The following is a 70,976-nucleotide window of genomic DNA, read 5'->3' as shown; positions in this document are numbered from 1 at the left end:
CGTCCAGACGAAAGGCTGGGAAAGCTTCACCTACAGGCGCATCTGCAATCAGAGAGGAGATTGGTTTTGCTTCTCTGTCATGACAGATGTCTTTTGAGCTACCATCCAGATTACAGCAGGGAAAAAAATGTCTGTTTAAAAAATCTTGTCCCTGGCAGCAGATAAAACCTGACTCCTTACCCCTGGGGCCCTGCAGAGGCTCCCAAACCTCATCCAGCTGAGCAGCCACATGTACAGCATCCACAGGCACATCTGTAAGCCCCAAGACACTGCCAGAGGCTGCTGGAGGGCTGCAGCAGAGCCAGCGACAGCCGTACCTGTCTATGGCACAGCTCGGGGCAGCAGTAGGTTTGCAGGCAAAGCCAGTGCTGGGCTTGGCCATGCTTTCCTCTTCCAGCCTCTTCAGGCTGTCTCCTGCCGCACCAGCTCCCAAAAAGGCCCCGTGGGCCCCATGTCCCCTCCTGCCCTGCACCTCCACACTACTTTCCCACCACCTGCCTGCTGCAGGGGCCTGTATTGGCTCCGGCACCAGCCCCAGCACCAGCACCAGTGGTGCTGCTGGCCAGGCCAGCCGTGTTGCGCTCTCTGTGCTGTCTGTCCACCCTACCTGGGGCCATCGCTCCCTGCAGAGCAGCCTGCGCATCCCATGCACACAGAGACCCTTTCAAAGGTGAGAGAGTGCAGCCTTGCAAGGACATAGGCTAAAACGTTCAGCTCCCACAGATGCAATCTGTGAGGGGCCCACACACTTCTATGGGCAGAGCTCTGGCAAGGAATCCCTCCCTCGAACCTTGCACGCTGCCTGTAGTTCATCTCCCCCACAACCCCAACAGGTAAATCTTCCTTTAAAAAGCAGAATCACCCAGAACTCACTGAGATCAAGGGCAGGTCCTTGCCACCTCCTTCTGCTCTGCAGGAAGCATGTCTGCTTGCCCTTAGATTGCTCTCAGTTGTTCTGCGTATCCCCCCCACTTTCACGCCTCAGCTATACGTTACCTGACACCCCCATCCCCACCCCTGCCCCCTCCACAGGCAGCTCTGTCTGGCGAATGCTTCCCTTCCTCCTTCAGAAATGCTGGGCAATTCCACAGATTCATCCCTTATTTCTGCCCCTCCTCATGTTACCTCTGACGACTTCTCTGAATTCCGGATCGGTTGGGGCCTTATTTACACGGTTTGAGTTACCAAGCCACAGGTCGGATTTTCCCCTAACTGCAGCCTGTTCCCTTCACAGCCACACGCACATACACACAGGACCCTCCAGCCTGACAGCACCGCGCAGAGAGCGCACCTGAACCCTTGGAGGAGCCAGACGCATCTGCGATCCCCACGCGCACTGCCCCCAGCAGAGAAGCCCATGGAGGTGGGTACCATCCGCTCTCACTGAGCAGCCCACAACTGACAGGACACGCAGAGCGACGGGGCTTGCTCTTACCGTGCTGAGAGAGGCCATCACACTGCTGCCTGCCGCCAAAGCCCCCGCCCTGCCCACTGTGAAGACACTGTCAGCTTGGGGAAGCTGCAGGGTCAGGAGAGGCCCCCATCCTCTCCTCCAGCTCATCGCCTCTCCACCCTGCCTTGAAAAGAGCAGGGTCAAGAGCTGCCAGGAACAGGGTGTGTTGCTGAATTCTGCTGCCTTAGGCTGGATGGCAGGGCTGAGGGGCCCTCTCTGTGCCCAAAGAAATTAACATTGCTCCCTGACAGAGAAGTCACGTGTCTGGGCCTGAACCTTCAACCAGACAGCTCAGGAAGCACCCTGAAATCTGTGGAAAAGCGCAAAGATCCAGGAAGGCTTGCCAAAGGTGTCCAAGCCCTGGCACCATGTCCTTTCCCAAAGGAACACTGGTCCTGTGGTCAGGGCGTCCTCTCTGTGCAGCTCAGGGCACCCTTGTGATGGCACCTCTGAGCTTCTGGGGCTGCTCTGCTCTCAGTACAGCTCCCCAGGGGCCAAGTCCTGCCCAGCTTAGCTCACCCCCAGGCTGCTGATGAGCCTGTGTGCAAGACACAGCAGGAGCTCTGCTCACGCATGCCACTCTCATGGGGGCAGGGATGTTTTGGGGCTAGCAGCAGCCCAGGGTGCTCAATTCCAAAGGTGCCTTCTGTCTTCCCCATACTCCCACTGGGCTCATTGAGCTGACAGCGACGCTGTGCATCTATGGTCAGTGCTCTGTGGGCACCAAGAGGCTGCAGGGGTCTCTGGAAACACTCAGGCACCTCGCTGCCTCTTCCTCAGTGCCCACCGGCAGCTCTGAGCTGCACCTGGCAATGTCCCTCAGGCTAGCCTAGGCAAGGAAGGGGTGATGGAGAGTGGGCTTTGGGGAAGTGCGGAGTCCCAAGCAGCACAGGAATGCTTTTGAAGAGGAGAAGCAGAAAGGACTGGGCTGAGGCTGGGTACCCAAGAATGGCAAGTCTGCCCGTCATCCCCAGGCACAGTATATTGGTTCCCCAGGTACCTGGCTGCTCCCAGTTCATCAAGGAAGACTTGCTCTGAGGCATGACTGAATGCACGTGCCCACAGCCTCCCGTGTTCGGCTGACAAAAGTGGTATTGGTGCAAACGGGGCCTCTCCTCTTTCTGCAGAAGGAGGCAGAGAGCTTCTGCACATCCTAGGCAGTTCCTGAGCCTGAACATTTTTCAATGCCTTTCCTTGCTCTCTTCCTTAGTTGGCAGGAGCTTGACCCACAACACCTCCCTTTTTGAGGGCACCCAGGCCTTCCAGGTTATTAGCCCACCAGTGCCCACATTCTTTTGTCTCAGCCCCAAAGGTGCCTCCTCTGGTCTTCGGTGCAAATGGCTCTTCTGCACCCCCGCCTGCACCATAGTCCAGCCCCCACATCACCCTCACAGTCTTCCTGACAAAGGGAATGATCTTGGCCTCTCTTTCTTCAGCAGAGCACAGCGTCAGCAATTGAGGCACCTGCCTATGGATGGCAGTTCCTCATCCTCAGCTCTCCCCAGCCCTCTGCAGCACACCACACCAACACCAGCAGCTCCAGACGCTATGTGTCCCATCTGTCTGGACACCTTAGACAACATTGCCTACATGAAACCCTACTTCCATAAGTGCTGCTTTGGTTGTGTGCTCCACTGGTCAAAAACAAAGGCCGAATGCCACCTCTGCAAGCAGGTTTTCCAGTCTATTCTGCACACTGTGCTGGCAGAAGATGACTACCAGGAGTATGTCGTGAGGCCTCCCAAAGATAGCTTTGGTGCCAGGCGGCCACAACAGAGAGCTCCTCGGCACCCTGCCACCAGGAGGCATCGTCGCCCTGCAGCTCACCTGCAGCAGCGTTCACCTCCTCAGATGCCATCCTCTGCCCAGGACGGCAGCAGCCTGGAGGGGCCTCCAAGCCACAGCAGGCAGAGGCAGAGAGCCAGAGGGCTGCGGGAGCCGAGCCAGGGGCTGTCCTCGCACAGGCAGCCCAGTGCTGAGAGCAGACCTCAGAGACATGTGCCAGCGACAGAGGAGGAGATGCTGAACTTCCGCCGCACTCTGTACCGCACAGGGATGCGCATGCAAAGGGTTCCCCATGGTGGCCACCCCCAAGACATCTCTGCAGAGTTCTTCTCCCGCAATCCGGACAGCATTCAGAGGCTGCTGCCCTGGCTCCAGCGTGAACTGAGAGTCCTCTTTGGAGTCTACCACTCACTGATCACCATCATAGAGCTCATCATCCTGACAAACCTCAGGAGGTATGACCTGGACAGTCAGGCCTTTGCTGAGAACTTAGAGCTGCTGCTGCTGAGTCGCACCAGGTATTTCGTCCATGAGCTCATCAGCTTTGCCCAGTGCTCATGCACCATGGAGACCTACGACCAGCAGGCCATATATGACTGCCACTCTCACAGCCAGCACGAAGGAGGCCCCTCAGCGTCATTAAGCCCGGCAGCTGCTGCGGGTACAGCCACGACTCCAGGGCCAGCCCAGAGTCCATCCCCAGCTGGCAGCCCTGGCTATATGACGCTTCCTGTCACCTCGTATGTCGGCCCCTGTGACATTGCCACAGCCACACAATCTCACCAAGATCTACAGATAAACTCTGACAACAGGGCAGCTCAAGCGGGAGGAGAAGCCCAGAGACAGTTGCCGGCTCCTGCCAACTCCCAGGACAGTGACTCCTCATCAGACAGCTGTGTCCTTGTGGGATATTGGAAGCCCTCGGCAGAGAGAAGCCCTGAATGCATTGTGCTCTCCTCAGACTCGGAGCCCTCAGTCCTAGCAGAGGAAGGTGACGCTGGGCAGAAAGAGCAGCCACTCCACACACCCAGCTGCAGCCACAGCAAAGCCAGGGCAGGCAGCTCATTAGTCTCTGCCATGCCAAACAAAACTAGCTGGAGCCACCCCAGCTGCTGCCCTGCTGCCTCCAGGGAGGAGAGAGAGCTCCAGCAGGAGCAGATGGAGGACACGGCTGCTTGCGCTGTGCAGGGCTGCAGCCACGTCCCCTTTGCTGATGGCAGGGACAGGCAGCACTCACCTAGGAGGCCCCAGTGGCCCACCAAGAGGAAGGCAAGCAGCTCTGAGGCCTGTGCCCAGCACAGCAAGAGGCACGCATGGCCTCAGCAGTAGGAGGGAGAGTGGGACTGCCCAGCAGACGGTCAGCAAGCAGAGATGAGAGCAGCCAGAGAAACCTGGGGAGATGAGGACTACAAAAGAACACCAAAGCAAGTGGAAAAGGGGCTGGTGTGCTGCACTCTGAGGGCTGTCTTCAGCACGACGAGCTCTGAGAGTCAGTTGGTGAGTAGTGTCATCCTTGGTGGAGGGGGGACTGCAATGCTAGGGGCAAAGACTCGTTAAGGTCCTTCTCAATGAGCTGAAGAAGGGCATGAAGGGCTCCTGGGGAAACCTTAGAGCACAAGCTGGGCTAGGCACTGGCAGGTGCAGAGCCCGCACACATGACCAAGGCTGTCTGTCCCCACAGCTGTTAGTCGAGGAGCTGGCTGTCTAAAAGTACCTTTGGCAGGACACTGCAGCACCAGGTTTATAGAAAGACCAGCGCAATGCAGCTGGGTGCCAAAACAAATGCTGAGCAGAGGGAAGGTATCAGAACATCCCCAAGCTGGGGATTCAGAGAGAGCCTGAGGAGGCCCCAGTGAGACAGTTTTCTCGTTGTCTGTGCCCTTTACGCTAGTCTAAGGGATGAACGCCAACACCACTCCACATACAGCATCTGGGCCCTGCAACATGGGCTCTCCTACTGCAGGATTTGTGTTTTCAATAGACACAGACCACTACTGTGCTGGCCAGGAACCCCAGACGGACATGTGAGGATCGATGGCAGAGAGCAGTAAAAGGCTGTGCCAAGAGAGCAGCTGAGCACTGACAGAGCAGGTCCTGTCTGGAAGCAAAGTCCCACAGCTGTGTGATGTGCTCAACACCTCCCTCCTCCACACAGGAGCTGACTTCTAAGAGGATCCTCAGCATGACTCACTTGCCTCCTGTCACCCTCTGCTCTCCCTCAGCAGGTGAAGGAACGACACTCTGACTCCTGTCCTTCCCTGCTTTGTCTGGTGTTCCTGCTGGTGGCTTGTTTGTAGGAGCTCTGCACACCCATTGGAAGCTGGACAGAGGCAGGTAAGTGCGGTGGGAGAATTATGTCCACTGAGCTGCTTCGGGTAGGAATGGTTTGGACTGGGGGTTGGGTTTAGATTGCCTCCACGTTTTGCTCCTTTCACTCTCACCCCACCTGCCCATGGGATTTTATCTCCTTGTGTGTTTTAATTCTTCCCCTTTGTGCTGTTGCTGTGCAGTGCAAGCCACGGTGTTGGAGCAGGAGCTACCTTCCAGGTAAGAAGCTGGCATTGGCTCTCTTCAGCAGTGCTCTTGCTCTTGTTCATTTCAACTCCCTTAAGCCATGTGGCATGGGAGCTGCTGGAGAGCTGCCAGAGCTCAGGACACAAGAAGATTGCCTTCAGTTGCCTCGCTCTCCTCTGCTTGGAGGCAGAGCTAGCAGCACCAGGACATGACAACTTGACAACCCACTTTGAAGCTTCTTTTAAGCAGCAGCAAGATCATCTCTGCGAGGTGCATCACCTCAGCACATCCAACGGCGCCTGCGAACATGGATGCAGCCCTGGTGAGTATGGCTTTGGCTGTGGGAGTTGGCAGGGCTGAGCAATGCAGGCTCTGGCACTCTCTCCCCAGGGCCCCTGCAATGAGGTGAGGAAATGCACGACGTCTCTGATGTCTCCTCCCAGGGCCACCCTGCAGATCTGCAAGAGCAGATCACACTGCCTGTCCCCTGCTCATCTTTCTCACAGGCACTTCCTCACCCCCAGGCTCCCGGTGTCACCTCAGCACAAGGCAGGGGGGCAGCTTCCAGCATGAGCCCTTATGCTGTTATGATGGAGAGCAGGCAGGTTGCTGAGAGCAGTGGGCAGGAGAGAGGCTGGTGCCAGATCAGGTGCAGACAGGCGCGTTGGCAGCTGGGCTGTAGGAGGGGTGGCCTGGGGAAAGCAGAGTGAGCTGCTGGGGGATGAGGGCTTTGTGATGGCGTGCCTGGCTTCAGGTCGCGGGTGGACAATTCCAACTGTTTGCTTTCCTGTCTCCTGCCCAGCACCATCTTTCCATGCCATTTGCGTGGCTCACAAGCCTCAGGGCTTCTGTCTCCCTTCTATGACTCACACGTGCTTTACGCTGGGGGACAATGAAGTGTGTCCCATGTGAGCGAACGCTGACCTGTCCGGTTCTTCTCCCAGCCTGCATTGCATCACCCACCTCGAGCACAGTGAAGTCCGAGGTGCTCTTGAGGTGCGTGAACCAAAGGCCACAGGCTGATAGGATGCGGCTGGAGAGACCCTGCAGAATGAGTCCACATTTCCCACTGCCAGCGACATTCCTGCACATTCCACACCACAAGTTTCATGGGCAGGTACTTTGCAGAGCCCTAACCTTCCCACACAAGGATTTGGGCATGACTACGTTGGGAGGGGGTACACCCATTTGTGATGTTGCACAGCTTTGGGGACCAGGCGCTCTCCCCACATCGTCATGCAGTGCCCCACAGCCTGGCTCAGAGGAGCTCATCTCTTTGCCTTTAGGGTGGTGGAAACAGACGGCACTAGGAGACCTGGCCCAAGACGCTGTGGCTGAACTACTTGCAGGAATATTGTTCCCATTTACCATAGAAGGGAATAGGGGAGTGGCAGTATGTACGTTTAGCGTCCCAGTAGGGTACTGGATTCTTGGTCTTCAGGGCCATCAGAGTTCAAAAGAGTAAGTGGTATGCAGAAAAGAGAGGGGGGCAGAAGACAGCCTCTGTTTCCAGCTTGATGCATGTACCACTGCTGGCTCGACCCAATCCACCTCTGAAAGTGGCCAGCTTACTGGTGGAAGTGCCAGCAGAATCAAACAACTTAGCTCCCTAGCTTTGGTGAATGAATTTAATTGAAGTTCCATTTCCAAAGGGGACCTGAGAAGCATAAAACTCTCAGCTCCTTTGCACACCACTCATGCTTGCAGGATGGGCAGCCTCACCTCAGTCTGACAGGCAGCAGGGTAAACTCTCCAGGGGGTCTGTCTCCCAGCAAGTTTTGGAGCCTCTAGAGAGCCCTGTGGATCTCAAGGCCGTCAAGGCCTAGTGCACCTTGTGTCTTCAGCTGTGGGCTTGTGGAGTAGTGAACAACACTTTGGCAGCTGCTGCTTCTCTCCAGTGATGGTAAATGGAGCGCAAAGAGAGTCATCCACAGGCAGACATCTGCATCACAAGGGTCTAAGGCTGCACAGGATGAATGCAGCACTCGCTGGGGGGTGATGTTAGCTTTCCCAGGGAGATCTGTGCCCTTTTTCTCTTCTGCTCTCCCACCAGGATTGATGCCAAAGAGAAACCTTCAAGTGGCAGCCTCTGAGATTTTTCCTTCCTACAAACTGAGCCCAGCCAAGAGCCTCACTGAGCCCAGCTCCATGTTTGTGCCTCCCTCGGAACTCTTTGCTGCAAGTGGGGAAATGCAATCACCACAAGCATCTACAAAATGACAGCAGGATGCCACTTCCATTTCCAGGGCCTATGTAAAGAGATCAGCCCAGGGAGCAGCTGCACTGGAAAGGATGTCTGACACTGACAGAGCAACTCAGCACTGCAACAGCCATCAACCTCATACCAGACCTCTGCTGTGCCAGCTAGTCTACAAACACACTGTCTCTGCCCCACACAGCTGCCTCGTCTGCTACATGCAACCAAGAGCCAGCAAGAAGATAGGTCTGCAGGACACTGGCCACTCACACTCCCCAGGCACTGCTCTGCTCATTGCCTTCCCGTCCCTCCAAAACACAGGCACACAGGGAAGCTCTTGTGCTAACACCACAAGGTGGCCAAGGCACTCTAGGCTCACAGAGCATGTGCAAATGATCAGCACAAGATCACGCACAGGGAAGGCTCATTGGGCAATGCTGCTGTTTTCAGAGGGGAGGATTCTGCTTTCTTCAGGAAGAGCAGGCTGCTACTTTCCACCCCCACACCCTCAGGAACCTCCACCTACTCAGGGCAGGGATGGGGTTTTTCTTTAATAATACAAAGCTACAGATATAACGTAGAAACATTTGAGAGTCCTTAAGGCCTCCTGAGATTGAGGCCTCCTGAGACCAAAGTAACCTCGCTTCCTTTCCTTTAGTTACTTGGACAAGAAGTCCCTGTGAAGGGAAAAAGCGTGCAGAGGCTTTGAAATGAGGCCCAAGCAAGGAGACAGCCCCAGCCTGGCGGTCTGCTGAAATGCCACCTGTCTGGCTGCACGGGCTTTGCAGCAGCACTCTGAGCTCCACAGCTGCATTCACAACCTGACCCTGGGCACATCTTCACCACTCACAGAGACAGGAACCCAACAACTGTGAGACATCCTCAATTTCAAGCTACAGTGGCTTTAGGACACTCAGACAAATATGTGGCACCACAGCCCTCTTGGAAAAGGAGGGAACACAGTAGCATTTGCAGAGCAAGCTGGCACTAACAGCATTTGTGCGATGCAGAAGTTGGAGCACAGCGTACGTGAACCTACACCCCAAGTCACCCATGGAAGCCAGGCGCACTTACACAAGCCGTCACATCCACTTGTAGTAGCCTCACCTCATTCAGCACCTCACCTCTTGCAGCTGCTTTCACAGACAGATCACAGTGGTGGCAAAGATGTTGACAGGTACAGACACACACCCTGGCATCCTGCCTCCATCCTCAGCAGTTCTAGGACTACACCAGCAATGTACGGGACTGCAGTGACCTAGAAAGAAAGAGAAAATCAGAGTGTTACTGTCAGCTCTGCTGGCCTTTCACAGTCGCAACAGTCGGCGGCAAATGTCTCCCCTCTACGCTGAGCTGTATTTGTAAGAGCACAGCCTCTGGAGCCACTGAGAGCTTCTACTCCTCTTTTTGGCACAGGTGAGACCATGTCTGTGTATCGGGTCCCCTCTGGACACCCCAGTTCTGCAAAGGCACGAACACACAGCAGGGAGTCCAGCACAGGGACACCAAGACAGTCAAGGCCTGGAGCATGGGGCATACAGGTAGAGGCTGAGAGAGCTGGGATTCTTAAGCCTAGACAAGACAAGGCCAAGGGGGACATGCATGCTATGCACAGCTGGGTTATGGAGGGCACAGACAAGACAGAGATGGATTTTTTTGGAGGTGCACACTGAGAGCATGAGAGGCCACAGGGACAAATTGGACAATGGCAAATTCTTCTTAGATATTAAGAACCCTTGTTCTCCAGGAGGGTGGCCAAACTGTGGCACAGGGATCCAGGCACGTTCCCACATCTCCATCCAGGCAGATAATCAAAACTCTACTGAGAAAGGCCCAAATAGACCTCCTCCACTGGGACCTGCCTTCAGCAGGCCGTTAGATCCCTATCTCCAGATGTCTTCCCATTGCAGGCTCAAGGCATCTGCTATTCTGAGACTCCTTCCAAAGGCACCAGTGCCTTTGCAGGTGCTGCCTCCACCACTGACCAAGGACAGAAAGCCTTGAAGGAGTGAGAAGATTGCTTTCTCCAGGGGAAACGGCAAAATCTCAAAGACTCAGGAAAGGACAAGACCTTCAAAAACTGCAAGCCTGAACCTCAGCTGACAGAAATCACCAAACTGGAAGTATCTCTGGCTCACACCAGGATGCTCTAAGGTCAGAGCACGGTCACCAGGAGTCCTCACCCAGGCTTCCCAGAAGGACACAGTGATCGCAGGCTGGGCTCTAGGAGCACAGCACTGCTCTGTCCAGACACCTCCTCCCATGATTGAGCACCAAACCACTGGGGCCACCACACAGCTCCAACACAGCCCCTTGACAGTCAGCTCCCAAGAACATACCTGCCTGCCTCCAACAACCATCTTGCCAGAAGGCCTTCACTCCTTCAAAGAGCTTACAGCACTCCCTTGCCCACTTCCCAACAAGCATCTCCAGCCCGCTCCTCCTCTCTCAGCAAACACTGCTGCAGATAAAAGATTTCATCAGGAAAAGCAAACAAGAGGCAAGGAAGGAAAAAGCAGGCTTGGTTTGCATCTCAGAACAAGGAGAAACACTCCGGGTCCTTTAGGCAGCATCCTACCTGCACATCCTGGCAAGAGCTTAGCAAGCGCAAGGCCTGGACCTCAGCGCACTGAAGGTAGCAGTCTGCCAGCATCTCTGGCCCATGACACCATGGCAGCCTGGGTCCTTTGAGCAAACACCTCCTTACTTCACAGGGCTCCCCAGCTCCCCAACCTGGCAGCACTTCCCCTGCACTGTACTGCTCTCTCCAGCTACCTTCCCCCATGCTGAGCACCAAGACACTGCAGCTACCACCCAGCCCCACCGCAGGGCACGCCTGCACAAGGATGCAAACCGCATCCATCGCCCCTCACCTCTAAAAAGGGTTGTCAGCCAACATCCACAATTGCATCAGCGACACACACAGCACTGCACCACATATGACAGCTGTCAGGGCACCCCTACGTGCCCCACAACACACAAAGCCCAACTCTACATCCTTCAACTCCCTTCTACTCCTCCAAGGCCTTGCAACAGGCACTACCTCTCAGCATCCACTCACAGCCCAGGGCCTGCTCACTTCCCACCTCCAGAAAGCACAGAGCAAGGGGCTCTCACAAGGGATGAGCAGGCCAGCTCTTGCGTCTTGCTTGTGTTTCAGCTTCCATGAAAATGAAATCGCTTTGAAAATGGGGCCCATAACTTTGGGGGGATGACATTCCTTCGTTTTCCTCCAACACCCTTTGCACTCCTTCTCCAGTGACTGCATACTCAGACAGAAACTCAGAGACCTCTAACGTGTTACACTTCCAAATGCGTCATAAAAGAAGGTGGACACCTAAAAGACAGGCACAGCATTCAGACCTTGCAGGAAAATCTCAAAACCTCCCTACTGTTTCCACAGGGGGAATTTCTAAAGCACACACACACCCTGGGAATCAGAGATTACTAATATCATTGTGCACTAGATTCATTTAGCACCCTCAAAACTCTACTTGGACTCCAGCTGACCAGGAGTAGGCTGCAAGACTCTACTCAGCAAGAAGTACAAAGTCAAACTCCATGTCCACGTTCTCCAGAGAACATCATCCGCATTTTAAACGTAGCAGTTCTAATGCAGGATGATGGAGTGGAACAGAATTTGTGACAGATGGTATGGAACATCTACTTCTGCTTGACTGAGTAGCTGCATTTCCATATTGCTGTAGAGCTCTGCAGGGGTCAACTCCTACCCTGGACACAAACCCAGGAGTCACCTCACCACCACCATCCAGGCTGTGTGTCTTCTCCTGACCTGTCAGCTGCTCACAGAGAGGGGACTTTACAAGTGCAAACCCCCAACACATGCCTGCTGCTGCTATGGCCTTCAGGGACAGAAATTTCCTCAAAGTAACTTCCCCTGCCATGAACCACTGCTGCCCTAGCGGGGACTCGGACAAAAGAGACCTCACACTCAACGCCCAGGCCTAACTGCCTGCTGCCGGTCTATCTGGGACTCAGAGAGAGGGGACCTCGCAGTCACCTGTGTAGCCAGGTCTCTGCCTTTGCCCAAGAAGCCTCTTAGGCAGAAATTACCTCACTAGAACTTCCTCAGCCAGGAGACAAATCCTGGCTGATCAGCTGCTCAGGCAGAAATGATCTCAAAAACACACAGCCCCGCCGCAGACCTGCTGATGGCTGTGGTCACAGCCCCAACAGCCTCTTCGGGAGCTCCTGCACAAAAGCAGCCCCCTCGCCAGCACCACTGCACCCACCCCAGCGTGAGGGCACCTGCCAGCATTTGAAAGCACCTGCGGCCCCCACCAGCCCCACCTGCACCGGCTCTCACTCCTGCTCCCTTCTCGCCTGCTTCGCTCCCTCCCCTCTTGCACCTCTCTCTTCCCTTGGCCTTTTCCCACTCTGGACTCCGATTCGCTGAGACAGCCACCATTCAAATCCATCCCCGCCCTCCTCCTCAGGACAGCCAATAGGAGGGCTGCACTCAGGTGATGCCATGGCAACGCTGCGCGCTCCTGCCCTGGCAGCCAGCTCAGCCCCCTCCCCCGCGGGACAGCGCCATCTTGTGGACATCAGCGCAGGGCGCGGCAGGGCCTCGCGGCAGCCTGGTGCTGGGTGCCCGGGCAGTGCGGGGCCCCAGGCCCGGCCGCTCTGCTGCAGGGTCCCCGCAGTGCTCCTCACTGCCCTGCGGCCTGGGGGCCATGCTGGGCTTGGAGGGCAGCCCTGGGGCCTGTGCTGGGGCCAGCCGTGGTGCTGGCACTGTGGCCCTGGGAATGGCCGGGGCACCGGAGCCTGTGGGCGACGTGCTGCTGCCCCCAGGGCAGGGCAGTGTCCTCTCAGCCCTCCTGCCACAGCCCCTTCCCCACGGTAGCCCCAGGGCTTGGCAGCCATCCCGTTGCACCTGGCAGGGCTGGGTGATGTCCAAGCAGGGGCTGCTCTGTATGGGGCCAGGCTGTGCCCAAAGGGGTCACTCCAGAGGGCTGAGGAGCCCCATGGGGGCACAGGGCGCAAGGGGGAGACCAGCTCTGGGCCTGCTGGTGGCTGCTGCTGGCCCCACAGAAGCCTCGGGCCTCAGGGCATCTCCTGCCCCATGACCCAGGAGTCTTGGCTGTCCACTAAGTCAGCTGGGACCCTCAGAGATGACTCTCGTGGCAGCCTCCAGTCCTGTCCAGCCACCCCCACAGCCCTAGATTCACAGCAGTTTTTTGCAGTTACCAATCTTTGTGCAACATCTCAGAAAGAAGTACCCGAAGCCTCTCTCAGTGGAGAGCTGCAGAAGCCTTGGGAACAAGGAGCTGTGGTCTGGGCTGATGGTGTCCATCCAGCAGTCCTCAATCTCGCTTGTCCCTTTGCTCTTGGCTCACCTCTCAAGCCCAGGAGGAGGGATGTGCTTCCCTTCACCCAACACTCCTTTTCATTGTGCTCCTGTTCCTCTGCATGTCAGCGACGGGTCCCAGCACAGCCCCATTAACTCCTGTCTCCAGTCTTGCCATGGAGCCACTACAAGGGCAGCGGCAGGGAGGGTGTGAGCAGTGCCCAGCAGTGCCTAGGTCTCACAGGGAAGTGAGAGCCCCCACCCGGGACACCATGGAGACCTGCCTGTGATGCAGCACATCCTGCTGTGACCTCTGCTTGTGTCATCTGGGGGCACAGCAGGTCAGTGCAATGGAGATGGCACCGCCACGGAGAGAGATCAGAGAGATTTCCTCTCCCCTCCTGGAAAGCAGGCATCTCCCTTCCCCCAGTTATTTTCCCAAACTTTCTGATAAATCCTTCAAGAATGTCTCCAGGTGGTGCCAAAGTCAGGGAAACATCTGAAGAGGGGACCTGGAGAGGTCACTGCTGTGCTCCTGCACTCCTTGGCTGCTGCACTAGGCAACAGGATTCTGTGCAGGAATCTGGGGTTTGGGGGTTGGATTGGGGTTTGGCATTTTTACAGGATCAAAGTCCGGTGGGATGAAAAAGCACAAAGGGTGGCCACAGGCTGAGATGCTTTGGTGAACCTCAAACCTGGTTGCTGCTGTGGAACACTCTTTTATTCGAAGTAGGGTATAGGAGAATAACGGACAGGACGTAACCTTCCTCCTTTAGGCACCAAAGCAGGCTCTTTGATTTGAGAAGTCTTTAGCAAGGTTTCTCAGTCTGTGGTGCTTAAGATAGAGATGATATGCCAGAAAAGAGCAAACATACATCATCCAGAGGGCTTTGCCTAGAAGCCTCATCCCTGCCAGACTCCAAAGCCATGGGCCAGGCCACATAGCCAATCTGGGGAAGTTTTCCCATTTCCCATGAACTTAGTCCACCTTTCCTTCTGTGTGAGCCTGAGGAAAGCCAGGTCTCATCTCTGGGCTTCACATGGTCCTTGGGCTTTTCAGTGTCACCTTGGGGCTCTGCTTCTCCCCTGGGTATGCTCCTCAGCCCCCTGCCCTTCCCCACACCAGCACCCTGGGTCTCCCATGGTCTGTACAGCTCTGGCATCCTGGATCTCCCACATTTGAGGATTCAAGGCTTCTCAGGACATCCCTCATACTGCAGTGCTGCTGTCTGGGCTCTGGTGCAGAGCCTACGAGGCAGTGCAATGCCTCAGGGCCTGCATTCAGAAGTTTGTAAGGGCACCTCCCAGCTCTGCAGCTGCTAAAGCTTGCGAGCATCCCTACAGCCAACCTTCCTGCTCTTCCTAGTCTCTGAAGAGCGCTGGGGCAAGTCTTGAATAAGGGAGACTCCACCCCCTTTAAATACTGTCTGAGATGTGCCTTTCCAAGTCCCTACAGGAGCGAGTTTCCTTAGTCAGCCTCTAGTCATCTGTGACACAGGGAGCCCAACTCTACCTGCTGGCCTCTCTGCCCTTTCTCTCCCTTGTCTCCTGTGTGCCTAGCCAGTCTTCTCCATGCACCAGAGGCATGGGAAGTGTTGCCTGAGAGAACTCACCTGAAGCTATGACACGTTCTGGAGCTGAGGGCCTGATGGAGGCAAGTCTGGGATGTGGCTGTGCCCCCGTCTCCTCTCCTACTCCCAGCCCAAGGGTTAAGAAAGTCCTCTGGAGAGAGTGGTTGGTTTGGTATGGCTGGGATGGGTTTCCCTTGACATCGCGGGGTCCTGCCTGTGTTGCTCTGAGTGCCCAGAAAATTTCTCTTCTCTGGGGGCTTGCATCAATGTTTTCCAGACTTTTGTACAGAAAGATAGCTTGCTCCAAGAGCCCCCAAATCCCTTCCCCCCCCCACACACACACACGCAGGATGGCACAATCTTGTGGAGATTTGTTTTGCTTCTCTGTCATGACAGACATCTTTTGAGCTACCGTCCAGATTACAGCAGGGAAAAAAATGTTTGTTTAAAAAAATCTTGTCCCTGGCAGCAAATACAAACTGACTCTTTACCCCTGCACCTCTGCCATTCAGTAGAGCAGCAGCTCATGCCTCTCTACTTTCCCCACCAGTTTCACCACCCACCCAGAGTGTTTCAGCTTTCCATTAGGAGGGAACATTAAGCAGTAGAAGTGGCAAAGAAAGTGGCTTTTCTCTTCTTTTCACTCTTCACCTGCTGCGTTAGGTTTCACTAGTGATGGAGCTCTAACAGCTCAGGGCTTCTCTGCACCTCTCAGGCTGCCGTGCTGCGACAAGAATTTCTGCTCTAAAGCAGAATTCAGGAAACATGGAGGTTGCTGCGAGTTCTTATGCAGGCACAAAACTGAGTGTATCAGCTAATTACAGATTAATAATCTACAAGTAGAATCATGAAGAAAGGAATAGTTTCCCAGCAGATACAGAAGTATTCCTAATGGCACTTGAGGGATAGGATATGACATACTGTGAGTAATTCTGGTTTCCTTGGAAAAAAAAGGAACTGAGATTGCAGCAAAAAGCAACAAAGGCAGGCTATGAAAATGCTCCAGAAGTGAAGTGCCAATCACACGGAAGTACACTAGGAGAATTCAGTTTGACACAGCCAAACTTAAGACAGAGGAAACAGGATTGTTCCGTACAGGAGAAGTTGCTCTATGGAGAGAGAATCAGTTACCCTCACAAGCAATGCTGCCACAAGGAGCAATACCAATAAAGTTGCCATCAGGAAATGCCACTTGGATTTGAAAAGACTTCAAATTCATGAAAAGGAAATTCTGCATGTGGCTCTCAATCAAGGAAATATCTCACAAGGGAACTTAAGTCTATCTATAAAATTGATTCTGCGATAGATTTGCCTGGAGCAGGTGACTGAATTCCAGGACCTAGGAGCTTCTTTGGGAGGGGATGAGATGTCAAGGAAAAACAGGCAAATAGGGACCCAAACCTGAGTCACAGCGACAGGCACAGGAAGCTAAGCAGTGCCCCTTTAGCCTCTAGGCTAACCCCACTGCCCAAGCACACAGCGTTCTTCCATGCGTGAGGAATAAGACGACTTAGTAACTGAGGAGCAAACCACAACAAACTAAAAGCTGCTTGTGCCTATGCGATGGAAGGCATCAGGCAGTCTTCTTGCCTCTTTCAACCCCAGCCATCGTTTGGATAAGTTTTAGAGTGGAAAAAAAAAAGGAGCATGAAGTGTATATGCCAACTTCTCACTGTTCCTTCAGTTTTTCTGAGGAAGAAGGTAGGTCCTCCCTGATTAGAGGGTACCTCTAGTATGGCCATACTTATCAATTTGTAAGTTATAATGAGACAGGGATAATAAAAGTTCTCTCAGACTGTGACACTCTGAGAGAGTGTGAGAGACTGTGTCACTCTGAGAAATTGAGACATGTACATAAAACCATAAAAATGAGGGAAAAAAAGAAGGAAATGGTCCCTTTGGAGAGATCATTAAGAACAAGCATTTGAGAACTTGCAATTACATGCTGCACTTAGATTCCATTTTCCCTCCTGCTGAGTGCAGTGAAAGAAAAGCAAAGGATTTGAAAAGAAAATTCACATACACAGTCAAGAGGTATGAGAACATGACTACACGGCAGCAGACATTACCTCATCCTTGAACTAGCAAAGGTTCCTTAGTCTATGGATATCGTCAGGGCTGGCAGTGAGGTCGAAAGCACTACTCCTGATCTCGTCTGACTTGCCTTCCTCCGATGCAGCAGTGAGCTCTCTCGCAGTGGCCTGAAAAAACACAGTGAAAGCGCAAAGGGCTCACTGAGCGCACAAACCTGGATGGAGCAGTCGCCTGAAAAAAGGCCCATCAAAAAGCCGGTCAAGTTAGACCTTGGAAACTGTCACAGTGTTTCAGAGCAGAGGATCACGGGCTTCCTCGGCTTGCTGCTCAGGTAGCAACAGCAGCTGGCTTCTTTGTTTCACACTCCTCGCTTGGAAGGGCACAGTTGTTTCAGGCTGTTCTCACTTCAGCAGTAACAGGGGAAAGAGAGGAAGCTGACAGAAAACAGGAGGACTAGCGCAGGAGGACTAGCACTAGCACTGAAAACAGGAGGGCTGCACAAGAAAGCAGCTCAGGAATGAACACAAGAACAGCAAACGCCTCTTGTGCCACATGACGCTGCAGCCCTCCCAACACTGAGGTTTCAGACAACCACAGCAGGCATTCCCCACACCAAGGCACCAAAGACAGGAGCCTGGAAGAACTGGAGGCGGGTGAGCTTCAAAGGGAGCTGAGCTGACAACCAAAGGGGAACAGACAACAACACTGGAGTCAGGCAATAAGAACACCACGGTGTGCATTAGACTGGCTGCAACATGGCTGTTGGCATCCAAGTGTGCTTAAGGAAGGCAAACAACCCCTGGGCCTGTTAGGATAAAATACTTGGATCTGCAATAGGGCTGGGTTCACAGAAAACAACAACAACAACAACAAAAAAGAATAAGGAAAGAAAAAATATCCCCTTTTCCTCAGGCTGTAGTATGACTCTGCAGGCCCTTGTTTTGCTAGCCCTCCGAAAGCCAAGTGCTAGCAAGCAAGGACAGACCGTCTGACTAGCAGACAGTGCAGAGTTTTCCTCATGCATAAAACAGCAAGAAGGATACTTTTGCACACAAAAGCAACCAACCAGCACATTCCTCCCTTTCCAAACTCCCAAGGTCCTTCTTTGGGATGCCTGCTTTCAAACTACCCCACTGTGTACTACTGTTTCTGTGCTCAGAATGGCACAGAAACAAAATAAGTGACAGCAGGCAACCTCTGGGAAAGTGTCATTTGCAGAAGAACGCTCTCCTCTCCCCTGGGGAAAAAATAAGGCAGCAGAGCATTCTTTACAACATACAAAGAATGTAATGGCTGAATATACTCAGTCATCATTCCCTAAAAATTAAATGATAAGGAACACTAGCTTACCTCTGCACTGGCTTGCTTCACTGGTTTGCCCTGGTCACAAGCATTTTCTGCTGGTCTGTAATGCCTGAGAGAAGCAGAGAAAGACAGAAACTAGTTGTTTCAATGCCATCACATTCAGTGCTGATGAATCCACCTCAGGGTTAGGAGGTGCCCTTTTTGCAGTGCTCAGTCTGGCTACAAGCTAGCTCCATTGCACACATGGACAAGGGAAAACATCACATCACCTTCCAGCACTATTCTTTCTGACTGGCAAGAGAAGAAAAGAGAAAAGAGAAAGAAGAGCTCACATGCTTTCCCACTTTCTTCCCTCAACGCATGGCAGGAGCCTTTCTCTATTGCTGTGTCACTTTCACTCATTGGAAAAGGGGGAAGCCACCAGCACCTTCTCTGTAAAGCCCTTGGTGATCTACTGGGGAGGAAGACTGCAAGATGCATGTTATCCTGCCAGGGAAAACAGGAACATTTCCAAGCATACTTGCCTCCAAGCACAGTTAGCTCACTCCAAGTAAAGACCAGCACACCGAGTTACAACTGGACGTCTCCAAAATGCTCACTTGCAGTTTAGAGGCCAGTCAGCAGAGTGACTATCTCCACCTGGAAAGGAGTACCATTAAAACCACACAGATGCTGAACACCAAGCACATACACAGACATTCCCTGTATACACCCCCCCCTGCCCCCCAAAGGAGTACTTTCACTGTCACCAGAGATGGCACTGTTCACTCTGGCTCAGCCTTTGCGCCTAACACCTGGCTCCTGCTGAGGCCTGAGGTAGGCTGCGGGCAGCACCATTAGGCTACAGCGAGAGCAAACACATACACCACACCCTCACGGACAAAAAGAATGAGGTCTGCTATCCTTGCAGGCTTTTCAGGAACTCTTTGTTTATACCTGCCAAGTCTGGAACTCGTTGGAATTAAGTCAACCCTTCCCCACTAACCAAAAGGACCAATAGGGATGGTACGGACCAAACTTCCCAGCTGGAAGGTACTGGAAGGAAAATGCTCTCCACGCAAGGGTGTGTTCAAGTCCTTCTCTTTGGTCTAGCAAGGACAGTGCCCGTTTGTGGCCATCCTGTTGCTTTCTTCCTTAGCAACTGCAGGAAGAGAGGAAGCTTTCAACAAAGCTCCAGAGTGCTACATATAGTTACCTCAGGGCTCAGACCCTGCTCTTTTCACAGCCCTCTTTTCTCCCCACTCCTGGACATGACAGCTTGCAACTGTTCCTAATTGAAAGCTAAAGAAAGAAGTCACATTTTCACAGGTTGATTGAGAAAACTGAATACTGCACTGCCCCCACACACTACAACAGCAGCTCCTGCCTGTCCACTATCCCCAACAGTTTCCCCACACACATCCAGGGTGCTTCAGCTTTCCAGAAGGGGGAGAACATCCCAGGGCAGAAGCAGCACAGGCAATGGCAGCAGCTGCTCTGTTCCTCTCCCTGCTACCCTGCTGCCTGCGGGGTCACTAGTGCTGCAGCTCTCACAGCTCAAGGCTTTTCGGCACCTGCCAGGCCGCAGCGCAGGCTGGAAACCCTCGCTGTGTCCCCGGGGTGCTCACGAGCAGCAGCTGCCCCCAGCGCAGCGCAGAGGTTTCTCTCCCGTCCCTCCCCTCTCCTCCCCTCCCGCAGACTCGCCCAGGCCCCGGGGCAGAGCAGGGCCCTGCGGCAGCAGCACCCATCAGCAGTGTTTCCCCACGCACCAGCACCAGCAGCCAGGGAAACACAGGCCCCGCCCCCACAGCCAGAAGTGACGCCTCTCACAACATGGACCCTCCCACCCCGTTTTTCCCCAATGGCTCCTGTGGGGCGTGGCCTCGTGGGGCGGGACCCCAGGGAGGGGTCGGAGGGAGGCAGCAGTGTGCGTGCGCTGTGCAGATGCCAGGAGGGGAGGGGCCCTGAGGGGAGCTGAGGGGAGGGGCCCTGAGGGGAGAAGAGGGGCATGGCAAAGAGGGGAGGGGCGTGGCCAGTAGGGCGGAGCATGTGCAGTGGCTCAGAGGAGGGCAGTGAGGTGCAGGGTGGGGGCGGGGCTGCCCAGGCCCTGCAGTCGGGGAGGGGGTGAGAGGCAACTGCTGCCACTGTGCAGTGTCTCCCGGCCCGGGGCCGCCCGGAGCCTTTAGCTGCAGCGCCGGGAGCTGCTGCACCAGGGCCGAGGGCTGCGGGCTGTGCAGAGCGAGAAGCCGTGCAGGGGCAGCCGGAGCCACCACGGCCTGGCTGTGTGGCAGCAGCGGCTGGGGAAGGCCCGGCCCGGCCTGGGCCACCTCCGGCCCCCGGCAGCCCCTAGCTCTTGCACCCTTTCTCCTAACAGCCCCGCGGCTCGGTGCAGGCTGTGGTGGCCATTTCTCAGCTCCATCCCAGCTGTGAGGAGAGGCCGTGGCTGCAGCTGTGCTTGTGGGGGCTCTGGGCAGGAGGCTGGAGGAACCAGCACCCCGGTGCCTCTGCTGACAGCCCCGCTTTCCCAGGGGCAGGTCCCCAGCTCCTCTCTGAGCCCAGCCTGGCTGTGGGCACCAGCTGGTAAGGGTGAATCAGCTGGGCAAGCTGGTGAGGAGAGCCTTCTAGCACCAGCAGCTTGGAGGAGAGGGTAACTGTAAGACGAGTGAATAAGGAAGAGATGGCCTCGGACAGCAAGGAAAAGTGCTGGGTAGTACTGAGAGGATTAGCAGGCAGAGTGAGGGGTGGCCTTGGAGTGGCTGTGTGCTCTGGAGTGCCTGAAGAAGGGCAGCCTGTGCAAAGGGGCATGGGGTGCAGGGCTGGAGAGAGGAACCTTGGTGGTGCTGCCCAGCTGTGAGCTGCCAGCCTGGCACCAAAGCTGAAAGCAGAGTCTTAGAGGCAAGGCCATGGGGATGGGTGTGCCCATGGGGACTGCCAATGCGTTGTGCTGGGGGTGCCCCCAGCGATCCCAGGGGCTTGGTGAGGGGTGTAGCCACAGTGAGCAGCAGGGCTTTGTGATGGTGGTGGCATGGTGCCTCCAAGGCCCTGGTGATGGGGCGGTGTGCATGGGGACTGTGTTCCTGCTGGGAGCAGAGCCCCTGGGGTCCTCCCTCTGAGGAGAGCTGCTCCATGAGGAGGCAGCAGCTGCCCTTGGGGCCAGAGCAGCAGGTCCCCAGCTAGAGGATCCTGCAGAGGGACGAGGAGCGGCAGCAAACGTCTGCTGCCAGGCTGCACATGCACTGCCAGGCACGCCAGAGCGCAAGGGCAAGGTGAGCCATGGGGCTGTAGGCAGGGGCAGGCAGCAAGCATGGGAGCTGCCCGGAGAGCAGGCGGCTGGTTTGGCAAAGGAGCTGGGGTAAAAGAGGCAGGCAGGAGCTGCTGTGACCAGGTGGGAATTTCTTGCCGGTCCTCGGGATTTTCCCTGGGACAAAGCACAGCGACCTGCATGCTCCAAGGCCCCCACCAGAGCCTGTGAGCTCTGTGCTGAGGGGCAGAGAGCAACTCTGGGCCCAGATCAGCCAGGCCGCGTGCAGCCAGAGCTTCCCTTGCCCACGGGCCTCAGGTTTCCTGCTCTTCACCAGCCACTCGGACCAAGGCAACCGCCTCCACCCTGTGAGACCTTCTGCCCACAGGTGCACCAAGAGCAGCTGCACACAGCAGTGCAGTGCAGCTGGAGCCCGGTTTGGTCCCATCAAAGGCACAGGCTGCCTTGGGTGCCCAGCGCACAGGGCTCACGGGCTTCCGCACATGTCCTCGCAAAGGTGCAGAGATGAGCATGATAGTGGCTTTGAAAGCCTCTGCCTGACTCCCTGGAGCAAGTGGGAAGTGCTGGCAAGGAGCCTGCAAGGACATGCCAGGGGGTGCCCAAGGCAGCTGCCTTTGCCCGTCTCTTGCCCCACACTGACAAAGCCTCTGCCCAGCAAGCTTGGCTAGCAGAAGCAGAGCACCCTCAAGACACCTGCCTTGCTCTCTCCTGCTCCTGCTAGGGCTCAGCTCCAGCCGAGGCTGCCTCTTGCAAGGCTTGGCCCTCTCCCAAGTGCTTCTTACAGCCCTGTGTCCCTAGCATCATGCACAACCAGAGGCACCAAATTCCACAAGCCTTCAGAATTGTTTAGCTTTGTAGGTCATTTCCACTTGGCAGATTTTGGAAGGACATGACTTCTTTGGGGTGTCTGACATGGCTTGACAGCATTTTCATACACCACCTGCTTTGCCATCCCACTGCTGTTTGTGCTGGCATCTCGTTCTTTATTTTATTTCCCTCACATACACACCCCACTTAGGCTTTCTCAGTCTTAGCATGCTGCTGGAGCAAAGGAAAGGAACTGTGGTGTGTGGTGGCGGTAGGCGGAGAAGGCAGAGGGTGTTGAAAAAGTACAGAAAGCAGGTGTGTAAAAGTAGGGGACTCTGCTGAGAGGGTGAGATTTTCTGCTGTCTTGCTATGGGCAAAAGCAGGGAATGGAGAGCAAGAAGAGAAAAGAGACTTTTGTCTTCCATAGCAGCTCTATGGAAAGAAGTGTGGACAGGATGCAATGGGGCCACATTGGGGCCCCCTGCCAGCAGGCAGTGGGGCAGGGGCTCATTGTAAAGGAGTTTTGGGTGACAAAACAGGAAGAGCATCCCTCCTCCTCAACTACAGAGGCGAGCCAAGGACAAGCAGCAAGTGAGAGGGAGGACTGCTGGACCAATACCATCAGCCCAGACAACAGTTCCTTGTTCCCAATGCTCCTGCAGCTCCCTGGGAGCCTTCTGGGGCTCCTGTTTGAGGAGGCACACAGGAACTCTGAACTGAAAAAAACTGCTGTGGATCCCAGGCAAAATCCTGCCTGGGAAGGTTGTGTGGCTCGGGAGACCATGTGGCAGCCAGGACTCCTGGGTCTCTGGGTTGGGGCTGCCCTGATGCCCAAGGCCCCTCTGGAGACGAAGGAATTTGTCAGAAATGTTTGGGAAATAACTGGAGGAAGGGAGGGGATTGCTTTCCAGGATGTGAGAGGAAATCTCTCTGCTCCCTGGCTGGGCTATCTCCATGGCAATGGCATAGTGAGCCCCCACATGACACGAGCTGAGGTCACAACGGGATGTACTGCATCACAGGGAGGTCTCTGTGGTGCCATGGGTGGGGGCCCTCACTGCCCTGCGAGGCCCAGGCGCTGCTGGGCACTGCTCACATTGTCCACACCACTGTCCTTCATAGTGTCTCCGTGGCAATGATGGGGGACAGGAGGAAATGGGGCTGCACTAGGAGCCCTTGTCGACATGGAGAGGAGCAGCAGCATGTTGGAAAGGAGTATTGGGTGATGAGATGGGAAGAGCGTCCCTTGTCCTGCGCTTGAGAGGTGAGCTGAGGGAAAGGGGCAAGCGAGATGGAGGACTGCTGCAGGGACACCATCAGCCAGGAATGCACTTCCTTGTTTCCAGTGCTTCTGTAGCTCTCCAGTGAGGATTGACACCATTTGTATCCTTTTATGATTCTAACTTGGCAGAGCATATTTTGGGCTCAGAGATGCCATCTTGAGATGGCCACAGCCTCTGTCCTCCTGCAAAACGTGCTCCAACCTCTGGACCAAAAAGACAGCCTGTTTGGGAGAGCACTTTGTGCACAGGTGGAGGCACCACTGTCACCCTGTAAGACCTGGCTACCCCAAGGACTTTTCTCTGGGGTGTGCACCGCTGGGGTGAGGCCAACATGGCCATCTCCCCCAGCCCCATCCTGACCCCACACCTCCACTCCCTGGCATCAGCAGGCTCAGAGCTGGTCTCCCCCTTGCTGCCCTGTGCCCCCTTTGGGCTCCTCAGCCCTCTGGAGTGACCCCTCAGGACACAGCCCAGCCCCACACAGAGCAGCCCCTGCTGGACTGCGGCCCAGCCCTGCCAGGGACAGCGGGAGGGCTGCCAAGCCCTGGGGCTAACCTGGGGAAGGGGCCGGGGCAGGAGGACTGAGAGGACACTGCCCTGCCCTGGGGGCAGCAGCATGTCACCCGCAGCCTCCAGTGTGCCGGCCATTCCCAGGGCTCCATCACCGGCCCCAGGGCTGGCCCCAGCACAGGCCCCAGGGCTGCCCTCCAAGCCCAGCACGGCCCCCAGGCCGCACGGCAGCGAGGAGCCCCGCGGGGACACTGCAGCAGAGCAGCCGCACCCGGGGCCCCGCACTGCCCAGGCACCCGGCGCTGGGATGCCCCGAGGCCCCACCATGCCCCGCGCTGCTGCCCACAAGATGCCGCCATCACACGGGGGAGGGGTCAGAGCTGGCTGCCAGGGCAGGAGGGCGCAGCGTTGCCATGGCATCACCTGAGTGCGGCCCTCCTATTGGCTGTCTTGAGGAGGAGGGCAGGGGTGGATTTGAATGATGACTGTCTCAGCCAATCGGAGTCCAGTGTTGGAAAAGGCCAAGAGAAGAGAGACATTCGAGAAGGGAGGGAGCGAAGCAGGCGAGAAGGGTGCGGGAGTGAGAGCGGGTGAGAGTGGGGCTGGTGGGGGCTGCGAGTGCGTTCAAATGCCGGCGGCTGCATCAGGGTAGTGGTGCTGGTAAGGAAGCTGCTTTCCTGCAGGGGCTCCCGAAGGGGCTGTTGGGGCTGTGACCAGGGGATCCTGCGCCCTGTCACCGAGGGGAACTGACCTGCAAGCCAGGTGTGCCGGCCTGTGCCGAGCAGCTGGGCCTGGGCGGCTTGGTGGGGTTTGGGTGCAGGAAGCTTTGAACCTTTTGTGGCTCTGAGATGCATTTTGAAGGGTTTCCCTGAGCTGCTGCTGCCCCTGCAGCCCCCAGGTGCTGCTCAGAGCTGTGTTTGGGATCTGCTGGGCAAAGTGTGAGCAGGTTGCTGCTATCCTTGCGAGGTGTCGTGCCCAAGTCGTTGTGCTTGCTCCATAGTTTTTGGTTTGCTCCAGGACCTGTGACCCTGGGAGCAGCCTGAAGGGTGTTTGCAGAAGAACTCTGTTAAGTGTGAGGTGTTTTGCTTTTCGGGGGCCTTGGAAGTTGACGAAAGGCCATTTTCACACTCGCTGTTGTTATTCGCATAATCCTAGATGAGGAGGAAGAGTTGCTGAATTCTGGCTCTGCTGCTTTCAGCAATTGAAATGTCCTGGACGGAGTCCGTTGCCATGTCTCAAATTGTCAGTGCGTAAAATAGGAGAATGCTTGTCGTGCTCAATGTGTAGAGGATTTGCTGTGCTTGTTCAGCACTGGGGAAGGAAGTAGACTTGTGAGCTGTGGGAAGGCTTCTCCGGCTTCTCCCTCTGACTGGGACATGAGGCCCTGCTCTCTTGCTACATATAGAGACTGCCTAGGCTAAAGCTAATGTATTTTTTGGGGGTTGCAACTGCTATGTAATGTGTGCTTTGCTGCACTGTGAGCATTGCGAAGCCAGGAAGTTAATCAGGGAGGCCATTCAGGAGGTGGCTGAGCCATGGGAAAGGGCAGGGGGAGCTGCAGGCAGCAGCAGGGTGGGCAGTGAGGTCCCTAGTGTTTGAAAAGGCTGTATCAGAAAATGCCCTGTGTCCCATCAAGTGTTTGTAGGTAGCTGGTGGGGCTGGAGGAGGCCCATGGCTCAGCTGTTGATGGTGAGGTCAGTTCTGCATGAGTCCCTGATAGGCCGGCTGGAGGGAGAAGGCATGGCTGTTGCTTGTGATGTCACTTCCAGCGGAGCAGTGGATAGGGCAGCAGCAGGTCCGCACTAGGATGTGTTTTTGAGATGGTTTCTGCCTGAGCCGCAGATCAGCCAGGATTTGTCTGCTGGCTGGGGAAGTTCTAGTGAGGTAATTCCTGCCTTAGGGGCTTCCTGGCCAGTGACAGAGACGTCGTTGTGTGGGTGACTGTGAGGTACCGTCTTTCTGAGTCCCTGATAGACCGGCAGCAGGCAGTTAGGCCTGGGCGTTGAGTGTGAGGTCTCTTTTGTCCGAGTCCCTGCTCGGGCAGCAGTGACTTATGGCTGGGGAAGTTATTTTGAGACAACTGGTGTCTCTGAAGCCCATAGGCCATCAGCAGGCATGTGTTGGGGGTTTGCAGTTGTGAGCAGCTGACAGGTCAGGAGAAGCCTCATGGCCTGGATGATGGTGGTGAGGTGACTCCTGGGTTTGTTGCATGTGCCCAGAGGAGGGATTGACCCCTGCAGAGCTCTACAGCAGTAGAGAAAGTCAACTAATTAGTCAAGCAGATGTTCCCCATCGTCTGACACCAATTCTATTCCACTCCATGATCCTGAGTTAGTACTACTATATTTAAAATGCGGGTGATGTTGTCTAGTGAATATGGACATGGAGTTTTTTTTTTCTCCCTTGTTGCTAAGTAGAAGCTTGCAGCGTGCTGCCAGACAGCTAGGGAGTCCAGCTGGGCTTTTTAAACTGCTAAATCAATCTAATGCTGGTGTAAGCAGCATTAGTTAGCTCTGATTTCCAGCATGTGTGTGTGCTTTGGAAATTCCCCCTGTGGAAACAGGAGGGAGCTTGTGAGATGTTCCTGCAAGGTCTAAATGCTGTGCCTGTCTTTCAGGTATCCACCTGCTTTTATGACACATTTGGATCTGTAATACGTTAGAAGTTGATGATTTTTGTCCGAGTATGCAGCCAGTGGAGAATGGGTGCAAAGTCTGTTGGAGGAGACAGAAGGAAAGTCACCCCCAAACAGGTACTGGCCACATTTTGAAAGAGATTTCTTGTTCAGGGAAGTTGAGGCACAAACGAGTGGCAAGAGGTGGCCTGATCAGGGCTTGTGAGAGCACTCGTCTGCTTCCTGGAGAAGGGAACTAACCATGTGTAGGACTGTGAGTGGATGCTGAGATGCAGTGCGTGTTGCAAAGCCTTGGAGGACTAGAAGGGAACTGCAGAGTTGGAGAGCTGGGCTTTCTGTGTTGTGGGGCACTTGGGGTGCCCTGTGTGTTGCTGATGCAGAGGTGCGTGTTTGCTGCAACCCTCTGTGAGGCGAGCAGTGGTGTGCACAGGATATTGCACTGCAGGGGTTCCCTGTTGGGGAGCCAGATGGTGGTCCCAGTATTTTGGTGCTCATCATGGGAGGAGATAGCTGGAGAGGGTGTTGCTGTGTGTGGGCAGTGGTGCCAGAGTGGGGAGCTGGGGAGTGCTGCAAGGTGAGGGTGTGACTATGCTGGGTGGGCCTAGGCTGGCCTGGTGTCATGGGCCAGAGTTGCTGGCAGCCTGCTGCCTTTGAAGCACTGAGGTTCAGGCCTTGGGGATGCTAAGTGATTTCCAGGATCTGCAGCATGGATTTTTCCTGAAGGCCAGGGAGTGTTTCTCCTTGCTCCGGGATGCGAACCAATCCTGCGTTTTCCCTCCTTTCCTCTCATTTCCTCTTGCTCATAAGAGCTTTGGTCTGCAGCAGTGTTTGCTGAGAGGAGCGGACGTTGTGGGAGATGCGCTTTTCTGGCTGGGCCTTAGCCTGCTGGAATCCCTTTGAAGGAGTGAAGGCCTTGTGGTGTGGTGGTCTTTGGAGAAAGGCAGGTGAGTTCTTGGGAGCTGACTGTCAAGGGGCTGAGTCCTTCCTGTAGGAGACCTGTTTGGAGGAGTGCCTTTGAATGGGAGCAGCAAGGCCAAAGTGCCCTGCAAGGGATGTGCAGCCCAGGTCTCTCTTCCTTCCAGGTGCAGTCTCTGCAAGTTACCCCACCATCCTGCTGTAGTGTGACCTTTCTGTGCTGCAGCGGGGAAATAAGGAAGCAGCCACGTGTAGACATCGGTGTGCTAAAAGTGTGGTGTGGTTAGGTGCTGACCCTGGCAAGGGACTGGATTTTGCCTGCACTTTGGGTGGTGGTGAGGAGCCCCATGATGCTCTCCCTGCCTTTTGCCATTTCAGAAGAAAGTGTTTGTCCTGCTGTTGTCCAAAATCTGGGTTCTGTTACCCAGTGTGCAAGCGCCCAATAGACACACAGGGTCGAGATATTTGTTTATTTCCTTTCTGCACAGAGCTGGGTGCGAGGTGGTAAATCCACAAAGCTAGCACACCTTGTCCCCCTCGCATTCTTGATTTATACACCCTTTTCAGGAAGTATTTTATACAAATCTTTCTATTGGTTACAGTTTCAGTACCTCAGGTAATTCCTCTCCGATTGCGCTTAATCACTCTTGTTAATTAGCATAGGAAGTGAAGAAAAGGCGGAAACATCATTATCATGTCATTTCTATCTCATTATTCATTTAGGGATGTGAAGTTTAATATGTTAATAAGCCTTAAAGAACCTAAGGTCACTTCTGGGTTATAATGCTGTTTTTGTCTTAGCTACCCCTCGAAGTCTTTGAAGCACTGTAGTTTTATCAAGGTTATTTAACCGAAGCTGGTTATACTTTTCAGTACTGTTTTTCTCTCTACCTTGTCCTAGGGTCTTGTTACCTATTTACAAGGTTTTTCTCACAGTATTTCTCTAACTGTATTTCCCTGTGCACCCCAATGACCGAGTCCAAACAATGCAGGTGGTGCAGCCTCAGTGCAGCTGTGCACTCCACTCACCAAGTCCCACCAATGAAGGTAGTGCGGCCTCAGTGCAGCTGTGCACCGCACCGACCAATTCCAACCAATGCAGGTGACGCTGCCTAAGTACAGCTGTTAACTCCACTGACCTAGTCCATCCAATGCAGGTGACTCAGGCTCAGTACAGCTGTGCAACCCACTGACCGAGTCCAACCAATGCAGGTGGTGCAGCCTCCACACAGCTGTGCACTCCACTGACAGAGTCCCACCAATGCAGGTGGCGAAGCCTGAGTACAGCTGTGCACCCCACTGGCCGAGTCCCACCAATGCAGGTGGCGAGGCCTCGGTGCAGCTGTGCACCCCACTGACCCAGTCCCACCAATGCAGATGGCTCAGACTCGGTACAGCTGTGAACCTCATTGACCAAGTCTCACCAATGACGGTGGCGAGGCCTGGGTACAGCTGTCACCCCTCTGACCGAGTCCCACCAATGCAGGTGGCGCAGCATCTGTACAGCATGCACCCCACTGACCGAGTCCTACCAATGCAGGTGGCGCAGCCTCGGTACAGCTGTGTGCTTCTCCAGTCTCACTGTGCTGCAAACCCCGGGAATCCCATTCTCGTCACCAATTTATGTTCTAGTTAGATTCCCAGGGACAAACATCTGGTTTGGCAAGCTAGCACAAACACACACACACACACACACACACACACACACACAAACACTCTTCAGTAGCAAGCACTTTATCAGGAGATACTTACAAAGAGACCGACCCGACAGGAATCTTGAGAAGGACCACCTCAATGCTTGTCACGATCGTCTGCATGTCGAGAGAGAGAGTAAGCAGGCACAATATTTGCGGGCGTCCCCAAGGAGGCAAAGTGGTCCTCTGTTGTGCAGCAGCCTCTCTCTCCTTCGGAAAAAATAAGGTATTTATGATTATTTGCGGTAGGCAGGACTCCTGGCACATGGGGCCATCAAATGCAGGGAGTCTAGCCCAACTCCGCCCCAGTCGCATAACCGGGCTATTATACTGCATGCGTGTGCAGACTTATTTTGGGGGCCACATTTGACTTTGGGGGTCGCTACTTCATTACTCTTCAACTTCTGACCTTCATGTTGACTGCTTCTCATGGTTATTCTGTGGCTGGAAGGCACAGAATCCATACGTAACCAACTGCTGTTCTTTCTCGCAGATTTCCAAGACCTTGTTAGTTACGTATTTGTATGCCGCTTAACACAGCGGTATTGTTCCAGGCACTAAAAAGTTACAACACAGACCATTCCCATCTAGTATCACGTAGTACGGATACAAGCACCTACAAATTGACAGCAGGATGTCACTTCCATTTCTAGGGCCAACGTTGAGAGATCAGCCCAGGCAGCAGCTGCACTGGAAAGGCTGTCTGACACTGACAGAGCAACTCAGCACTGCAACAGCCCTCCACAGAACGCCAGACCTCTGCTGTGCCAGCTGTGCCACCGTCTCTGCCCCACACAGCTGCCCCGTCTACTACATGCAACCAAGTGCCAGCAAGAAGACAGGCATGCAGGGCACTCCCCACTTTCACGCGCCCCAGGCACTGCTCTCCTCACTGCCTTCCCTTGACTCCAAAACCCAGGCACACAGGGAAGCTCTTGCACTAACACCAAAGGTGGCCAAGGCACTCCAGGCTCACAAGGCATGTGCAGATGATTAGCACAAGATCAGGCACAGAGCTGGCTCTATGCATGATGCGGTTCTTTACACTGGGCAGGATCCTCCTGTCTTTGGGCAGAGTAGGCTGCTGCTTCCCACCTCCATGCCCTCAGGAACCTCCAGTTAGGAAGGTGGTGAGGGGAGGGCATGTGGATTTTCTTTAGGAATACAGAAGCTGCAGATACAACGTAGAGTCCTGAAGGCCCCCTGAGCCCAAAGTAGCTTCGGTTCCTTTCCTTTCCTTTCCTTACTTGGACATGGAGCCCTTGTGAAGGGAAAAAGGATGCAGAGGCTTTGAAATGAGGCCGAAACAAAGAGACAGCCCCAGGCTGAAGGGCTGCTGTAATGCCAGCTCTCCTGGCTGCACAGCCTCTGCAGCAGGAGTATGGGCTCCACAGCTGGCTTCACACAGCACTGAGGGCTGGTGCCATGGACAACGGGACCTTGGGCACATCTTCAGCCCTCACAGAGCCAGGAGCCTAAGAACTGTGACAGTCCCCAGGTCACCCATGGAAGCCAAGTGCATTTATCGAACCCCTCCCATCCATACGTAGCCTCATCTCGTTCACTTGCAGGTACTTTCACAGAGGCTCATGATGGTGGCAAAGATGCTGACAGGTACAGGGACACACCCTGGCATCCTGCCTCCATCCTCAGTGGCTCGAGGACTGCATTGGGAGCCTCGACTATTGGAGCAACCTAGAAAGAGAGAAAGAATCAGCGTGTTACTGTCAGTCCTGCTATCCTTCCATAGTCGCAACAGCCAGGGGCAAAAGTCTCTCTGTGCTGAGCTGCCTCTGTGAGAGCACAGCCAGCAGGGCCACCGACATGTTCTATCCACCTTTTTTGTCACTGGTGAGACTGTGTCTGTATACTGGGTCCTGTTTGGGCTCTCCAATTCTGCAAAGGCATAAGCACACAGCAGGCAGTCCAGCACAGGCATACCAAGACGGTCAGGCGTTGGAGCGTGGGGTATATAAGGACAGTCGCCCATCACCCTGAGAGCCCTGACTTCTTGTGAGGTGGCATCTTCCCCATCTGCAGGTGTCTGGGTAGGCACAAAGGGGAGAAATGGCTCTGACTGCTTTCCTTAACTACCCATCTCTCGGATGGATCAAAATGGATTAGGGTCTGAGATGGGGAGATGCAATCAGGGTCCAGATTCCAAAGAAAGCCTTGAAGGAGTGAGCAGACCACTTTCTCCAGCAGAGTCCGTAAAACCCCCAAGAATCAGGAAGCATCAAGACCTTCAGAAACTGCAAGCCTGAACCTCAGCTGACAGAAAACCACTAACTGCAAGTATCCCTGGCTCACACCAGGGTGCTCCAAGGAGGGAGCACAGTCAGCACCAGTGCTCACCCAGGCCTCCCACAAGGACGCTGTGATGGCAGGCTGGCCTCTGGGAGCAGAGCACTGCTCTCTCCACACACCTCCTCCCATGCTGAGCAGCACAACACTGAGCCAACATGTGCCTGTGCATCAGTGGTGCACAGCGCACAGCACCACACATGGCAGCACACAGGACACCCCCAAGGGCCCCACAACACAGAAAGCCCAACTCTCCAGCCCTTCCAGTCCCTTCTAGGCCTCCAACGCCTTGGAAACAGTGCTTCCTCGGAACATCCACTCACAGCCCTGACATGGTCACTTCCCATCTCCAGGAAGCAGAGAGCAAGCGCTCTCACAGCTGCTGATCAGGCCAGCTCTTGCCGCTCACTTTTGCCTCACATGCCCTCAAGGCACTCACCCAAAGGGGCCTCCCTACTGACAGGCCCCTAGAGCCTTCAAAGGGAGGCCCATCCTCACGCCTTCTCTTCCCTACAGCTCGGAGGCAGGAAAACACTTTCTTCTGAAATGGCAAAAGGCAGCTTCACTTGAACAAAAAGGAGGACAGATCCACAGGCTCACTCTCCACATGCAGATGACAGCTGCCCCTGACAGCACACAACGTACCCAGAGATGACAGGCTGGAGGCAGGCTTCAGCACCACGGGAAATGCAGTGGCCTCAGAGACTGCTGGAGCTCATGGCAGCTTTGTGAATCTCTGAAATAAATGCAAGGCTGCTTGAGTATCGCCTGCTGCCAGAAGGATGATTTTGGCCCCAAAAGGTCAAAGATGGTGCTCCATGTCTTAGGTACACCAGGAAGCATGACCCACCTTGCCTGACAGGAGCAGAAGGACTTGACTGTCCCATTCACAAGCCACTCCACAACACTCGACAGCTGAGCCTGGCACTGAAACTCAGTCAGGGAGCACACAGACTTGGGCCCTGGCCTTGATGACCTGCCATTTGCCATCGTTCATCCTCAGAGAATCCGGGGAGTGATGCCAGAGGACAAAGCGTGGTGCTGAGTCATCTCCAGAGCAGTACCTGACATGACACAGCTCCTGAACTTAGGCCTTCCCACAGTGGAGCCAGCAGTAAAAGGCTTCAAGAACAGAGGGGACATAATGCACGCCAAACAGCTGGGAGGCGAGCAGTGGGATGTGTGTGCTCACCACCACTGCCTTGACTCCAGCTACTCCGAGCAATGCAGCTAGAGCTAAGTGGGGCTCCTCGCCACCACCCAAAGTGCAGGCAAAATCCAGTCCCTTGCCAGGGTCAGCAGGGTCAGCACCTAACCACAACACACTTAGCACACCGATGGCTACATGTGGCTGCTTCCTTATCTCCAAACTGCAGCACAGAAAGGTCACACTACATCAGGATGGTGGGGTAACTTGCAGAGACTGCACCTGGAAGGAAGAGAGACCTGGGCTGCACATCCCTTGCAGGGCACTTTGGCCTTGCTGCTCCCATTCAAAGGCACTCTTCCAAACAGGTCTCCTACAGGAAGGACTCAGCCCCTTGACAGTCAGCTCCCAAGAACTCACCTGCCTTTCTCCAAAGACCACCACACCACAAGGCCTTCACTCCTTCAAAGGGATTCCAGCAGGCTAAGGCCCAGCCAGAAAAGCGCATCTCCCACAACGTCCGCTCCTCTCAGCAAACACTGCTGCAGACCAAAGCTCTTATGAGCAAGAGGAAATGAGAGGAAAGGAGGGAAAACGCAGGATTGGTTCGCATCCCGGAGCAAGAAGAAACACTCCCTGGCCTTCAGGAAAAATCCATGCTGCAGATCCTGGAAATCACTTAGCATCCCCAAGGCCTGAACCTCAGTGCATCAAAGGCAGCAGGCTGCCAGCAACTCTGGCCCATGACACCAGGCCAGCCTAGGCCCAGCCAGCATAGTCACACCCTCACCTTGCAGCACTCCCAGCTCCCCACTCTGGCAGCATTCTTCATGCATAGCACCGCCCTCTCCAGCTATCTCCTCCCATGATGAGCACCAAAATACTGGGACCACCACCTGGACCCACCACAGGGCACCCCTGCACTGTGATACCATGCCCACACCACTGCTCACCTCACAGAGGAATGCAGCAAACACACACCTCTGCATCAGCAACACACAGGGCACCCCAAGTACCCCACAACACAGAAAGCCCAGCTCTCCAACTCTGCAGTTCCCTTCTAGTCCTCCAAGGCTTTGCAACAATCACTGCCTTTCAGCATCCGCTCACAGTCCTATACCTGGTCACTTCCCATCTCCAGGAAGCAGAGGAGTGCTCTCACAAGCCCTGATCAGGCCACCTCTTGCCACTCGTTTGTGCCTCAACTTCCCTGAACAAGAAATCTCTTTCAAAATGTTGCCCTCTTTCAGGGTGACATTCCTTCTGTCTCCTCCAACAGACTTTGCAACTATTCTCCACTGGCTGCATACTCAGACAGAAAAGCACCAACGTCTAATGTATTACAGTTCCAAATGTGTCATAAAAGCAGGTGGACACCTGAAAGACAGACACAGCACTTAGACCTTGCAGGAACATTTCATAAGCTCCTTGCTGTTTCCACAGGGGGAATTTCTAAAGCACACACAGACAATGGGAAGAAGAGATTACTAACACCACTGCTTACACCAGCATCAGAGAGATTTAGCAGCCTCAAAACTCTGTCTGGACTCCCTAGCTGACCGGGAGCAGCCTGCAAGTTTCTACTTAGCAACAAGTGCAAAGTCAAACTCCATGTCCATATTCACCAGAGAACAACACCCACATTTTTTATGTAGTAGTACTGAAACAGGATGACGGAGCGGAACAGAATTTGTGTCAGACGATGTGGAACATCTACTTCTTCTTGACTGAGTAGTTACATTTACATATTGCTGTAGAGCTCTGCAGTAGTCAGTCCCTCCTCTGGGCACACGCAACAAACCCAAAAGTCACCTCACCACCACCATCTAGGCTGCGTGTCTTCTCCTGATCTATCAGCTGCTCAGAGAGGTGACCTCACAAGTGCAAACCCCCAACACACGCCTGCAGCTGCTATGGGCTTCAGAGACACACGTTTCCTCAAAATAACTTCCCCAGCCATGAACCGCTGCTGCCCGAGCAGGTACATGGACAAAAGGGACCTCACAGTCAATGCCCATGCCTAACACGCACTCTGGGAAGAAGAGATTACTAGCACCACTGCGATGACAGAGTAGACTAGAATTTGGTCAGATGATGGGGGACATCTACTTCTGCTTTATTAATTTGTTGCCTTTCTCTGCTGCTATAGAGCTCTGCAGGGGTCAATCCCTCCTCTGGGCACATGCAACAAACCCAGGAGTCACCTCACCACCACCATGTGGCTTCTCCTGACCTGTCAGCTACTCACAACTGCAAACCCCCAACACATGCCTGCTGATGGCCTATGGGCTTCAGAGACACCAGTTGCCTCAACATAACTTCCCCAGCCATGAGCCACTGCTGCCCGAGCAAGGACTCGGACAAAAGAGACCTCACACTCAACGCCCAGGCCTAACTGCCTGCTGCCGGTCTATCAGGGACTCAGAAAGACGGTACCTCACAGTCACCCACACAACGAAGTCTCTGTCACTGGCCAGGAAGCCCCTAAGGCAGGAATTACCTCACTAGAACTTCCCCAGCCAGCAGACAAATCCTGGCTGATCTGCGGCTCAGGCAGAAACCATCTCAAAAACACATCCTAGTGCGGACCTGCTGCTGCCCTATCCACTGCTCCGCTGGAAGTGACATCACAAGCAACAGCCACACCATCTCCCTCCAGCTGGCCTATCAGGGACTCATGCAGAACTGACCTCACCATCAACAGCTGAGCCATGGGCCTCCTCCAGCCCTACCAGCTACCTACAAACACTTGATGGGACACAGGGCATTTTCTGATACAGCCCTTTCAAACACTAGGGACCTCACTGCCCACCCTGCTGCTGCCTGCAGCTCCCCCTGCCCTTTCCCACGGCTCAGCCACCTCCTGAATGGCCTCCCTGATTCACTTCCTGGCTTCGCAATGCTCACAGTGCAGCAAAGCACCCATTACATAGCAGTTGCAATCCCCCTCCCCCCAAAAAAGATTCTCTTCTGCCTAGGTAGTCTCTATATGTAGCAAGAGAGCAGGGCCTCATGTCCCAGTAAGGGAGAAGCCGGAGAAGCCTTCCCACAGCTCACAAGTCTACTTCCTTCCCAAATGCTGAACAAGCACAGCAAATCCTCCACACGTTGAGCACGACAAGCATTCTCCTATTTTATGCACTGACAATTTGAGACATGGCAACGGACTCCGTCCAGGACATTTCAATTGCTGAAAGCAGCAGAGCCAGAATTCAGCAACTCTTCCTCCTCATCTAGGATTACGCGAATAACAACAGCGAGTGTGAAAATGGCCTTTCGTCAACTTCCAAGGCCCCCGAAAAGCAAAACACCTCACACTTAACAGAGCTCTTCTGCAAACACCCTTCAGGCTGCTCCCAGGGTCACAGGTCCTGGAGCAAACCAAAAACTATGGAGCAAGCACAACGACTTGGGCACGACACCTCGCAAGGATAGCAGCAACCTGCTCACACTTTGCCCAGCAGATCCCAAACACAGCTCTGAGCAGCACCTGGGGGCTGCAGGGGCAGCAGCAGCTCAGGGAAACCCTTCAAAATGCATCTCAGAGCCACAAAAGGTTCAAAGCTTCCTGCACCCAAACCCCACCAAGCCGCCCAGGCCCAGCTGCTCGGCGCAGGCCGGCACACCTGGCTTGCAGGTCAGTTCCCCTCGGTGACAGGGCGCAGGATCCCCTGGTCACAGCCCCAACAGCCCCTTCGGGAGCCCCTGGAGAAAAGCAGCCCCCTCGCCAGCACCGCTGTCCCTGCTGCAGTGAGAGGGCACCCGCCAGCATTTGAATGCACCCGCAGCCCCCACCAGCTCCACTCGCACCCGCTCTCACTCCCACTCCCTTCTCGCCTCCTTCGCTCCCTCCCCTCTTGTACTCTTCCGTTTCCTTTTCACATCTTGGACTCTGATTGGCTGGCACAGCTATCAGTCAAGTCCATCCCCGCCCTCCTCCTCAGGACAGCCAATAGGAGGGCTGCATTCAGGTGACGCCATGGCAACGCTGCACCCTCCTGCCTTAGCAGCCAGCTCCACCCCTCCCCCCGTGGGAGGGTGCCATCTTGTTGGCGGCAGCGTGGGGCGCGTCGGGGCCTCGGGGCCACCTGGCACTGGGTGCCCAGGCAGTGTTGCGGTTTCCAACACTGCCCCCGCTGCCCCCTTGTGGCGATGGAGCTGGCCCCACGCAAGCCTTTGGGCTCAGGGCAGCCCTAGCCCAGGACCCAATTCTGGCTGCCACATTGTCCTATGCGCCATGTGGGATCCTCAGGCAGGGCTCTTGCGGCAGCCCCCAGCCACCCCCAGAGCCCAGGATCCGCAGCAGTTTTTGCAGTTAACAGTCTCTGTGTGGCACCTCAGGAGGAAGCCCCCGAAGGCCTTACCCTCCATGGAGGGCCACAGGAACACTGGGAAGAAGGAGCTGTTGTCTGGGCTGGTGCTGTGCATCCAGTAGCCTTCCATCTTGCCTGCCTCCTTGCCATCAGCTCACCTCTCCAGCCGGGGGACGCTTTTCCCATCTTGTCACCCCAAACTCCTTTCCAGCGTTCCCCTGCTCCTCTGCCTGCTCGTGATGTGCCCTAGTGCAGCTCCACTGCCTCCAGTCCCCCATCCTTGCTGTGGAGCCACTATGAAGGGCAGCAGAGGAGAGTGTGTGAGCAGTGCCCAGCAGTGCCTGGGCCTCACGGGACAGTGAGGGCCACCTGCCACAGCACCAGGGAGACCTCCCTGTGATGGGGCACATCCCCCTGTGACCTCAGCTTGTGTCATCTGGAGGCTGACTATGTCATTGCCGTGGAGATGGCACCACCAGAGAGGGGGCAGAGAGATTTCCTCTCGCATCCTGGAAGCAGTCGTCTCCCTTTACCACAATTATTTTCCATAATTTTCTGATGAATCCTTCAGAAACATCTCCAGATAGTACCAAAACCAGTGAAATACCTCAAAGGGGGCACTGGAAAAGTCACCTCTGGGATCATGCACTGACAGCTTGTTGCACTGGGCAGACCTGTGCAAGGATCTAGATGTTGGAGTTGGTTTGGGGTTTGGCATTTTTACAGGATCAAAGTCACGCTGGATCGAAAAACACAAAGTGTGACCACTGGCTGTGCCCCAGGGAGTTGCTCCAGAGGGCTGAGAAGCCCCACGGGGTATGCAGCAGTGACGGGGAGACCCCTCTCAGCCTGCCGGTGTCTGGGGGGAGGTGATGTAGGGTTGTGAGGGGGGCTGGGATAGATGGCTCTGCTGGACTCACCCCAGCACCACCCGCCACAGCTCAGAGAAAAATCCTTGAGGACAGCCAGGACTGGTGCAGTGGGAATGGGACTCTATCTGTTTACAGGCTGCTCTCCCAAACTTGCTGTCTTTTCGGTGTAGATGTTTGAGCCCAATTTCCGGGAGGACAGGGGTGGTGGCCATCTTAAGATGGCACCTCAGGGCCCAAAACATGCTCTGCCAAGCTAGAAGCACAAGAGGATCCAGGGGAAAGGATCAAAGGTTCTCCCAAACAAGCAGATGACTCAAAGTTAATACAAAGTGAAGGATCCATTTCGAGCAAAGGCATTTCCAGCAAGTCTTGAGAAACCCCCAGGAGCTGCAAGACCCCAGCCTCTGGGATACAGGACCCCTCTCCTGCCAGAGCCAGACCCCAAAGCATGTCCCACTCCCAGGGAAACCTGGCCCTGGATTTCCCCCATCCCCTGAGGAGCCTTGGGGCTTCGGGCAGCCCCAGGACCCACCAGTCCTGGTTGCTACATTGTCTCCCAAGCCAGAGAAGGCTCTCAAGCAGGGCTCTTGCAGGAGCCCTCAGCCCTGTCCAGTCACCCCCACAGACTGGGATCCACAACAGGTTTTGCATCTCGATGCAACACTTCTGGAAGGAGCTCCCCAAGGCCTTACCCTTGGTGGAGAGCAGCAGGAGCGCTGCAAACAAGGAACTGCAGTCCAGGCTGATGGTACTGCTCCAGCAGTCCTTGTTCTCACTTGCCCCTTTACTCTTGGCTTGCCTCTCCAGCTGTGGAAAAAGCATGCTCTTCCTGTCTCATCACCCAAAGTTGTTCTCTGACATGCTCCTGCTCCTCTGCATGTTGGCAAGGGGCCCCAGCATGGCCCTGCTGCCTCCTGTCCCCACTGCTTGCTGTGGAGCACCTCCACAGGGCAGCTGTGGGCAGGGAGGGCATCACCACAGCAGCAGGAAGACCTCCCTGTGGGGCAGCACATTCTACTGTGACCTCAGCTCGTGTCATCTCGGAGCTTGTTCTAGTTAGATTCCCGGGGGCCAAACATCCAGTTTGGCAAGCCAGCACAAACACATACACACACACAAATGCTCTTCAGAAGCAAGCAGTTTATTAACAGATACTTACAAACAGACTGACCCGATGGTAATCTCAAGAAGGACCACTCCAATGCTTGTCCCGATCATCTGCATGGTGAGAGAGAGAGTCGGCAGGCACAATCCTTTCAGGCGTCCCCGAGGAGGCAACTTGGTCCTCAGTTGTGTAGCAGCCTCTCTCTTCTTCGGACAAAATCTGGTATTTACTTGCGGTAGGCCGGACTGCTGGCACATGGGGCCATCAAATGCAGGGAGTCTAGCCGAACTCCACCCGGTTGCATAACCAGGCTATGATACCACAGACGTGTGCAGACTTATTTCGGGGGCCAGACTTGACTTTGGGGGTCGCTACTTCATTACTCTTCAACTTCTGACCTTCATGTTGACTGCTTCTCATGGTGATTCTGTGGCTGGAAGAATCTATATGTAACCAAACCACTGCTCTTTCTTGCAGATTTCCAAGACCTTGTTAGTTACTTATTTGTATTCCACTTAACACAGCGGTATTGTTCTAGGCACTAAAAAGTTACAACACTAGACTATTCCCACCAAGTATCAGGTAGTACGGATACAAAAGTTACAACATGGACCATTCCCACCAAGTATCAGGTAGTACAGATACAGGGCTCAGTAGGTCACTGCTGTGGAGATGGCAGAGCCATCTTTCCTTTTAATTTCTTCAAGTCCTGCATGGCTAATTGAAGAGGTCTCTGTCATGTAGCTGAAAGATGGAGATGGCAACAATATACAAGTATTTCTAAAAGGGTTTTTATTCTATGATTATTATTTTTCAGCTGTCAGAAGAAGTGAAGTCAACATTCCCCAACTGAGATCGATCCAGACAGTCTCCTAATGAAGTCTGGACATGCATGAAAAACAGCGTCCTAGATGTCAGGCACTGTATAGACAATCTTCCTCCTCATCTCCCCAACCCTGCCATTTCTCTCATCAGTCACCTGGCACTTACATGACTCCCACAACAAGCTGCCCTTATTCCACTGAAATCAGCAACTGAACGTTGCAACACATATGCCGTGATTCCCACCTTCTTTCCTTAGAGAACTAGCTGAAAATAGACACAGAAGGATTTTTCTTAATTGCAAGGAAAAATAAAATAAAATAAAATAAAGCACATGATACAGACTTCGAGATGCCAAGGGAAATCCATCCCACCCATAGCAAATCCATTGCAGATCTTCCTGGACCCTTGGGCCTGAGACCTTGAGGCTGATGGAGAGACCAGCAGGTCTGTGAGGAAGCTCAGAAAGTGCCCTCCCCCACTCTCTGCCCATGCACAGCACCAGCACCTTTGCTAGCCCCAGCAGCATCTCTCCCCATGGCCCCGAGCACCTGCCAACAGGCAGATGCCCCTCGACACGGCCCCGATGCCAGGAGGCGTCTTGGGGGCACCTAGAGCCACCACCAGCACTGCTGGACCTGCACCCTCTCCTCACAGCTGGGACTGCGCAGAGAAATGGCCTCCGCAGCTGGCACTGAGCTGCAGGGCTACCAGGGGAAGGGGCACAAAAGTGGAGAGCTCCCGTGGGGCCAGAGGCAGCCCAGCCCAGGCTGGGCCTTCCCCACCACTGCTGCCACACAGCCAGGCTGTGGCAGCTCCGGCTGCCCCCACGCACACAGCCACTCGCTCTGCCCAGCCCACGGCCCGCAGCCCCGGCGCAGCAGCTCCCGGCACTGCGGCTAAAGCTGTGATCACCATGCCCTCGGGATGGCCAGCAGCTGGCCGTACCAGTGGTGTTGAACCGTGGCATGGAGGATACGGCCTTGTGGAGCTCTGCTGGGAGGGCTGTCCCAGACACTCTTCCCAGCACAGGCACTGCGCAGAGCCAGGAGCCGGGGGGGCATGCCTGGGGAGAACTGGCGACAGTGCCCAGAGCCCTGGTGAAGCGCACCTGGGGGGCGAAGGGGACAGCATGGCCCCGCGGAGTCTGACTGCTGCAGTGGTGCCAAGAGACGGCCCGAGGTGTCCATGGCGGACAGGAGCCCCTTGGCTTCCCCTCATCCCCACTGGGCTGCTCATGCAGGGGCCAGGCCACTGCCGGTGCTTTCTCCCCACTGCCTCTTCTTAAGTGTCCGGAGGGGCAGAGCAGGCCCTGCACTTGGAGACCCTCCCCACCATGCTGGGCCAGCGGCAGCTCGCCCTTGTGCTGTGCACAGCTCTGCTCGGGTCCCTGCCTCCGGGACCTGTGTCAGGTTGTGGGGGGCAGCTGGCCGCAAGAGCCCACCCGTGTGTCCCAGGAGCGGGACACAGCACTTCCCTGGGGGACACACTTTCCCCCAAAGCAGACTCCGTGAGGTCCGCAGGAGCTCCCGGCAAGCCCCACGTGGCCCGAGGTGGACAGCACAGGGCAAGCGCTGTTCTGAAGGGTCTCCTCTGTCAGCTCATGCAGAGGAATGTGCGGCCAAGGACTCCCGCTCCCAAGGGAAGCACCATCTGCCCCAAATACCCAAGGCCACTGAAAGTAAACCCAGGGAGGAGAGAGTCCAGATCAAAACACCTGCAGCCAAGTGAGACTTGCTGGGGAGGGTGCTGCTGTCGCCAGGGGAGTGAGCTCTTGCCTTGCACACAGTGTCCCTGTGAAGCCTGAAGGGGAATGAGTAGTTTTCTTCCCACCAAGGACAGTGTCATTTCTGTGCTGACTCTGCTCGCAGTAGGCAGAGCATTTGGGGAATGCCCTGGGAATCGGGAAGGGGGAAGTGGTGCCTCGTGGGCTCCTTTGTGTGGGGCTGAGCAGGATGTGTTTGCCTAAGGGACCTATGCCACTGGTATGGCCAGCTGCTGGCCATCCCGAGGGCACGGTGATCACAGCTTTAGCCGCAGCGCCGGGAGATGCCGCGCCGGGGCCGAGGGCCACGGCCTGGGCAGAGCGAGCGGCTGTGTGCGTGGGGGTAGCCAGAGCTGCCACAGAGTAGCTGTGTGGCAGCAGTTGTGGGGAAGGCCCAGCCTGGGCTGGGTGCCTCTGGCCCCACGGGAGCTCTCCACTTTTGCGCCCCTTCCGCTGGTAGTGCAGCAGCTCAGTGCTCAGACTGCAGCAGGGGCAAGGAGGGCAGAGGCCTTTCTCCTGGCTTGCCAAGGGGGCAAGTGTTCCTGTGAGCTGTGCTCACCGCTGGGCTCTTACCAGTGAGGAGTGAGAGAGGACTGAGCCTGTTGGGATTGCCAGTTGCAATGGGAAGGATGTGTGCAAAGGCAGCGCATAGCTTGTGAGCACGGAGTGGAGAGCAAAGTCCTCCTGTGTGCCTACCCACTGCCCATGGTGCTTCTCCATGCACGTGCCCTGTCTGTCTGGCTGCCCCTGGGAGAGGAGGATGGCAAAAGGAGACTCCTTTATCCAGCTGAAGTCCCAAAGATGCTGCAGGAGCGCAGAGCCTGCCGGGAAATAGCAGCAGCAGGTGCTCTGGCTGGATGCATTTCTTATGGCAGCTGTCCCTGGAGAAAAGCCTTGTTGCCTGGTGGTCCCTTTTGGAAAAGTGCTTCCTTTGGGCCTTGCTGCAGGAGAGGGAAGACGCTCAGTAGTTTTGCAGGACACTATTGCCTCCTGCGTTTCTGTGGAGCACTGCAGAGTCCCTTCTGTGGGCACTGTTGATGCCAGCAATGGCAGCGGTGGGCTTTCCTGTGAGGGCCAGCATCCCAGCTCTCCTGAGTGCATTGACTGCTGTGGTCACTGCTCATGGCAGGAAAGACCCTTGTGGCTGGATGGGGTTTGGGAGCCTACCATATGTCCATACCCCTGCAGTGGTGAGCAAAACCCCATGGGCAGAAAGGTTTGTGCCAGAGAGCAGGAGAGCAGGAGAGAGAGCTACCCAACTCATGCTTGATGGTATTGCCATGCTGTGGCTCTGCAGAAAATCCGCAAGCTTCTGAAGAAGTTGGATATGGGATACTTCTGGGACACATATGCCAACCAAACTACATGGCCAGGCTGGAGGAACGAGGTACTGGCAGCCTTTGAAGCCATTCAGCCCTGCACGCCTGCCTCATGTGGCATGAGGTTTCTTCTCGCCGCACCTCCATCTCCACTGCTTTCTCTTTTCCCTCCCTTGCCTGACAGGATCACCACTGGACGGAGGGATCAGTGTGGAAGACACTTCCCTGGATGTGCGCGATCCACTGCTGGCCAAAAGGGAAAGGCTGGAGAGCACAGCCAAGATGCAGGACCGTTACAAAAGGCTTTTCTTGGGGAAAGAGGCTTGGTGCGCTCCACACAACATGGTGCGAGGAGATCTCATGTTGGAGGTGCAGCATGGGTGCCAGAGGGCACCTCTGCCCCAAGGCACCCAGGAAACAGCCGCACTGCTTGCAGTCTTACTTCTCCTGGCCTCACTTCCTCGGCAGCATTTGGGCCCTCTGGTGCAAAGGATTCCTCATCCTCCAGGCGAGCCCAGGAGACAGAGCAAACCCAAAATGCAGGGCAGGAAGCCGTCTGCTCGAGCGAAGAGAGTGACTTCCCAGCTGCCGAAGCCTGGCAAGAGTAAGCGCGCACAGTGGCGGCAAAGGCCCGGCACAACCCCGTGCCATAGCCCTGCGCACATGACGTCCCCTTTCCCTCTCCCTCATCTGCAGGGCTGGGGGTAGCATTCCCCGGCTTCTGGGGGTCCCCAAAGGACCTGGGGGAGACCTTCCCTCCAGGAGCCTCTCTGATGCCCTAACTTCAAGCCCCAAATCCCTCCAGGGCTGAAAGGGGCTCTGGTTACCAAAGCAACAGTGTGTGCTGGGGCTGCGGGCCAGCAGTGGCAGCAGGGCTGCCAGCCAGCAGGTGAGAGAGGATTTGTCACTGCTGTCGCAGGAGCACTTCACCGTGGGGAACGCAGGCTCTGCCCCCGCTCAGCACCCAGGTGTCTCTGCAGAAGAAGTGGCTAGAGGCCCAGTGAAAACTCCCAAAGCAGAACCTACGGCAGCAGCACTTCCCTGCATAAGTACCTGCCAACACGGGGGTGTTCGTTGCTCCCCTGCTTCCCCTTTGGAAAGAGGGTCTGCTCCTTGGGCAGTCCCGGCCTGGGAGCGCAGCAGGCTTGGGAGCCTGGCGCCCGAGTGGGACACCCCGGCCCTCCCCGCTGTTAGGCCCTGAGAAGGAGAGAAGAAGCTGCGAGCTTCTCACCATCAGCAATGGCCCGAGCGTGGCCAGTAGCATTTCTTGGCTTCTCTCCTCACGCTCAGCCCCTTCCTGTTTAACTCCGCAGCCCTCGGCAGATGTCTCGCCTCCTGGAGAAGAGGGAGAGGTATCACTGATCCCCAGCCGGGCTCCTGCACTCTGTATTTTCCTCTGTTGCATTAAACCAAGTGGCCAGGTCATGGGAAACTGTGTTGGAGGGGATGTGAAACGGGCACTTTGCAGCATGGCTGCTTTGGAGGGGAAGTAAAGCACAGCTGAGGGCACAGGGACTGTGCACCCACCTAGTGTGCACAGATGTGCCCGTGTTTGTGTGTCCACACTCGTGTATTGTGGGGCTTCCTGCCTCCATGCAGCTGGAAAATGCCACGTGGCAGCAGGACCTTTGGGGACTTCCCTTGCCCCTGACTTTGATGGCATCTGCCCTGCATGTTTCTCCTGGAGCACAGTTCTGGCCCCATGTGAAAGCTCAGCCCAAGATGTCTCCCGCGAGCAGGATGGGGCAGGCAGAGCTGCACGGGGGGCCACAAGCACCTCTCTCAGAGCCACCTTTCCACTTCTGTTCTCTCTCCTGCTCCTGGAGGGTTCCAGTTCACGGGCTTCCCACCTTCCCTTTCCTCCCTGTGCCTTGGCTCTGGCCATTGTAAGTGTAATCTAGGGGATCGATCATGAGAGACACAAGGCTCATTAATATAAATACAATGATTAACAACTAGGTTAAAAAAAAAAAAGAAAAAGGAGCAATGTTAGCAATGCAGGAGGGTTCCCCATAGTTCCCATGGTGGCCTGTGAGAGAGACAGCAGGGCTGCCCCGAGCGCGGCTCTGATGTGAGGAACTCCCACCATCTCTCACTTTTACGTTTTATAGACAGCTTGTTCGTTTCACACAGATTTATGGGGTACATGTGTATTACATCTTTATCCTAAGGTACAAAACATAAACAGCTTAGCACATCTGTGAGCAGATATTTATAGTTGCTGATTAGTAACATTTGCCCTGACACCGGGTTATTCGTCAGACTTGCATGCCGGGCAAGGCAATTTACATAATGTTGAAAGTAATACACATAGTGTTATGATAGCCAGCAATGCTATGAGACCGCCTGGATACGGTGTCCAAGCCATCCAGGCAAGGAGCCCACCACTCAGCCAGCCATGCGTCACCATCATGCTGGACAAGCTCTTCGATATGAGCAACATCATACTCATAGACAAAGATTCATCAGTTCAATTAAAACTCCATGTTCTTACAAAGCTCTGGAATCTGTGGTTATTGCATGGAAGCAAATAGTCACTTACCAATCTCTTCTGCAGTACTCCTCGACGTAGCTCTTGTGTGAGGCGATAGCCTTGAATGTCCAATTTAGACCCTGTGCCAGTGCACAAGCTACACGTTCCAATTGCCAATAGCTATGGGTCAGCACCCCCGGGATCCCTACTAGGCCTAGCAGCAACCCTAGAGCTTCTCCATGTGAAAAAAGGCTTCCATGGGGGTTACATGTGTTGTCCAGAACATGCTGTGGAGATCTAGTTTTATTTAACATGTAAGGCAAGATCCTTAATGTTACTCTTCCCACAGCACAGGGACCTCCTGCAGAATTAGCAGGTACATATGTATAAGCTGTAGTCCCACATAAAAAGAACCATCCAAAAGGCAAGATTAAGTAACTCCTCCCCTTACTCTTTGTTCATTCCTTTATCGAGCTGCTGGTTTGCACTCCAGGGAGTTTAAAGCTTGTTCTGCTTTTTAGGAGCCTGTCCCTTTAGCCAAAACTTCAGCCTCTTTCTCACAGGCCTCCTAGTAACACCCCCGTCAAGCACCCAAGCCTTCCGTTGTTACTAACGACATCAGACTACCCCTGCCCACACATAAAGCTTGCCTCCTTCCTCAAGGAAAGCAACACACTAAAGATTACTAGGCCAGCTCAGAGCAGAAGGAAACGTGTAAATCACTACCTGCTGTAAGCTCCAGAAAGAGAAAAGCAACTCACAGGCACCCACTGAAGTCATGTCCTACCAAAGGAGGCCTCAGGAGCTAGGCCTTTCAGTAAGTCTCAGCTGCACACTTCCTTACCAGGCAGTGAGGAAGGCAATACTCAGGTGAAGCGTTTAGTCAGCAGATACAAAGATGGAGGCTTGCGAGTAGTTCTGCTTCAGGAACAGAGACTGAAAGCTGTTGACAAGTTTTCTTCTGCTTGCTTTCCAAAAGACTAGGCAACACTGTAGGGATTCTTCAAACCTTCTTCAGTAAAAGCACTTCTTTTCAACACTTTTGCTGCCAAACCCAGCTGCTACCATCATGACAGGACCACCTCCCTTTTGTGGTCCACAGAAACTTCCTACCACAGAACTAAGATCCTTAGCTGCACTTTCCATGTATTTGCTGTCAAAAGACTACTCAAGTCAAGCAGAAATCTTCGGGGGCTAGACGACAAACGTAAATCTATTCCTATAAAAATAGAATCCTAGAATGGTAAGGTTGGAAGGGACCTCAGGAGATCATCTAGTCCAACCCTCAGCATAGCCCATACAGGAATTGAACCCACGACCTTGGCATTAGCAGCACCACGCTCTGAACAACTGCGCTAAACCTGCCCCCAAATACATTCTCATTCAGAAGGGTCTGCTACTTCAGAAAGTAAAACTCAAGCATACAAAACGTTTCTGTGTCCCCCAGGTCAACTTTGAGCAAGACACAAGTTTCTGCCGAGCTCTCTTCAGTCACAACTGCCCAGCATCTGCCTGCCAGCAGAGAGAAAGAACACTACAGCCTGCTCAAGGTGACATTCACAGATGATGACAGTTTAAATACCTGGCTGTAGTAAGAATACCTGCTCTTGAACAGAAGCACATCTTTCTCCAGTTTTAGGAGAGCACTCACCATGCGGGAGACCTTGTTCTGCCCTTATCAAACACTCTGGGGGTCAGAAGTAGTTTGACCATACAGGAAGAGCCATCTTCTCTTCATATTCAGGAATGAATGGAGAGAGCTTGGATTTGCTAAAGCAGCCACAGTCAGGGAACACGGATGGCCACCACGCAGACGCCAGAAAAAAAAATGTATCTCTGCTTAGATATCTCCCTCTCCAACAGCAATGCACACATTATGCTCTGGCTTTAAAATGTAGGTTTAACCAAGGGCCTGGGAAAAAGGAATAAGGACACTGGGGTCAATAGAAATAAACAGAAACAACGGGGTCTGACCTGTAAGCTCTTCGAAATAGCTCTCCATGCAAGGGTGTGTTCACATCCTTCTTCTTGCTCTAGCAAGGACAGAGCCATTTGTGGCCATCTATTTCCTTTCCTCCTTAGCAAAAGGAGGATGAGAGGAAGCTACCAAAACAGCACTAGAGCTCTACATGTACATACCTCAGGGCTCAGGCCCTGCTTTTTTTCACAGCCATCTTCTTTCCTCATTACTGCAGAGGACAGACTGCTAACATTTGTAACTTAATGCTGAAAATAAATCACATTTTCACAGGTTGATCGAGAAAACTGAATACTGCACTGCCCCAGCACACTACAACAGCAGCTCCTGCCTGTCCACTTTCCCCAACAGTCTCCCCACACACACCCAAGGCATTTCAGCTTTCCAGGAGGGGAGAACATCCCGGGGCAGAAGCAGCACAGGCAGCAGCTGCTCTGTTCCTCTCCCTCCTGCCCTGATGCCTGTGTGGTCACTAGTGCTGCAGCTCTCACAGCTCAGGGCTTCTCAGCACCTGCCAGGCTGCAGCGCGTGCTGAAAACCCCCGCTGTGTCCCCGGGGTGCTCACGGGCAGCAGCTGCCCCCAGCGCAGCACAGAGGTTTCTCTCCCGTCCCTCCCCTGCCCTCCCCTCCCCTCCTGCAGACTCAGCCAGGCCCCGGGGCAAAGCGGGGCCCTGCGGCAGCAGCGCCCGGCAGCAGCGTTTCCCCACGCACCAGCACCAGCCGCCAGGGACACACAGACCCCGCCCCCACAGCCGGAAGTGACGCCCCCTGCACCACGGCCCCTACCACCCCTCACTCCTCCAATTGGCTCCTGCGGGGCGTGGCCTCGTGGGGCGGGACCCCAGGGAGGGGTCGGAGGGAGGCAGCAGTGCACATGCGCTGTGCAGGGGCTGAGAGGGGAGGGGCGGTCAGGGGAGCCAAGGGGAGGGGCCCTGAGGGGAGAGGAGGGGCGTGGCAAAGAGGGGAGGGGCGTGGCCAGTAAGGGTTGAGCATGCGCAGTGGCCCAGAGTAGGGCGGTGAGGGGCAGGGCAGGTGCGGTGCTGCCCAGGCCCTGTGGGCGGGGTGGGGGCGAGAGGCGGCTGCTACCGCAGGGCAGCGTCTCCAGGCCCGGGGCTGCCTGGAGCCTTTAGCCGCAGCGCCGGGAGCTGCTGCACCAGGGCCGAGGGCCGCGGGCTGGGCAGAGCGAGCGGCTGTGTGTGCACCGGGGCAGCCGGAGCTGCTGCGGCCCGGCTGTGTGGCAGCAGCGGCTGGGGAAGGCCCGGCCTGGCCTTGGCCACCTCCGGCCCCCGGCAGCCCCCAGCTCTTGCACCTTTTCTCCTAACAGCCCCATAGCTCGGTGCCGGCTGTGGTGGCCATTTCTCAGTGCCATCCCGGCTGTGAGGAGAGGCCGTGGCTGCAGTGGTCCTTGTGGGGGCTCCGGGTAGGATGCAGGAGGCAGCCAGTGCCCCGTGCCCCTGCTCACTACCCCACTTTCCCTGGGGCAGGTCCCCAGCTCCTCTCTGAGCCCAGCCCGGCTGTGGGCACCGCGAGGAGCAGGATGTGCAGAGGCTCCTGACGGCCGTGGGCAGAGCCAGGCTCTCGGGTATCGCGGCAAAGCGGCTGTGAGAGAGCTGTGCCCTACTGGAGGGCACTCACAGCCCCTTAGGACACCTCCCCAGAGATGGTCGAGGGTCTGAAGGTGACATTTCCTCAGGAGAGCAACGACCCACAGGCCCCATCACAGCCTTGTGTGCTCAGCTCTGTCCTACAGACACCTCCCGGCAGCAAGACAGTGTTGAGGGGCATGTACATGTTGGCAGGTGCTTGGGGGTAGTGGGGACAGATCCTGCTGGGGCCAGCAAAGGTGCTGCTGGTGCTGTGCATGTCGGGGAAGGAACTTTGTGAGCTTCCTTCAGACCTGCTGGTCTCTCCATCAGCTTTGGAGTCTCGGGCTCTTGTGCAGGCTTGGCAGCTCCTCTCCCTTCCCCCCACCCCAGCAGCAGGGACCTGAAAGCAGAGACATGGGGAAGCTCCTTGCCTTTGTTGTCATCCCTGCCTGCAGCTACCTGCTGAGAAGCCCCTGGGAAGTATTCTTGGGGAGGGGGCAAGCAGAAACTGTGAGCAGCCCTGCCCCATGCAGCCCCCTCTCCATGGGGGAATGACCCTGCCCTGAGAGGGCTATTCCTTCACCCTAGAGCTTCCCCAGCCCGTGTTCAGCCTATTTGTAGTTATCCCTGTGTTGTCCCCAAACTGCGTTCTGTTACCCAGTGTGCAAGCACCCAATAGACACACAGGGTCCAGATAATTGTTTATTTCATTTCTGCGCAGAGATGGGTGCAAGGTGGTAGATCCACAAAGCTAGCACACCTCCTCTGCTTCTTACTCTTCTTCCCTTCTTTTCCTTGAGTCTTGTTTGCTATTTGCAGGGTTTTTTTCACAGCATCGCTAAAACAAGCGTGGCAGCGTTTCTTTGGCAGGAGACTTGCCAAGTGCTGAGTTGATGGTGATTCAGCTGGGCAAGCTGGTGAGGGGAGCAACCTGGAGCAGACACTGACTGCAAGAAGAGTGAGGAAGCGATGGCCTGGGATGGCAAGGAAAGGTGCTGGATGGTGTGGGAATAGGCAAGCCCGTCACAACAGCAGCAGGAATGCAGGGAGCTCTGCTGTAGGCTGCACAGGGAGCCACTGGAGAGTGTGGGGCTGAGGATCAGCAGTCAGAGTTAGGGGTGGCCTTGGAGTGGCTGTGTACTCTGGGGTGCCTGAAGAAGGGCAGCCTGTGCAAGGGGCATGGGGTGCAGGGCTGGAGAGAGGAACCTTGGTGGTGCTGCCCAGCTCTCAGCTGCCAGGCAGGCTCCAAAGCTGAAAGCAGAGGCTTGGAGGCAAGGCCATGGGGATGGGTGTGCCCATGGGAACTGCCAATGTGTTGTGCTGGGGGTGCCGCCAGCGATCCCTGGGGCTTGGTGAGGGGTGTTGCCACGGTGAGCAGCAGGGCTTTGTGGTGGTGGTGGCATGGTGCCTCCAAGGCCCTGGTGATGGGGTGGTGTGCATGGGGACTGTGTTCCTGCTGGGAGCAGAGCCCCTGGGGTCCTCCCTCTGAGGAGAGCTGCTCCATGAGGAGGCAGCAGCTGCCCTTGGGGCCAGAGCAGCAGGTCCCCAGCACAGGATCCTGCAGAGGGACAAGGAGCGGCAGCAAACGGCTGCTGCCAGGCTGCGCACACACTGCCAGGCATGCCAGAGTGCAAGGGCAAGGTGAGCCATTGGGCTGTAGGCAGGGGCAGGCAGCAGGCATGGGAGCTGCCCGGAGAGCAGCCAGCTGGTTTGGCAAAGGAGCTGGGGTGAAAGAGGCAGGCAGGAGCTGCTGTGACCAGGTGGGAATTTCTTGCCGGTCCTCGGGATTTTCCCTGGGACAAAGCACAGCGACCTGCATGCTCCAAGGCCCCCCACAGAGCCAGTGAGCTCTGCGCTGAGGGGCAGAGAGTATCTCTGGGCCCAGATCAGCCAGGCCGCGTGCAGCCAGAGCTTCCCTTGCCCACGGGCCTCAGGTTTCCTGCTCTTCACCAGCCACTCAGACCAAGGCAACCGCCTCCATCCTGTGAGTCCTTCTGCCCACAGGTGGTCAGCAGCAGCTGCACGCAGCAGTGCAGCACAGCCGGACCCTGGTTTGGTCCCACCAAAGGCACAGGCTGCCTCGGCTGCCCAACGCACAGGGCTCATGGGCTTCTGCACATGTCCTTGCAAAGCTGTAGAGCTGAGGAATGATGGTGGCCTTGATGGCCTCTGCCTGACTCCCTGGAGCTGCCAAGGAGCAAGTGGGAAGTGCTGGCAAGGAGCAGGAGGTCTCTGCCTGCCGGCAGGCTGACTGCATGCTCTGCCTGGCAGACTGCAAGGACATGCCTGGGGGTGCCCAAGGCAGCTGCCTTTGCCCATCTCTTGCCCCACACTGACAAAGCCTCTGCCCAGACAGCCTGGATAGCAGGAGAAGCACAGTGCCCGCAAGATACCTACCTTGCTCTCCCCTGCTCCTGCCAGGGCTCAGCTCCAGCCAAGACTGCCTCCTGCAAGTTTTGGCCCTCTCCCAAGTGCTTCTTACAGCCCTGTGTCCCTGGCAACATGTAAAACCAGAGGCACCAAATTCCACAAGCCTTCAGAATTGTTTAGCTTTGTACGTCATTTCCACTTGGCAGATTTTGGAAGGACATGACTTCTTTGGGGTGTCTGACATGGCATTTTCATACACCACCTGCTTTGCCATCCCACTGCTGTTTGTGCTGGCATCTCGTTATTTATTTTATTTCCCTCACATACACACCCCACTTAGGCTTTCTCAATCTTAGCATGCTGCTGGAGCAAAGGAAAGGAACTGGGGTGTATGGTGGCAGTAGACAGGGAATACAGAGGGTGTTCAAAAAAGTGCAGAAAGCAGGTGTGTAAAAGTAGGGGACCATGTGGCAGCCAGGACTCCCAGGTCCTGGGGTTGGGGCTGCCCTGATGCCCAAGACCCCTCTGGAGATGAAGGAGTTTATCTGAAATGTTTGGGAAATAACTGGGGGAAGGGAGGGGATTGCTTTCCAGGATGTGAGAGGAAATCTCTCTGCTCCCTGGCTGGGCCATCTCCACAGCAATGGCATAGTGAGCCCCCACATAACACGAGCTGAGGTCAAAGCAGGATGTGCTGCATCACAGGGAGGTCTCCTTGGTGTCATGGCACTGCTCACGCAGTCCCCACCACTGTCCTTCGTAGTGGCTCTGTGGCAATGATGGGGGACAGGAGGCAGCGGGGCTGCACTAGGAGCCCTTGTCGACCTGCAGAGGAGCAGCAGCATGTTGGAAAGGAATATTGGGTGATGAGATGGGAAGAGCATCCCTCGTCCTGGGCTTGAGAGGTGAGCTGAGGACAAAGGGACAAGCAAGATGGAGGACTGCTGCAGGGACACCATCAGCCAGGAATGCACTTCCTTGTTTCCTGTGCTTCTGTAGCTCTCCAGTGAGGATTGACACCATTTGTATCCTTTTATGATTCTAACTTGGCAGAGCAGATTTTGGGCTCTGAGATGCCATCCTGAGATGGCCACAGCCTCTGTCCTCCTGCAAAACAGGCTCCAACCTCTGCACCCAAAAGACAGCCTGTTTGGGGGAGCACTTTGTGCACAGGTGGAGGCACCACTGTCACCCTCTAAGACCTGGCTACCCCAAGGACTTTTCTCTGTGGGTGCACTGCTGGGGTGAGCCCAACATGGCCATCTCCCCCAGCCCCCTCCTGACCCCACACCTCCACTCCCTGGCACCAACAGGCCCAGAGCTGGTCTCCCCCTCACTGCTCTGTGCCCCCATGGGGCTCCTCAGCCCTCTGGAGCGACCCCTCGGGGCACAGCCCAGCCCTACACAGAGCAGCCCCTGCTTAGCCACGGCCTAGCCCTGCCAGCTGCAGCGGGCGGGCTGCAAAGCCCTGGGGCTACCCCGGGGAAGGGGCTGTGGCAGGAGGGCCGAGAGGACTCTGCCCTGCCCTGGGGGCAGCAGCACGTCGCCCACAGGCTCCGGCGCCCCTGCCATTCCCAGGGCCCCAGTGCCGGCCCCAGGGCTGGCCCCAGCACAGGCCCCAGGGCTGCCCTCCAAGCCCAGTACAGCCCCCAGGGTACAGGGCAGCGAGGAGCCCCGTGGGGCCCCTGCGGCAGAGCGGCCGGGCCCAGGGCCCCGCACTGCCCGGGCACCCAGCGCCATGCTGCCCCGAGGCCCCGCCGCGCCCCACGCTGCCAACCACAAGATGGCGCCGTCCCGAGGGGGAGGGAGCAGAGCTGGCTGCCAAGGCAGGAGGACACAGTGTTGCCATGGCATTGCCTGAGTGCGGCCCTCCTATTGGCTGTCCTGAGGAGGAGGGCGAGGATGGATTGGAATGATGGCTGTCTCAGCCAATCGGAGTCCAGAGTGGGAAAAGGCCTAGAGAATGGAGACCTGCGAGGGACGAGGAAGCGAAGCAGGTGAGAAGGGAGTGGGAGTGAGAGCGGGTGCGAGTGGGGCTGGTGGGGGCTGCGGGTGCGTTCAAGTGCCCTCTCGCTGCAGCAGGGGCAGCGGTGCTGGCGAGGGGGCTGCTTCCCTGCAGGGGCTCCCGAAGGGGCTGTTGGGGCTGTGAGCAGGGGACCCAGCGCCCTGTCACTGAGGGGAACTGACCTGCAAGCCAGGTGTGCCGACCGGTGACGAGCAGCTGGGCCTGGGCGGCTTTGTGGGGTCTGGGTGCAGGAAGCTTTGAACCTTTTGTGGATCTGAGATGCATTTTCAATGTTTCCCTCAGTTGATGCTGCCCCCGCAGCCCCCAGGTGCTGCTCAGAGCTGTGTTCGGGATCTGCTGGGCAAAGTGTGAGCAGTTTGATGCTGTCCTCACAAGATGCCCTTCTCAACGATCTCTTTTGTTGTGAAAACTGTATTTCAGAGTGTCTCTGAGAGAGGATGTCCTACATGTCATGTCGTGTTCTAGCTGTTGTTTTGGGGACTTGGTATAGAGACATGGTCTCACCTTGCCAAAAAGAGGAGTAGGACATCTCAGTGGCCTTGCTGGCTGTTCTCTCACAGATACAGCTCAGCATGGTGGAAGGACATTTTCCCCTAACTGTTGCGACTATGTAAGGCCAGCAGAACTGACAGTAACACTCCGATTCTGTCTTTCTTTCTAGGTTGCTCCAGTTGTGTACGTTCCCAGTGCAGTCCTCAGGCTGCTGAGAATGGAGGCAGTATGCCAGGGTGTGTCCCTGTAGCTGTCAACATCTTTGCCAGCATCTTGAGCCCTCTGTGAAAGCAGCTGCAAGTGAATGAGATGAGGCTATGTACGCGTGCAACGGCTTCCGTAAATGTGCCTGGCTGTTTCAGTATTGGAGAGGCCAGTGGTAGGCACATAGCTGCCGTTTCTGCTTGTGAGGTACCTATTGCTTTGCTGTCTGATAGGCTAGCAGATGCCCAATGGCTTTGATGAAGCCTGCAAAGTCACTACTTCCTCCAAACCACAGAGGCAAATAGCAATTAAGTTGTTTGATACCTATTTGAAAGACTTCCACATGGTAAATTCCAGAGGAAAAGGAGACACATTGTTAGTCTCGGTGGCTGTGACGTCAGTTCAGCCTGACTGCCTGTTAGGGCAGTGGCAGACCCATGGCTGCGGGCTGTGCGTGTGAGGTCCCCCATGCCTCGGAGCCTGATGGGGCAATGCCAGGCTTACAGGTGTTGTTTGTGCTTGTGAGGTCACTTCTGCCTGAGGCCCTGGTGGGCCAGAGCCAGGCCTACGGACACTATTTGTGGGTGTGAGGTGGCTTCTGCACCAGTGCCTGACATGACAGTGCTGGTCGCGTGGCTGCAGATAGTTTCTGTGAGGTCCCCCGTGCCTCGGTGCCTGACAGGCCAGTACTGGTTCAAAGGCTGCTGTTAGTTGCTGTGAGGTCCCTTGTGCAGCGGTATTTTATAGGACTGTAGTAAGCCCAAGGCTGCTGCTCATGGCTGTGAGGTCACTTTTGCCTGCGTGCCTGATAGGTCAGTGCCAGGTACACAGGTGGTGTTTATGGTTGTAGGTTACTTCTGCCCCAGCGTCTGATAGGCCAGTGCTGGGCACGTGGCTGTTTTTTGTGGTTGTGAGGACACTCGTGCCTCAGTGCCCAGTCGGCCGGTGCCAGGCCCCCAGCTGCTGGCTGTGCTTGTGAGGTCTCTTGTGCCTCAGTGCCTGAAAGCCAGCGCTGGTCACTAGGCTGCTGTTTGCGGTTCTGAGGTCACTTGTGCAGTGGTGCCTGATGAGCGAGTGCCAGGCCCATGGCTGTTGTCTGTGGTTATGAGATCTTCTCTTGTGGTTGTGTGGATCGTCTCTTTCTAATGATCCCTGAAAAGCAGTCTATTCTGGATCTCCAGCTCCAGAATGCATCCCTGCATCTCCTCGGCATTTCCCCGGGTCATGTCTGCTGTTGTTGTGGGTGTCAAAGACGGTGCTGTGTGTCACAAAGATGACTGAAAGGTCCCACAGGAGGAGATGCTGAGAGGGCTGGGACTGTTTTTCTGTTGTAAAACAGACTGCTAGTGTCTTTAGACATCCTTTGAGCGTGTCTAAGTATCTGGTGGGAAGGTGTAAAGAAGATGAGAGAGTGACTCTGAGTGTTTCTCTGTGGTAGCTGGGGAGAGGAGGAGAGGCAATAGGCACAAAATGGCAAATCATGAATTTCCACCTGAAGGTAGGAAAATACCTTCAGGTATTGTGAGGGTGGTTAAATGCTGGAAGAGGTTCCCTGAGAGGCTGTGGAGTTTCGACTTTGTGAGATACTCTAAACCTGCCTGACCTAGTCCTGGGTAAGCTGTTGTAGGTGCCCCTTCTTGATCAGGGGGGTTGGAGCGGGGGATCTCCAGAGGTCCCTGCCAATATCGTCTATTTTGTCATTCTGTGAAAACAGCAAAACTCACACTGGAAACAACCATTCCAAGATTAAAAGGAAGAAGCCATAGGGCTGTTAGCAACAACTAGATTGGCTCAGTTGTTTTCAGTGTTTGTGGATGTGGAGGGGAAAAAGAGAGTTTTTAATTTCATGACTGTTCTTTTCATACCATGTTCATTAAGAAAAACAAATCACTAGTGGGGATATCAGGATGGAGGCAGCTGTGATGTTGCTGGCAGGGGGGGAGGGGGAGGTCAAAGGACTACAGCAGAGGGGCCTGGAGGCAGCAGCTGCCTCGTCTGCCTCATGCAGCTGAATTTGTGCATGTGCTTGTTCCTCAGGCTGCCCTTGTGAGAGGATTTCACTATCTCTCCCGAGGCAGAGAGGCTGGGAAGAGCTCCCTTGAGCTGCTGGCAATGCTCTTCCTAATGCAGCCGAGGATACTGTTGGCCCCTTTTACGGCCTGAACGCATTGCTGGCTCATGACCAACTTGTTACCAGGAACCCCAGGTCCTTCCCTGGAAAGCTGCTCCTCAGCATCTCGGCAGTGGGGTGATGCTGCCACTTGCCAGCCGTGCCCCCAGGACTAGGGCTGGCCTCATCCCCCTTCCTGCAAATGCCTCCTTCCCTTTTTCAGGCTCAGAAGAGGGCTAGGAGGACCACATCAGAACAGCAGACAGAGCAGGACATGGTGAGCAGTGTCATCGGTGCGCAGGTATCAGGAAAGCAGTCAGCTGAGGCCAGAGACCTTGTCAGGAAGGGCTTTGGAGCGGCACTGTGAGCGGGCGCAGATCATGGGCTCGTGTGGGAGTACAGTGTCACGTTGAGCTCCTGCAGCAGAACCTCTGTATCAGAGGAGGCATGGCTCTGGGGCAGAGATGGAGATCATCTTGCCTTCTCTCATTGCACTGACAACCAGACCCATCCTTTCCCCCTTTCTTCTTTGCCTCATTCTGACTGCATCTTCGGACCAGGCTTGGGGCAGGCGTGTGACGCATTCACACCTTTCACTGAAGGGCAAGCTGCCTTCACAGTCATGCAGCTCCCCCATAACGCTCCTGAGAAAGGTGCCTTAGAGGCTGTGCTGCTGGTATCATGTTCAGCCTGGCGTGCCAGCCAGCTCACCTCTGAGGCAGGGATCCCCACAGCCAAGGCATGTCTTGCCCTCCTAGGTTTTCACCACCTCCCTCCTTGGGGCTCCTGTTGAGTCAATGGACTGGTGCTCTGAAGGAGGGGTAACAAGGAGAAAAGTAAGACGCCACTGCCAGACCAAGCCAAGAAGGTGAGAGCCTGTGTACAGCAGGTATCACGCATGCACAGGACTGTTAAAGCCTCCCAGGTGCTCCTGCCATATCCCCGAGCCCAGCCAACCGCCAACATTGCTCACAGGTCAGGAACAGACTGGGGCTGGCAGTGGGGCAGACATGGGGCTCCTGCTCAGTGCCCACAGCCAGGGCAGGGACTCGCCTCCATGCAAGCTCTGATTAGGGGTTACAAGACAGGCCCTGCGCTGGCCTAGGTTGCTCCATCTCCCAAGAGCCAAGTGACATGGCAGCTTGGGCCATGATCCACCAGCCCCTGGTGCCAAGGCCATGCTGCCACCCGCGTGGTGGCAGTGGGCCTCAGAGGGATGTGGGGGGATCACTGTGGGCTCCTTCCCCAATGCTGAGCCCAGCACACGTGACTGTAGGACACAGCAATACCTGGCCAAGCTGACATCAGGAGCCCAGATCCCTGCGCTGGTGACCTTCATCACACCACAGCAAGGAGGTACGCTAAGGGCCGTGCAGTTCGGGGGACGCCACCATGTGCCCTCACTGCCCACCACTGCTGGGGAAAGGGTCTCCTTGGGAGGGAGCAGTGGGGGGAAAGGAGTGCTCAAGGGACAGCTCCTGCCAGCAGAGAGCTCAGCCGTGGGTGCCCCCAGTCCGTCGGGCTGGCATGCACTAGTAACGCGAGAGGAGAGCACACCAGCTGCCACCACCTTTACCAGTCCCCTCCCCTAGCACAGAGCACTGACCACAGGCATGTTCACAGCCAGGAGAAAACAAGGTATTTGATTAAGGCAGCTACAAATGGACTTCTGCAATGCTGATCAGAGTTTTAGCAGTATGGGAAAAGGGGCCTCAATTACTATCTAAAATACTGGAAAATGCTGGGATGGTGCCCAAAGACAGGGATTGCTGCAAAGAACAGCACTGTCTTGTAGGCTGTAACACCTGGCAAAGCAGACGGGGCAGACGCTGAGCCCCAGCCCTTCCTGTGCAGCACCAACTTCTGCTTCTGCTGCAGTTCAGCACAAACGCACTCCCCTGAGGCTTGTTTTGAGGAGCGCCCTGGTTGGAAATGCTGTCGTGGGAGAATAACCTTCCGGTAAAGACATTTACAGGGACCCAAGCTTTTTGCTGCCACCAAAATCATGGGCCTGCAGGCCTCCTTGATCATTCTCTTGGTGAAACCAGGAATTAAAGTGAGAAACAACTGTTGTAATTTCTAATGCATCATTGTCTTTAACCTCCAGAGACGGGAGGTGTTGGACTGCGAGCCTTCAAGAGCCACCAGGAAGACAGAGCATAGCCAGCAGTCATCCCCCGTGGCAGCCCACAATCGCCACTTCAGTCACTAGCGAGAAAAAGAAAATCAAGAGTATAGTGGAGGGGAGAGCCAAGATACAGCGCAGAAGGGCTTTAAGGGAAAAGGCTCATAAGGCAATAGGCTCATAATCTTGTACTATACTACATGCAGACTTCTAATAGATACAGTTCCGTGTAAATTGTACCGTAGTCTGATAGAGTAAACTATACTGTAAATTTTACTATATACTGTTAAGTTGTATTACAAGTATGTAATAATGAATACATAAATAAAAATGTATGGCATTCTCCATGGGGAGCTGAGTGATGCTGCTGGGGAGGCCCTGGGCAGGGAGCTCTGTGTAACCCGGGAACTCACCGAACGCTGCAGGGTCCCTCTTCCAACATTACCTGCGAGTGGGGCGGGGAGGAGGCAGCAGGATCCCACGGCAGGGCCTGATCCCTGCTGCCTCCTCCCTGCCTGGCCCCCACAGCCTCCTGAGCTGCAGCGAGGCACCATGAGGCCTTTGGGGGGATGTGAGGAGACGCCCCAGCCCCAAGCGCAGCTGGCTCTGTGCCCTGAGCAGGCAGGTGGACATGTGGCCACTAGGGCCGGCAGCGGATGGGCAGATGTCCACACGGGGCTGGGTGCCAGGGACCTTCCTTGCACTGCTGTTCCCTGCAGCTCAGCGCTGGCAGGTCACTGTCACCATGGGAGCTGAAACCAGCTGGGCCGTGGGGGCCTTCTATGCCCCTGGCCTCCAGTCAGTGTCTGCTCCTCTCGGGACCCCTCGTCTGCCCTCCCGCGCAGCACATGCCCCCTGCTCTCCATGTCCTGCTGGAGTTTCTTCAGGATTTAGAAGAATTTGGGTCGCAAGCATGTCTCTTCCAGTGCTGGCATCCACAGAGGTGTCAGAGCTGTGCTCTGGCAGGAGGTCAGAGGAGGGAATGGCTTTGGAGGTTAGGGAGTGGGGAGAGGCTTCGGGAGGGCTGGGGTTTGGCTTACAGTTTCCGGTAATCAGCTAAGGTATGTTTTAGAGTTTGGGGTTAGAGGGCTGGGTTCAGGCTGGAGTTTGGGGCTTACATATTAAGGCTAGGCATAAGAGCTAGCGACTAGAGTGACTCTTGGGGGAAGAGTTGGGCGTTACCTGTAAGGAATTACGGGTTTGGGTTTGGGCTTTGTGATCAGAGTATCGGATGTGGACTAAAATGGGGCCTTGGGGGAAGGGTTAGGGTAGGGTTTAGGATTAGAGGTAGTGCTTAAGGTCAGTTGTTAGGCTTAGCGGCAAGGGCCTCACACAAGTGGTCTCACAGTCACCGACCTCATCACCAGTACCTGAATCTCCTGTACCTCCCCCAGATCTGTTACCTGTTATTACCACTCGCTGTGATCTCTCTAATTTACAGGATGCCCTAATGCACCCCAGGGTGCCTTTGGCCTTCTTGTCCACAAGGGCACATTGCTGGCTCATGGTCAACTTATTGACCACCAGGACTCCCAGGTCCTTCTCTGCAGAGCGGCTTTCCAGCAGGTCAGCCCAAACCATCCTGGTGCTCTCCGTCATGCTCCCATCTGTGCCGCCTCTCTCTCCCTCCAGCCCCATGGCTCGCCTCGCCCCTGCGCTCTGGTGTGCCTGGGAGTCCATTACAGACTGGGAGCAGGTGTTTGCCTGCTGCTTCCTCTCTCTCTTCAGGATCCTCTCCTGGGGACCTGCCTCTCTGGCACCAAAGGGAGCAGCTCCCTCCTGACCCAGCTGCTCTTCTCAGAGTGAGGACCCCAGGGGCTCTACTCCCACAGGGACACAATCCCCATGGAGACTGCCCCATCACAGTGGCCTTGCGGGCACCATGCCACCACCATCACAAAGCCCTGCTGCTCACTGTGGCAACACCCCTCACCAAGGCATTCCTGCATGGGAATACCCCTCTGCCGGGATTTCAGAAGGTAAAACTCAAGGTGACAAAAAATGACCGTGTCCTCCAGTTCAGCTTTTACCCAGAGAGACATTTCATGCAGATCCTTCATTCACACCTTGCCAGCATCAGTCTCCCAGCAGACACAAAGCACAACCCAGCCCCCTCCAGGCGACGTCCAGGGATAACTACAGACAGGCTGAACACGGCCTGGGGAAGCTCTGGGGGGCAGGACCAACCCCAGCAGGGCAGGCTCATTCCCCCATGGAGAGGGGGCTGCATGGGGCAGGGCTGCTCACAGCTCCCGCTCGACCTCAGGATACTTCCCTTTCCCCAGCAGGGGCACAAGAGCCGGGGGCTGCCAGGGGCCAGAGGCAGCCCAGGCTGGGCCGGGGCCTTCCCCAGCCGCTGCTGCCACACAGCCGGGCCGCGGCGGCTCCGGCTGCCCCTGCGCGCATGGCTGCTCGCACTGCCCAGCCCGCGGCCCTCGGCCCTGGTGCAGCAGCTCCCAGCACTGCGGCTAAAGGCTCCGGGTGGCGCCGGGCCGGGAGACGCTGCCTTGCGGCAGCAGCTGCCTCTCGCCCCCTCCCCACCCGCAGGGCCCGGGCAGCCCCGCCCCTGCCCCGCCCCTCACCACCCTCCTCTGGGCCACTGCGCATGCTCTGCCCTGACCGGCCACGCCACTACACTCTTTGCCACGCTCCTCTTGGTCCCTCCCCTCGGCTCCCCTGCCTGCCCCTCCCCCCTCCGGACCCTGCATAGCGCACGCACACTGCTGCCTCCCTCCCGCCCCTCCCTGGTGTCCCGCCCCACGAGGCCATGCCCCATGGGAGCCATTGGAGGAGTGAGGGGTGGTAGGGGCCGTTGTGCAGGGGGCGTCACTTCCGGCTGTGGGGGCGGGGTCTGTGTGTCCCTGGCTGCTGGTGCTGGTGCGTGGGGAAATGCTGCTGCTGGGTGCTGCTGCCGCAGGGCCCTGCTCTGCCCGGGGGCCTGGGCAAGTCTGCGGGAGGGGAGGGGAGGGGACAGAGAGAAACCTCTGCGCTGCACTCGAGGCAGCTGCTGCCTGTGCTGCTTCTGCCCCGGGATGTTCTCCCCTCCTGGAAAGCTGAAATGCCCTGGGCGTGTGTGGGGAGACTGTTGGGGAAAGCAGATAGGCAGGAGCTGCTGTTGTAGTGTGCAGGGGCAGTGCAGTATTCTGTTTTCTTGAACAACCTGTGAAAATGTGATTTATTTTCAACATTAAGTTACAAATGTTAGCAGTCTGTCCTCTGCAGTAATGAGGAAAGAAGATGGCTGTGAAAAAAAGCAGGGCCTGAGCCCTGAGGTATATACATGTAGAGCTCTAGTGCTGTTTTGGTAGCTTCCTCTCATCCTCCTTTTGCTAAGGAAGAAAGGAAACAGATGGCCACAAATGGCTCTGTCCTGCAAGAGCAAGGAGAAGGATGTGAACACACCCTTGCATGGAGAGCTATTTCGAAGAGCTTACAGGTCAGACCCCGTTGTTTCTGTTTATTTCTATTGACCCCGGTGTCCTTATTCCTTTTTCCCAGGCCCTTGGTTAAACCTACATTTTAAAGCCAGAGCATAAGGTGTGCACTGCTGCTGGAGACAGAGGTATGGAAGCAGAGATACATTTTTTTTTCTGGCGTCTGCGTGGTGGCCATCCGTGTTCCCTGGCTGCGGCTGCTTTAGCAAATCCAAGCTCTCTCCATTCATTCCTGAATAAGAAGAGAAGATGCCTCTTCCTGAATGGTCAAACTACTTCTGACCCCCAGAGTGTTTGATAAGGGCAGAAGAAGGTCTCCCACATGGTGAGTGCTCTCCTAAAACTGGAGAAAGATATGCTTCTGTTCAACAGTAGGTATTCTTACTACAGCCAGGTATTTAAACTGTCATCATCCCTGAATGTCACCTTGAGCAGGTTGTAGTGTTCTTTCTCTCTGCTGGCAGGCAGATGCTGGGCAGTTGTGACGGAAGAGAGCTCGGCAGAAACTTGTGTCTTGCTCAAAGTTAACCTGGGGGACACAGAAATCATAAAAATCATAGAATCACAGAATAGGAAGGGTTGGAAGGGACCTCTGGAGATCATCTAGTCCAACCCTCCTTCTCCAGCAGGGTCACCTAGAGCATGTTAGAGAGGGTTGCATCCAGGCAGGCTTTGAATACCTCCAGAGAAGGAGAAAAGATTCTGCCCTTATCACATGGCACAACTGAAAAGAGTTTGTCCCTGTCCCCTTGACACCCTCCCTACAGATACTGAAGACATTGATAAGATCCCCCCTCAGGCTTCTCTTCCCCAGGCTAAAGAGGTCCAGATCTCGCAGCCGTTCCTCACAGGGCAGACTTTGAGCGTCTCTCTCTGCTGGATTCTGACCCGCGCTTGCCTGCCTTGCGGTCACACCTGGTAATAGCAGCTGGACAGTGTGCATTTAGAAGTATAGCAACTGGTGCATAGGTGAAAATCCTTTCCAAATGATATACTCAGGCAAATGGGGACTATCAAAATGTAAAAGTACCACTGGGACTGATGTTACCTCCTGCCTCCTGGGCACAGAAGCAAGACCATCCTAGTCGGGAACCGTACTATTTTAACACAGTGAAAAGACCTAAAAAACTAAATCAGTTAATGCGTGCACTGTTCCCAAGTGTGGGTGTCATCTCTGCCACCCTTGAAATCATTCAAAACACTGCTCCAAGTGCCTCAAGAAATCTAAAAGTAGAAGTGAAGTCTTTCTATCCATTAGCCCTCCAGAATCGCTGGGCTTTAGATTACCTAGTGGCCACACAGCAGGGAGTGTGTGCGTTGGTATACACTGTCTGTGTTTTTTATGGAAACGAATAAAAACAAATATGCAAACATCATTCAACGACATGTGCGTACCTTCCATCGAGTAGCCAAAGAGCAGTAACTGCTTAATTTCCTAGCAACAGAACTGGTCATGGTTGTGGTCATGGCTACCAGGTCTGGGAGTGTGGACCAGAAGTATTTTAATAATTTTAACATTAATCCTGGCAGTGGGAACTGTGTTTTTCTCTTGTCTCATGCATGGGTCAAATATGCCTCTCCATGTGTAAGGAGATATCAGTGTAGACCAGCGTAATATTGAAAGGTGGTATGCATGAAATGAAAGGAGGGAATGTTAAGGAGATTTCCACTGTCCTCTAGTTTTGCAGAAAAAGAACATGCAAGCTCGTGTACCCTGCAAGCAGAACATCTTATCTGACCTCGCCTTAGGCCTGTTCTTGTTGAAGATCTGCAAAGAAGCCAGCTTAATCCAGCCAGCAGTACAATAGTTGTTCCAAGGTACCAGCAGAAGAGGTGCAAAATCAGCTCATGAAGAAGATGGACCATATGAGGCTGTCACGGAACTCTCTTGTACTGTAACACAGCAAGAGGATGGGTAGAAGTAAAAATTGTGGCTCGATCTGGCTGGTTATGTAAATTAAAGTATTAAACATGTAACAATTAACTATTGCTTAAAAGTTGTAACAAAAAGCTGCTTGCGGCCCCTTCTTGTGCTGCCAGCCAAGAGGCAGCTTATTGCTAGCAATAAAAATTAAAATACTTAAAAATCTGACTCCTGCTGCGCATTACTGGTGCCTGTGAACGCACAAACGAGAACAGGTAATTTTGACACCATAACCCGCTTCCTGCTCACACAGTACCTCTGCCCTTCAACAGTTTTCATCCCCTGCCCAGCAGTTTTGCGGCCTCGTATCCCAGCAGGACCTCTGGCTCACATGTTCCTATTCCCATCACGTTCATTTTCTCTCTTTCCCACCCAGTCCCCTCAGACTTTCCTTGGCTCTCCCACTGGTGGGATCTGTGAGTGGAAGACCGGTTTCCCAACCTCTGGACATCTCTCCTGCCTTGTGCTTACATGTTCACTTCAGTGCAGGAGCAGGCCCTGCACAAACCTCCCAGCTCGCCAGACTCGAGCAATGCACTTGTGGGTGAAAAGGCTCCCTGTACTTGTGAATAGGGAGATGTCTTGTTTGACAAGGAACGCTGCTCGGGAGGGTCTAACAGCAGAGAAGGAAGGCTGAAAGCGATGTAGGAAAAAAACAGGTCTGGGGTGAAATGTGGAGGAAAGGTTATTGAAATTCTTTTTTACTCAGCAATATTGCCTGCCTCCTGGAGGCTGGGTTACAAAAAGCCCTTAAGGTGCGCCTTACTCTGCTTCTTTACTGGCACGTCCTTTCCAAAGTCTAACAGTAGGTGTTACGTAATTGAGCCTTGTTCCTGGCACACACACACTGTTAAAAGTCATGGCCTTCTCCTAGAGTAGGCAGCAGATTGCTGAGCACATCACCATTTCTATTCTGATTACAACACCCTGGGGTGAATTCGGGGCTGAATTTCTGCACTTGCGCACAGCTGTACAGGGATCCTTCACAATGTCTCCTGCCCCTCCCTGCCCCAGCTGTGTCCTGATCCAGCTGAGCAGTCCAAAGGACTTGGAAGGATAACCATTTTCCCTTCCGAAAAGGGAAACCTAAATGGCAGCCCCGATGAGGACACCTCCGGGAGGCTGGGAGATCAACAGTGTTAGGATCAGCACCCAGCACAACGCAAACACTTTACTAGGGCTAAAATATAATGAGTCAGGGTTTATTGAAGGCTCTCTCTTCTGCCCTGTGTCATCTTCCAAGAAAGAGAAGAAAGAGCATCCTGAGCAGCCACAAATGAAACCCAAGAGTTTCCCAAAGCATCTCCTGGCTGTGTCTTCACTGGCCTCTTGATATGCTGGGAACCTCCTGGCGCCTCCCCTGCTCACAGGAAATGCTCTTTTCCGCTCCCAGGAACTGACCAGGGAAACCCAGATGGAAAAGGGAAAATTCCCCTCCTCACAACAGACGGCAGTGCGCAGGGCTTGTCTATTCAGCACCGCCTACAAGAACACAGGACATGTAGTTCAGACTTCTCCCTGCTGCTCAGTCCCAATGTTCAAAAAAAAAAAATCCTCACAAGTCCAGAAGTACCTACAATGGCTGGATTTGTTTTATTCAAAGTTGAAAAATACCAACTGCCAACAACAGCATGGCAATGAGGTGGCCAAGGGGTTACAGTGATACACTGCTAATCTGTTCTGCACCGTGCACATGGACTCAGCTAACATCCTCATCAAAGATGCTCCTGTTCCTGACTCAAGACCAGCCCGGAAGGAGTCTTTGGGGGCAGTGGGTGGTCTGCAATCACTATCCCTACAGGCACACATTTTCAAGTTCATTCTCAAAGCTGCCCAAGCAATCACCTGCTTCTCCCCACTCCTCTCACTTGAGCTCAGTCACAACAAAAGCCAAACATCTCTGGAGGGTACATCCCTTGGGAGCTGGCTCTGAGACAGCAGATCTGCTGGTGCCTGGGACATGCATGTTGCTATGGGACATCCTTTCTGGATCATATGGGATGGCCAGAGAAGCTGAAGAGCAGCACTGAGGATGCATGCACGTCTTACTGGAGCTGAGCTGAGCTGTGCCATCCCTCTCCCTGATACAAAGGACAGAAGAGGGACCAGCATGTATCCATGCTGAGTGGTCATGTCTGTACATCTCCCTCCTGAATGGGGAGAAGGGAGGGTGCAGTGCCGTGGGGCAGCCAAAGAGGCCAGTTGAGTCCCTGCTCCTGTGACTGTGTGGGAACGTGGGAGCGCTTCAGAGCTCTGCCCGCTGTGCAGACAGCTCTGCCAGAGACCCCTGTGGCAGCGTTAGACCTTTATCTGCCTGGAGCACAACCTCAGCTGAGTGGGCAGGGCTCTTCCTCCAGTCTGTGCTCGATCGTTGGCCCAACTTGTTGGCCGGAGAGAAGCTGAGACTGGAGATGGAGCAGGATGTCCTGTGTCACAGATGCAGCTAAGCTCCTGCTGGGACAGCAGCAAGAGCTGCTGAGGGGTTGCAGCAGCAGGGCTTCTTCCCCTGTGCAGAGACAGGAGCTGCAAGGTGCTGCAGTTGGGCTGGCCCTGGCAGCCTGATGGATGAGGACATTTGGGTAAGGAAACTGGGGAGGGGGGGATGCAGAAATTTGTGCTGTGAGCTGGCACAGAGAACAAAAAGTTCAGGAGATGTAGAAATACCCAGTAAATTTGTAGAGCAAAACTGAGTACCAGTCTCTGATCTGGGGCTCGTGTGAAGCCAGGGTTTTACAGTCAGGTTTCACCCTGCCTGCTACATCCCAGGGGAGTCACTGTGATTCTGCTGTGCCTTGGGCCCTTTCAGCAGGAAGGAGCTGATGCAGAGGAACATTCATTAGGGGTCCCAGGCAGATCTCTCTGTGCTCTTTCTCTTCCACAACACAGCCTGCTTTTTCTTTCCCTTTTACACCTCTCATTCCAAGCACCAGCTCCAAGAAATCTTTGGGGAATTAATCACAGCCAGGGATTCCGCATTTTAACCATTTGCCCTTCCAAAAAGGAAACCTTAATGGCAGCCCTAAAGAGGACACCTCAGGGAGGATGGGTCCAAAGAGATCCATCCCTTCATGGCCTCCAGCACTTCACCTCAAGTCTTCAGCAGCTGCCACTGGCTTGAGAACAAGTGTCTCTCCTGGTTTAAACAATGTCGTGCTTTATAAGAAACACCCTAGCAGAAACCTGAGCCCTTTGAAGGGACATCCCTAACAAGGAGAGGTGCCTGTGGAAAACAACATCATGATACAGACTTCTGGAAAACATCCTCACAGGCTGATAACTGGAACCGCCCAACCGGTGGTCTAGGTGCCTTCAGGGTGTCTCCAGGCTGCTAAGGGCATTGCAGCATCAGCTGTGGCCCCTTGAAAAAACACAGTATGTAGTTATACAAAGATACACAGGCTTGGAGTGATCGGGTTCAGCTACTGTCAACAGAGGCTCTTTTTCTGCAGAATCCAAAGACATGCATGTACCTGAGAAAGAGTCATCACTAGGATCGGAGCTGCTCCAGCCTCTAGGCTAAGGCAAAAAATATGAGATATCACCATTAGAACACAGGGTGCCCTAATTCACTAGCAGTGGACTGAAGCTATTCTTCAAGTCCATATTTTCCACAGCAATATGTCAGCCTCCTGCCTTCCTCGGCCTGAATTTGCTCTGCCCTCTTCCCTTTTACAGGCAGTGTTGGTGACAGACCTAACTGGTTCCCTGATAGAATAAAAGCAAGCTTCAGCACTGCGTATTTGTTGGTATGAATCACGAGGCCAATTAAGAAAATTTGAGAGCAGAAATCTCAACAGGACTGTTGACAGCTCACTTTGCATTCCACAGCACTAGAGCTCTGAATTCCTAAGAGCGGCCATCCCACCAATACATGGGGAATATAACCCAATTTACCCTTCTCTCTTCTTCAGCAGCAAAGGGACTACTACCACCAAGACTACCCTCACCACTACCACACCGGAGATGACTTCAGAAGCTATTACAACGCGTTTGTGTAGATCTTTATGATCTGAAGCCTTCGCTTTCTTCTTCTTACCCCACCTGGAGGAGAAATATTACCATTCTGCACACCAGAGTGGCAGACTCTGCATTACTCCTCGCATAAAGGTGCCTCCAGACTTCCAGGCAAGCTGAGGAGTTAACATGTCTGCCTGAGAGAAAACCCTGCAGCTGCAACGTTTTTTAGGTTCCACGAGTAACAGCGGGAACTCCCAGCTCACTGCCAAGGAAGGCACTCCCAGCTCAGTACCCTAAGCCCAGCTCACAGAGGCAGGCTCTCTTGTGCTCCTGCTCTCTTGCTCAGGGACACTGGGGGCCCTGGCTGCAGAGAGGCACAGCTGCAGCTGGAACAGTACCAGCTGCACTCCCCAGCCCAGCAGTCACTGTGTGCTCTGGCTTCCCTAACACACAGGCATCATCTCACCTTCCTCCTCTCACAGCTCTTCCAGGGAACACTTGAATGCATCCAGGTTCCAGCACTGCTCTCTGGGGACTTTTGCATCCCCTCACAGCACCAAAGGCATGCAGCTAAGTGCGGGAAGCCCAGAAATAATCGCTACACTTACAAGCTGGTCCTCGAGCCTTGGCCAACAGAAAAATGCCCTTTAGGTCTCAGAGGCTCCCCTGAAGATGTATATGAGCATCAAGAGAGACACATATCATGGGCTTTCACCACTATATTCCTCCTACAAGCAGCACCATTGCTGCACTCACAGAATCTTCCAAAATGTGCACACTACCTTTCCGTCAAGAGCAGGCTGCTCTACCAGACTCAGGAGAGAACTAGAATTCACACGGTGCTTTCCGAGGTTCGATTAGATGAGACCAAAGTGACACACCTCGGCTTCAGAATTAAAAGCACCAAACACAACAAGAGTCTTGCACAGGGTCTCCTTCTCCTGTCTCACTGCGCACAAGGGTCCCCTTGCAGTTACACAGACTGCAACAACATCTGCCCCAGTAAATCACAAACAGCAATAATCACCACATACCAGAGATGAAAGGCCGCTCCAAAAAGCCACTGCTGGCCGGTCTTCCTATCTCCTAAGGAAGGACCCCAGAGGCACACAAGCAGTTAGAGGTATTACACCAGCTGACAAGGGACAGCAATTACCTGCCATGCCTCTTCCTTCCACAGGTTTGGCTCCTCTATCAGAGACAAGCAGTCGGTGACTGCCTCCTTCCCAAAACATCTCCTCTTCCACGGTCTCATTATCTGTCCCTTTAGAAAGAAAGAAAGCTGAAAGCAAGGGAAGTCTTTAGAAAGCAAGGAACTGTGAGCAGACCTAACTGGGACCTCATCAGGAACACAGTATCTTCAGGAGGCAATACTTCCCAAAGGGCTTGAAGAACAAAACTTCTGTCCTTGGTTGTTCAGCTAGCCCACTAGCCCAAACAATGTTTCATGTGCGGAGAAAAAGGTAAGAGCACAACATCTTCCAAGAAACTGGTGCAGACAGCAAAACCAGACAGGCTGGATGATGAGAAACTTGCATGTGCTCTTCCTGCTCACATGCCAATTTTTGGCTTTTTGGTGGGAGCAATTGGAAGAGGCCATTGAATCATAAAATGGTAAGGTTGGAAGGGACCTCTGGAGGTCATCTATTCCAACCCTCAGCATAGCCCATACAGGGATTGAACGCGCGACCTTGGCATTAGCAGCACCACACTCTAAACAACTGAGCTAAACCTGCCCCCCAAGGATTCACATCACAAAGGACAGGAAAAAAGGGCAGGCATTTCAGCTGGGGACAAAATCCTTCTGAGAAGCAAGTTCCATCATGCCAGGGAGCTTATCAGAAATTCCCCCTGCACTATTTTCCTCACAGCTTCTTAAAATCCCACAGAATATTCAGGTGCTTTATCTGGGAAGCTTCTCTCCAAGGATCTTCAGAGAAAGTAGTAAGTTACATTTCAAAGAATACAACACGAAAACAGAAAGGCTTTTTGTGCATGGAAATCCATAGAGACCATTAACCCACAGGATCCCTCCCAGGCTTTGAATTCAGGAGCCACCTGAGAGGCAGGCTCACAAGTGTCTACAGGCACATCCCAAATACAAATGAGAAGGTACCAGTGTGATTTTTCCAATATGATACAAACTACAGGGAAGGCGAGTGGATCATGTCACTCCACAGGATGTACATGTGGGTCTAGATTCTCAAAGCTGCCTATCCGGGCAGGTGACCTTTCAACTGGAACCGGCACCTCCCCAAATCCTGCACTGATGCAGGATTTTACATCCCTCAAAGATCAGCTGCACGAGCAGCCTGGCCCTTGGTGCAACGTCCCTGAGAGGAGGTCTCTAATGGGATACCAAAGAAGCCACAGCTGGAGAGGCAGCATTTTGCCCCAGCACACAAAACAGACCCTTTACACTTGCCTTGTACAAGAGCCCACTGGGCAGGCAAAGCCTGAGTCCTAACTACCCCTGACTCTTCCTCTGGGCTTCATACCAAAGATGTTTGCTGGGTAACTTGGATTCATCTGGAGGGCAGACAACTATTACATGAGAAAAGACAATTCGTGCCAGTACTGAATAGCCACACCTCACCTGTGCGATTCAGACCTCTCTCTGAAACCTCAGCTAGTTGAGAATCTGCAGAAGCCTCCCTCCAGCCACATCTGCAACTGGAGAAGAGATTTCCTTCACTTATGTATACAGATATATGGCTTTGGAGTCACAAAAGTGATCACCGGAGTGCAAAGAGAAATTACGTAACATCACAAGCTGCTTCATTCAGGGAAAAAAAAGAAAGGAATTAACTACTTGCCTGTAGCATTCTGCAGAGAGGCCAAAACCTCGTCCAGACAAAAGGCTCGGAAAGCTTCACCTACAGGCACATCTGCAATCAGAGAGGAGATTGGTTTTGCTTCTCTGTCATGACAGACGTCTTTTGAGCTACCATCCAGATTACAGCAGGGAAAAAAATGTTTGTTTAAAAAATCTTGTCCCTGGCAGCAGATAAAACCTGACTCCTTACCCCTGGGGTCCTGCAGAGGCTCCCAAACCTCATCCAGCTGAGCAGCCACATGTACAGCATCCACAGGCACATCTGTAAGCCCCAAGGCACTGCCAGAGGCTGCTGGAGGGCTGCAGCAGAGCCAGCGACAGCCGTACCCGGCTATGGCACAGCTCGGGGCAGCAGTAGGTTTGCAGGCAAAGCCAGTGCTGGGCTTGGCCATGCTTTCCTCTTCCAGCCTCTTCAGGCTGTCTCCTGCCACACCAGCTCCCAAAAAGGCCCCGTGGGCCCCATGTCCCCTCCTGCCCTGCACCTCCACACTACCTTCCCACCACCTGCCTGCTGCAGGGGCCTGTATTGGCTCCGGCACCAGCCCCAGCACCAGCACCA

This window comes from Rhea pennata, chromosome 21 (genome assembly GCF_028389875.1).
Source record: "Rhea pennata isolate bPtePen1 chromosome 21, bPtePen1.pri, whole genome shotgun sequence".
Classification (NCBI taxonomy): domain Eukaryota; kingdom Metazoa; phylum Chordata; class Aves; order Rheiformes; family Rheidae; genus Rhea; species Rhea pennata.
This window is presented reverse-complemented; position numbering follows the sequence as displayed.